The sequence below is a fragment of the Leucoraja erinacea genome, chromosome 3, assembly GCF_028641065.1.
Source record: "Leucoraja erinacea ecotype New England chromosome 3, Leri_hhj_1, whole genome shotgun sequence".
Lineage (NCBI taxonomy): Eukaryota > Metazoa > Chordata > Chondrichthyes > Rajiformes > Rajidae > Leucoraja > Leucoraja erinaceus.
Window position 1 is genome coordinate 31,317,197 of NC_073379.1, and position 72,089 is coordinate 31,389,285.

The 72,089-nt window shown below is 40.9% G+C and overlaps 1 protein-coding gene across 4 annotated transcripts; it reads left to right on the forward strand.

The window, feature by feature from the left end:
• The first annotated feature begins 705 nt into the window (after window positions 1-705).
• Window positions 706-34,666, forward strand: LOC129695442 (SWI/SNF-related matrix-associated actin-dependent regulator of chromatin subfamily E member 1-related-like). 4 transcript variants are annotated; one of them, XM_055632397.1, is made up of 11 exons: window positions 721-863; window positions 4,806-5,017; window positions 7,782-7,854; window positions 9,906-10,029; window positions 11,773-11,982; window positions 20,092-20,212; window positions 20,467-20,504; window positions 21,116-21,194; window positions 23,569-23,784; window positions 29,301-29,436; window positions 30,668-34,666. In XM_055632397.1, exons 3-11 carry the CDS (start codon window positions 7,829-7,831, stop codon window positions 30,678-30,680), a joined length of 963 nt encoding a protein of 320 aa, XP_055488372.1. In that variant the 5' UTR covers window positions 721-863; window positions 4,806-5,017; window positions 7,782-7,828; the 3' UTR covers window positions 30,681-34,666. The 4 variants fall into 4 exon arrangements, with proteins under 4 accessions (XP_055488371.1, XP_055488375.1, XP_055488372.1 ...); XM_055632398.1 differs by lacking the exon at window positions 4,806-5,017 and adding an exon at window positions 1,623-1,710 and having other exon boundaries at window positions 729-863; XM_055632396.1 differs by lacking the exon at window positions 4,806-5,017 and having other exon boundaries at window positions 706-863.
• The last annotated feature ends 37,423 nt before the right edge of the window (window positions 34,667-72,089 follow it).

The window sequence follows — 72,089 nt, forward strand, 5'->3', positions numbered from 1 at the left end:
GCAGGGCAAGGGACGGCAGGGCAGGGCTGGGGCTGGTCAAGGACATAGTGATAGACAGATTCTTGATTCATATGGGTGTCCGAGTTTATGGGGAGAAGGCAGGAGACTGGGGTTAGGAGGTTAAATCAGTCATGATTGAATGGCGTAGTCAGCCTAATTCTACTCCTATTCCTTATGACCTTATGAGGACAGGGTGGGCAAAGCGGAGCTGTGCAGGACGTGGCAGGGCAATACGGGACTGAGTGGACAGGGCAGAGTTGTGCGGTGCTGGGTAAGGCATTACAATACAGGACAGGGTGGGAAATACAGGACTGAGTGAACAAGGCAGAGCTGTGCAGTGCTGGGTAAGGCATTATAATACAGGACAGGGTGGGCGGGGCAGAGCAATACAGGACAGGGTGGACAGGGCAGAGTTATGCGGTGCTGTGTAAGGCATTACAATACAGGACAGGGTGGGAAATACAGGACAGATGGGCAGGGGATAGCTGTGCAGTGCTGGGTAAGGCATTACAATACAGGACAGGGTGGGAAATACAGGACAGATGGGCAGGGGATAGCTGTGCAGTGCTGGGTAAGGCATTACAATACAGGACAGGGTGGGTAGGGGAGAGCTGTGCAGGACAGGGCAGAGCAATACAAGGCAGAGCTCTGTGTGGAGCTGCGGGCCCGGTTCCTCCGGCCAGTGGAGGCGCTGCCGGGATCCGCACCCTGACCCCATCCTCCCGGTAACCCGGCAGTGGAAGCGGCGCAGCTCCAGCTCCAGCTCCAGGCCCATGGACTGAACCGGGATTAAACCGGAGAGGAGAGTCCAGGCCAGGCCAGGCCCCACGCGTGGGGGGCGCGAGTGAACAGCGGGGCAACAGGTACACATGGTGGATGTGCAACCCCACACACCCCCCTCCTCCTCCTACCACCTCCTCCTCCTACCACCTCTTTCCCCTACCCCTCCTTCCCCTAATACTCCTTCCCCTACCCCCTCCTTCTCCTTCCCCTACCCCTCCTTCTCCTACCCCCTCCTTCCCCAATTCCCCCTCCTTCCCCAACTCTCCCTCCTTCCCCCTCCCCCTTTGGCTGTAGGAGGCATGAACTCCTTCAACACTGTCTTACTGTGGGCCTGAAGTGCATTGTGGCAGATAGAGACAGTTGGCATAGAGTGTACTGGGCAAGTTCAGTGAGTTGGGGCTGGCATCACAGCAAAATGGACTTGACTGTCTGTTGCTTACACTGTGGTAGGTACGTCCGACTAGGTAGACATAAAATGCTGGAGTAACTCAGCAGGATCGGCAGCTTCTCTGGAGAGAAGGAATGGGTGACCTTTCGGGTCGAGACCCTTCTTCAGACATCCAACTAGATGTGTTACATAGGTTGGGGATAGATATACCCAGCTGGGGGTGGGTATACCCATAGTAAGTACACCAAGATGGAGATGTTGTATACACTGGGGCTGGTACCCTCAGCCAATACGCATGGCTGGGTGCATGGAGTACATTGTAGCCACTGCAATTGGTAATGTTCTTTGCACAAATGTGTAGTGAACACCACAGCAGGTAAATTTTGCTGAGGTGATAGTTTGCACCAAGTCAAATATGCTTGGTTGTGACCGTACTTTTCCTTCGCTCCAGCTACACTTTAGTAAGTGCAACTAGTTACAGCCACAGTGAACCGTGTGGCAGGTCCATTGGATGGTGACGTTACTGTGCACCATGGAAGGTAAGTTCAACTCTGAGGTGGCACACACTACAGCAATGATGTTTGACAATAGCATTAGTGTGCACCACAGCACGTACACTGGACAATGCTGTTAGTGTGTACCAAGATAGGTACACTGGCGGTGGCGTTAGCACAAACTACTTTCTCCAGTGCATAAAGCAAAATATCACAAATTTTGGACTGGATAAATGACGGGAAGCAAAATGTTCCAAGTTTGTTTCTTGAGAGAACATGAGTGAAATGGAACTGAGTTTTCCTTGGCTAGGTGATGCATGCAGTGAATGCAACACTGAAATGCACCTGCTGCATCAGGATCTGCAACTGGAATATTACATGAAACTACACCAGAAAATGTGAATAATTTGAGGGAATCAATACAGTTTGCAGCTGCCAACACTAAACTAATAGCCAACAAATGATTGTTGAGGCTATCACAGGAGGAGAAGAAGAAGAAGAGAGTAATGTTTTACAGTTTAAAATGTGTACTATTTCAGTTTAATAAGACATAATCCTCGGAGAGAGGGGAATAGGTCTCTGGACGTTCAATACAATACAATATACAATACAATACAATTTATTTGTCATTTGAACCTCACATGAGGTTCAAACGAAAATTTGGTTTCTGCAGTCATACAAGAAAAGAACCAAGACACACCCCAACACAATTTACACAAACATCCATCACAGTGTATCTCCTCCTCAATGTGGTGGAAGGCAAAGTCTTGTCTCTCCCCTGCTCTCCATTCTTCTCCCGATGTCAAAGTCAAAGCCCCCGGTGGGCGCTAGCAAGTCCGCGGCCATTTAAAGCCATGCCGGGCGATGTAAGGCCCTGCTCTGGGTCTTGATGTTGAAGCCCCCGGCGGGCGCTAGCAAGTCCGCGGCAATTTAAAGCCGTGCCGGGCAATGTAAGGCCCCGCTCCAGGTCGCTCTCAACCCCGCAATTCAAGCGGGAGAAGTTTCGTCGTTGCCGGAGACCCGACAGACGGGAAAGAGGTTGGGTCATCCCGTGCAGGGAAGAGATGTTTCCCCCACCCCCACACAAACAATGACATGGCATCCTGTTTGATGGAGACCTGCAGTCCCCCCAAACCCTTGCTAAAGCCAGTGACAAGAGTAAGTGGATCGTTGCCAGGGACTTGGAGGACAAAGGTATCAAGATCTTTCTGATTTCAGCCAGTTCTAAAGTTGCCGGATGACTATGCAGCACTACATCACCATACTTTGGCGTTGCAAAATCGTTCTGCAGGAGCCGCGTTCATGCCACGGACAAATGAGCTCTCCACGCTCCGAACCAAGGCCAGCTCAAACAGACTACAGGAAACACATAGCATCATTGTAATCTGCTTGCAAGGTTTGCAAGGTTTCTGCTCTCGGGACTTGTAGGAACAGTCCCTCCAAGTGGACTCTGAGCATCCCAGACCAGTGATTTATCTTTCAGGTATTGTTGAAGATGAATTCTAGATTCCAGAGAACTGATGGGTCGCGCGTGGCAGATGAACTCCCGATGGGCTTGCGTGGCTGCCAAATCGGGCAGCACCCCACAGTCTGTGGTGGGAGCCAAATCCGAGGTTTGGCTCGCCCTCAAAGTGCCTGAGGGAACAAAGAGATTTGAAAAGTTCAGCTGTGGGAGATGGCCAGGAGGCTGCAGCTGGGAGGAGAGGGACGGTAGTTCACTGGCGATCCAAATGGAGGATGGAGGCGACGGATGCAGCAGTTCTTTATGGCCAGGTGCAGCTGGGACTTCGGAAAGAGCGTTAAAACTCTGGTGACTGGCATATGGTGGTTGTTTGTATGCATTCGGTACTTAATTGAGGAATATACTTATGTACGATAATAATCTTACTTTAGTTTTAGTCTTTTAGTTTCAGAAATACAACGTGGAAACATGCCCTTCCGCCCATCGAGTCTGTGCCGACCAGTGATCCCCACATATTAACACAATAGGCACAATTTTTGCATTTACCAAGCCACTTAACTTACAAACCTGCACGTCTGGAATGTGGGAGGAAACCGAAGATCTCGGAGAAAACCCACGTGTTCACGGGGAGAGTGTACAAATTCCGTACAGACATCATCCGTAGTCGGGATCGAACCCACATCTCCGGCGCTGCATTCGCTGTAAGGCAACAACTCTACCGTTGTGCCACCGTGCCGCCCTGATTTATTTGCAAAAAAAACTTTCACTGTACCTCGGTAACCGTGATAATAAACCAACCATTGAAACATAGTTAGTGCAGCATATCTCACTGGCAGACTATCCTGGTGTTCGAAGGTAGACACAAAATGCTGGAGTAACTCAGCAGGACAGGCAGCATCTCTGGAGAGAAGGAATGGTTGGCGTTTCGGGACCCTTCTTCAGACTGATGTCAGGGGAGTGGGCGGCAGAGATCTGTCCAAATTAATGGCTTTCACATGGTAAACTGAGAAACCGTTGAATTTCTGTTTGTGATGCAGGGAAATTGTTGTGAAACTTTCTTTGTTTCCTGAATGGCTCAGCAAGGCACTTCACTTTTCCAATGGGATATTATTCATCTTAGAGAGTGCACAAAATTATGGGTTATTGTTTTCACTGTGTCACACACTTATCCACATATGCATTTGATATTCTGTTGAATGAGTGAATGGAGCTCAGATTTTGCTACTTCGAAGAGGAGAATTTTCAAGGATTGCATCTCAAACCAGCAGCAATATTAACAAGCTGTGACATACAATGAAATTTGGGCAAACATCCCAGCTATTTCATTTCTCATATGTTATTTCTGGTACATGCGTTGGGAGTAAAAAAATATATATTTGAGAAGTTATGCTTATATATTCACGGAATCCCATAATTTGGATTTTTTCTTGTACACAATATGCTCTTAATGTAACCAAGATTTTTGGTAAATTTGTGATGGTGATGAACAAGATGCTGGGAGGTTACTGAGCTGTAAATTAAAGTGTGCTTTTCCGTTTATTATCTATTTGCTTTTGCAGTAAGCCTTGGAATCTGGGAGATGTAATAGTTAAAATTCAGCACAGAAATAAGTATATACTGTTTCCTGTACAAAAATGGAAAATGGCAAAAAATTATTATTTTTTGTTTATTTCTTCAGAACTGCTTCAAGTAATTTAGGTCGAGACCCTTCAGAATCAGGTCGCTTATGAATACTTTTAACGACAGGCTCCCCACGAACATACGGTGTGCTAAATGGATGGGAGGCGGCGCACGTCTGTCCGCACTCCAGGCCAGTAGCAAACCTCAAGCTTACCGCCACTCCGTGGATGGCGGCCGGTTATTCCAGGCCAACTCGTGAGCGGCACTAAGGTATCGTTACATTTTGGCGGGATTCAGATTTAGAGGCCTTCTGTCATAATCCCGCTAATGGTAGCTGCGCACCATTGACTGCTCGGCCAAGCACTTACACCAAATGTCTGAACCCGCGGTTCCTCGCTTACTTACTATTGCAACAACACATCATCAGTAGGGTAAAACTAACCTGTCTCAAGACTAAAGAAGGGTCTAAATCCGAAATGTCACCTATTCCTTTTCTCCAGCTGCCTGACTCGCTGAGTTATCCAGATTTTTTGTGTCTTTCTTTGGTTTAAACCCGCATCTGCAGTTCCTTCCTACACATTCATGTAATATGGGGTTGGTTCTGTGTAGATCAGTTTGTGTTTTGTCTGTCGCTGTAACTTGTCCTTTTTAGACTGATAGTAACTTTTCTTATACTGAATAGTTGCGAGTTTTGATCCCAGAACGGCACAAAATCTATCCTATCCCCTCCCGACCCCTCCCACAGACCCCAACTGGAAAGTGATTTAATGTTGATGTTAGTGTGCACCAGGGCAGGTATACTAAACGGTGATGTTGGTGTGTACTGTGGCAGGTACACTAGACGGTGATGTTGGTGTGTACTGTGGCAGGTACACTAGACAGTGATGTTAGTGTGAACCAGGTGTTGGTGTGTTCTGTGACAGGTACACTAGACGGTGATGTTAGTTTGCACCATGGGAGGTATACCAGACGGTGATGTTAGTGTGAATTAGGGCAGGTATACTAAACGGTGATGTTGGTGTGTACTGTGGCAGGTACACTAAACGATTATATTAGTGTGAACCAGGGTAAGTATACTAGACGGTGATGTTAGTGTGCACCAGGGCAGGTATACTAGACGGTGATGTTAGTGTGCACTGTGGCAGGTACACTGGACGGTGATGTTGGTGTGTACTGTGGCAGGTATCCTAGACAGTGATGTTAGTGTGCCCCACAGCTCGTATAGCTGACGGTGACGTTAGTGTGCATGTACACTTGGTGGTGGAGGTAGTATTGGTCACAGCGGCAGCCGCACTCGCTGAGGTGGTGGAGTATATCACGGCATGTGCACGGTGATGGTGATTCCGTCCAATGGGGTAAATACAACTGCCTGTAGGAATATGATCCATAGGAATGGGTGCACCTGGTTTTTGCCTTAAAGTGCATCATAGCTGCTATGCTCAGGTACAGTATACATTGGGCATTCTTTTACCATTTTTTTTTTTACACTGGCTGGTATATCTGACGCTGATTCTGTTGTGCACTGCAGCATGTATACTTGCCTGTCGAGTTTAGTGTACTGTGCAGAACATATCTTTGACTTCATTTGCATGGTTCCCAATGATAGTTCGTACACATCTAGGTAGGTTCAATTTTTAGGATGGAGATCTCAGGACAATTACTACTAAAGTCTCGCACTGGAGTACATAATTTGTATGTAAGTGATTAGATCTGTTTATGGCATTTAATGATGACTGCACAGGTAGTTTGCATTATTTAGCAAAACTACGGTTAACATCTGTTCTCAATGAAGAATTTCTCCTTTAAAACATTTGTATCTGGCTGTGATGTATAGCTCAACATGTATACTCTACTGTACTGTGATAGGTATACCAAGCTGTTGCTATAGTGTACAGTCCAGCACACATCGTCACAAGCATTGACAATTAGAGTCGTAGAATTAGAGTCAATAGAATGCCCGAGAAGCCAATAAGCTCTTTTTGTATTGTTTTTAAATAGCATCTTTTCTTAAATGTTGCTGAATAGTGTCATTTACAATCAAGGATGTGAGATATTTATTCTGAATATAAACAAGTACTGATATAGAAGATGACATGAGACATATTGGAATCTTAAGCAAAAAATGAACTGCTGGAGGAATGCAGTGGGTCAGGGAGCATCCATGGCAGCAAATGGACAGATATCGTTTTAGTTTAGTTCATTATTGTAACGTGTACCAAGGTACAATGAAAAGCTTTTTGTTTTTGTTTTTCAATAAATGAAGAGACGATACATGATTACAATCACGCTGCCCACAGTGTACAGATAGAGGGTAAAGGGTATAACATTTAGTGCAAGATAATGTCTAATGGAGTCTGATTAAAGATAGTTTGAAGGTCTCCAATTAGGTAGATGGAAGGTCAGGACCGCTCTCTTTCTGGTGAGAGGATGGTTGTTGCCTGATAACAACTGGAAATAAACTATCCCTGATTCAGGAGGTATTCCGTTTTCAAACATCTGTACCTCTTGCCTGATGGGAGACAGGAGAAGATGGAGTGACTGGGGTGAGACTGGTCCTTGATTGTGCTTGTGGCCTTGCCGAGGCAAAGTGTAGATGTGTAGATGAAGTCAATGAAAGGAAGGTTAGTTTGTGTGATGGTCTGGGCTACGTCCACAATGCTAATTTCTTGTGGTCTTGAATGGAGGTGTTCGCAAACCATACCCTGATGCAAACTGATAAAATGCTTTCTATGGCACATCTGTATAAGTTGGTGAGGGTCATTGGGGACATGCCAAACTTCCTAAGCCTTCGATGGAAGTTGAGGCATTTGTGTGCTTTCTTGGCTGTTGCTTTGATGTGGCCTGGATCTGAAGTAGGGTCCTGTCAATTTCCTTTCACTGCTGCAGCCTAACCTATTGATTTTCTCCAGCAAGTCTTTTTTCCCTCTAATATAGAAGAATTTGTCAAACTTGGTTATGTTTGAATGTCATAATAACATTGTGAGGAGCCATAGATTTCAGATATTAATACAGACTTTTATATTTCTCCATTCAGGCTCTCTCTGCAAACTCAGCGCTCTAATTTTGGTCACATGATTGCCAATGATGGATTGTACAGCAGAGTCTGGGTAAGATCAATTTTTAACATGAAAATGTCAGGATAATTACTTCTGAAATCTTGCACTTTAGTTCATCAGTTGTATGTAATAGTTCAGATCTGTTTATAGCATTTACTACATACGGTGCCCTCCATAATGTTTGGGACAAAGACCCATCAAGACCCATCACCACTCTCTTGAGTGGTGGCGCCATAGAGTTTGGCAGCCTCGCCTGCAGCTGTTTGTTCTTCACCCTTTTAAAAAAAAATGTTAGTTTGTTAAACCGTTTTTTCCAGTCCCTACCTGGGAGAGGATGCATCCTTCCTCCGTGCCGCATCTTCGCCTACTCCTCACGGCCTACCATTCAGATTTGCGCGGCCTTTCCTGTCGAAGACCGGCCAGAACTTCAAGCTGCAGCTTCAGCACTGATGTACCATCGCGGAGCGGGGCGATGCCTTCCCCGGGTCGCCGTGTTGGAGCTCTGGAGTGCTGGGTCTGCCGACTTTAACATCGTGGAGCTGTGGTCTGCGGGTGGCGCTGACTTTAAACACCACGGAGCCTGGGATCTTTCGCCAAGATCGCCAGTGTCTCGAACATTATGGTGCCCTGAAATGGGGGGGATTATGTATAAACACTGCTGTAATTTCTACATAGTGAAACCAGAATGTATAAAAATGGCCTTTATTAAAATCTGACAATGTGCACTTTAACGACATGTTACTTTTTCTAGTATAAATCTCAAATTGTGGCATACAGAATCAAATAAATAAATGATGGGTCTTTGTCCCAAACATTCTGGGGGGCACTGTGATTGTGCAACTGGTTTGTCTTACTTAACAAAACTACATTGGATCTATTGTGTAGGAAGGAATTGCAGATGATGGTTTACACCAAAGATAGACACTAAATGCTGGAGTAGCAGCAGAACAGGCAGCATCTCTGGAGAGAATGAATGGGTGATGTTTCAGGTCGAGACCCTTCTTCAGTCTGAAGAAGGCCCTCGACCCGAAACGTCACCCATTCCTTCTCTCCAGAGATGCTGCCTGTCCTGCTGAGTTAACATTTAGTGTCTACATTGGATCGATTTTCTGAATTAAGATTTTCTCCTTTAATATGCACACAAATCTTTCTCTGAGCAAGTTTTTTGTTGCCTCTGTAATAATTCCTTCTATAGTCAACCTAGTTGCCTGATTAAACCTTAATATAATAATAATAATATATTTTATTGTCATTGCACATAAGCACACCTTAAGGTGTGTAGCTGTATTAGATCTCTGCAAATGTTCAAACTCGATGACATCCTTCCTGTAGTTGGGCTCTCAGTATTCCACATAGTATTCAGTGCAGTCTCAGTAATAACTTGTGCAGCTGCATCATGATGTGCCAACTTTTGTAACTCCATATTCTTCCCAATGAAGGCAAGTCTGCCAAACGTTGTCTTCGCTCCACAATCCATCCAACATGAACGATGCCACTTGAACCATGCACCTGCACTCACAGATCTGTTCTGAAACACAGGGCTCTGCCATTTACTGTGTAGGTCCTGGCCTGGTTTAACAAATCAAAATGCAAAGCCTTGTACTTTTCAGAGTTGAAAATTCCATTTGCCATTCTTTCCATTTTCCATTTGCCTATCTTTCCAACAGATCTACAATTTGTTGTAAAGTTAGAAATCCTTCCTCGCTACCAGATTGGGGGTAATCTGCAAATTTACTAGCAAGGTTATCTACATTTTCATCCAAATCGTTAATGTATGGAACAAATAGCAGTGAACCCACTCCTGCGGAATTCCACTGGTTTCGGACCTCCAATCAGAAAAAAAACCCTCCACATCTACCCTTTGATGTCTTAAATCCAATTGGGTATCTCATCTTGTATTCCATGTGAAATATATTTTATTTACAAAATGATTGTGTAAAATTCTATTTTTAATATTATGTTTGATAATGTTTACTATTTTCTTACATTTATTGTGGACCCAATTAAGATTTGGCAATGCAGTTACTTTTGTGACATCGTATCTGTGTTTTATATTGTAAATGAATGTGAATCCTAATACTTCTGTTGTATTGCCTTTATAGATGCTCGGGTACTCCGGGGTCCCCACCTGGAGAAAAACAGGATGGGAGTAAGACTTCAAAAGGTCATAATATATACTATGGATCACAGAAAAATGAAAAACACATTGAGAAGATAAATGAAGAAGTGAGTAGTGTAATCTGAAAGTTGCCTATATCTGCCATGTATCTTCCAATTCTCAGGGGTTGATTTTGTTAATGAATGATTTCCAGTTTCATTCGATCAAAACAAAACCACCATTTAGTTGACAACGACAAAGATCCAGGCAAAAATATTATTTATTTTCTGTAAATGTTAATTACTAGATCAATGCTACTTGCTTTGCTTGTCATCCAGCCATTCTTGATACATGACTTTCCCAAGCAGCAGATAGGCATGTGAATAGTTAATTGCTATCTTCTTGGGAGGAGCACATTATTGTCCAAGCTGCTCAGGTATCAGTACTGTCAGTTGATAACATATGCCTGTCACATGGGACATAATTAAGCTCAAGAGGTTGGAAAAAGATTCGAAAGAATGTTGCTTGAAATGGAAGGCTTGAGTCATAATGGGGGTATTGTTTTCCCTGGAGTGAAGAAGGCTGGGAGGTAATATGATAGGAGGACATAAAGCCATCTGGAAGAAGAGTTAAAGGTAACCTGGGGTATTTTTTTCTCTGTGCATTTGGTCCCTTGCATGAGCTGCCAGAGGTGGTGCTGGAGGCAGGAACAATCATTACATTTAATTTGACAGGGCATGGAATTACTGCAAGCAAGTGGGATTAGTGTAGAAAAGCACGATCGTTGGCATAGATCTGAGCTTAAGAGCCTGTTTTATGCTGCACAACTATGCGAATTGTTCATATAAAGCATGCATTAATCTCTGCTTCAGCTTTTCCCTTTGTCAAAATATTTCCAATATGAAAAATAAGAGGATGAATCTATGTTTTCCTTAATTTCTAAATCAAGGGAACATGAATGAATCCTCTTCAATGGTTGAGGATCATATTTTGGAGACAGTTCTACCCTTCCATCCCTAGATTTACTAATTGGTTGAGACAGGCGATGGTTTAGTTTCATGTAGGTGAATAGACATAATGGCTCGGATCCTGGGTCTTATTGAGAGACTTCAGACATAATGTGTTTATGTATATTTCATACACTGGAACACATTTAAACAATCAACCAGGATTTAGGATTGCACTGTATGTTGTAAAATTTTTCTTAATTTGGTATGAACTGATGCAGTGAAAGCTCATCATTCCAGATGCAGTTCCGTCAGATTTTAATCGGGATTTATCATTTCAGGGAGGATGATGGCTTAACATGAAAGTATTATATTGCACAGTGAGGAGATTTGATAGAATGCCAAACGTATACTAAACAAAAATGCTGTTGTCTACAATATTTGGGAGATTTTGGAATGAGGGTTTTCTCTCTGACTTGCCAGTGATATGTAAAGTGGAGTTTAGAAAGTTTAAATGCTGGTGGCGTGAATCACAGATTTGAAAGTTGGATACCAAATTATGTGTTTCACTCACAATGGGCACCAGGAGGGGAAATGTTCTCTTTTGGGGGTGTTCAGAAAATGGACCCATTGGGACAGTGCTCACTGGGCAAATTACCATTCTTTATATGATCTTTAGTGCTTAATGTTATCAATGTGGGAAAAATAAACAAGGAATGCCAGTAAAATTTAGTTATCATACTGAAAACTGATTGAAAATGTGCTGTTATTATAATTGTTCAAGTGATGAATTGTTTGATCATGTTGCTTTTAAAACAAAAATAAAGCACTGGTGAATTGTTTGATCTTGTTGTACCGTTTAGTGATGTTCGCATTTAACTCCAGATTTGAAACTGGTTGTTCAATTTTTTACATTTACATTAGCAGCGTGTGACCAAGAAAAGAGGCCGGCCAAAGGGCAAAAAACGCCAAAAAAACGTACCAAATGGTCCCAAAGCTCCACTTACAGGCTACATGCGGTTCCTGAATGAGCGTCGCGAACAACTGCGTGCACAGCAACCAGATCTACCTTTTCAAGAAATCATCAAGACATTGGGCAGTGAATGGAGCAAACTCCAGCCTGAAGACAAACAGGTTTGCTGATTTACAGTGCATAATCGGATTATTACAATTAATTTTGAAAAGCCTGTAAGATATCTGATTAATTGGAACAAATTATTTTGTTAAAGTAACTAAGCAGGTTAATGAAGAAGACACAACAGATAAATGTACGTGCTGATAAAGTAAAGATAGACACACACATCTGGAGTAACTCAGCAGTTCAGACAGCATCTCTGGAGAAAAGGAACAGGTGATGTTTCGGGTTGAGACCCTTCTTCAGACTCAGGGAAAAGGGAAATGAGAGATATAGAACAAATGAATGAACGATATGTAAAAACATAACCATGATAAAGGAAACAGGTCATTGTTAACTGTGTGCTAGGTGAAAACGAGTACAGGCAATGAGACTCAAGACGACTTTGAAGCTGGTACGACTAAGGTGGGGGAGGGATGGCGAGAAAGGGGATGCAACGCCATTAATGGAATTGTTCAAAAAATAGAAGTCTTCCTCCGGTCTAACTTGTAAATCACCTACTTGAGTTAGTCTATTGTTGGTATTCATTTCTTCCCCTTTTTAAAATTAATTGATTTGGGAACTGGGTGTCATTTATTGCCCATTTGTATTTGCCTTTCAGAAGACTGGATGAGGTGTTTTGTTGAACTGCTGCAGTTGTGCAGAGTGCTTCAACTTTGCTGTGGACTAGAGCGTTCCAAAATTTAGTTAAATGACAGCGCTGAAAATCTAGCAAGAAAAGATTGGCAATGGATTTTCATATTAGAGCTGTAAATTGAAGGGGAATCTGTGTGTGGTGCTTTCCCTGTACCTGTGGATCTGAATGTATCCGTGAACAAAGACTTCCTAGATCTTTTCAGAGGCCATTTAAGAGCCAACCACATGACATGGGTCTGGAGTCATATATTGTACAGACTAAGTAAGGATGACAAATTTTGTCCCTGAATGGATATTACTGAATCAAATTTGTTTTATAACAATACAACAGTTTTGTACTAATCGTCAAAGACAAGTTTTTCTAAGTTACTATATGAATTTAAATTCCATAGCTGCTGGAGTTTAATTTGGATCTGTGGATAGTTAGTGCACATACCTGGATGACTAGCCCTTTTATTTGCTTGCTCTGCTAGCATTACAGAATCAAAATCTGCTCCTTTATAACCTAGTTCCAACTCTCCCATTAAACTTATCCACCAAGGCACCAAATCACATGCTCCTTTTAGACAGTTTTCAAGCTTTTAATATGTTACCAAATATTGTTGGATGATTTTGAGATATTCAGGAGCATTTCAGAGTGTTTAGAAGACAAAATGTATAATGGTTCTAACTAAATTTGCCCACCATCAATATTTTCAGATTTTTCTGTATGGGGCTAGTTTTGCCTACCTTATGCGATACCCCTGTAAAATCCGAATAATGCAACAATGCACAAGACCTAATTGACGATGAACCTTCCAGTGTTTTTCTGATTATGTGCTGGGAGGAAAGCTAAATGAAATTGCAATTATTTTACTGGCTTCAGCATTGAACTTGCAGTGTTTGCTGCTCACTGCAAAGTCTGTGCCATTATTTTGGGATGATATATTTTCATGAATGTTAATATGTTCAAATGTCCTTTAAAGCAAGGGATTATTTACTTCTGATTCCCTCCACTCTATATTGTTAAGAATACACATTCATTTTTAAGTACAAATTGATCTCTCAGCAGATATGATAGTTAGGGCAGCAGATGTCTATGATGCCATTAACATGTTGGATAACAACAAAGCCTGCGGTATGGACTGCATTACTGCAGAACATCTAAAATATACCAGCTATAAGCTCTGCCCTTTGCTTTCCATGTGCTTTAATGGTTGTCTGGTTCATGGTTTCCTGCCAAATGTTATTATGTCTGTAATGTTAGTGCCTGTGCTTAAAGACAAGACTGGTAAGCTCAACAGTATTGACAATTATCGACCTATTGCATTAGCCAGTATCTTGTCTAAAGTACTGGAGAGAATACTGCTAACAAAGCTAGAAATGTATGTCCTTACTACTGACAATCAGTTTGGGTTCAAAAGAAAACATGGAACTGACCAGTGTATCTATGCTCTTAAAGAGAGTGTGTTCAGGTACACAAGCCTGAATTCATCTGTATTCCTATGTTTTATTGATGCGTCCAAGGCATTTGATAGAATTAGTCATGAAAAATTGTTTGTAAAATTGCTAGATAGAGGTGCCCCTAAATTTTTAGTGAGAATTTTAGTGTTTTGGTATGCCCATCAAACGTTTCAGGTTAAATGGGACAATGTTGTATCTGCTCCATTCTGTGTTAGTAACGGAGTGCGGCAAGGAGGAATTTTGTCTCCTATTTTATTTAATATTTATATGGATGAATTATCAAATCAGTTCAATAGGTTAAAAACTGGCTGTCTTGTGGGCAACACTATTGTTAATCATCTTATGTATGCAGACGACCTGGTCCTGCTCTGTCCATATAGTGCTGGGCTGCAGCAGATGTTGAAGGTGTGCTCTCAGTATGGCCTTGATTATGACATAAAGTATAACGCTAAGAAAAGCCGCATAATGATAGTTAGAAGCGCTGAGGACAGGAAATCAACTTTTCCGACCTTTTATTTGTCAGACAGTCCTCTTGCTGTGTGTGAGGAAATTAAATACCTAGGTCATGTCATATCCGATGACTGGACGGATGACAAAGACCTCTACCGACAGCGCTGTAAAATTTATTTTCAAGCTAACATACTTATAAGGAAGTTTTCTATGTGCTCTGACTGTGAAGTGTTCCTTGTTCAGAACCTACATCACACCGTTATATACTGCTCAATTGTGGTCGAACTAAGAAAAAGAGTATGCAGAGGCTCAAGGTAGCATACAATGATGCAATGAGGTTGCTGCTTCGTGTCCCTAGGTGGCATAGTGCCAGTCAATTGTTTGTGTCCACTAGAGTGCCAACCTGTGAGGCACTCTTAAGACAGCTGATGTTTAGTTTTATGTGTTGCCTGGACAAGTCAGAGAACCACATAATTGAAGCCCTAGTCAGCCCTCTGAAAAGCTGCTATAGATTCACTTCTAGGCTAAGATGGCATTGGTGCAATAGCTTGTATATCTTATAGGCTAATATGCAATTTTTAATGTATTTTTTGTATCTCCTTATACTGTATGATGTGTTATATGGACCTGTGTCTGAAATAAAGCTTTTATTATTATTATTATTATATTAAGTGCTATCTGAATAAAGCTGAGTGGGCAATGTAGAGCTAATAGGACTTGATGTTCCGATTCCTGTAGTAAGTCGGTACTCTTGATATTGGCTATGGGATTGGAGTGTAGGATTGGGAAAGGTAGGGTAGGTACGTCATTGGGGTCATCAGTTGGGCATCCTCCTTCTTTGACGTTTCATTGATAAGCCCACAACGACTCCAGAGGGCTCAATGGTGATAGGAGGGTATGGAACACCCCCCCCAGTTCCATACCCTCCTGTCTTCAACATGCATCCCAATTGTTGTCTTTCCTTTTAATCCAAAGCAAATTGCTGCTTTTCTCTTCTGAATTTGACAATGACGATTGCTTGGTGGTGTGATCGACCCGTCGCCCCCATTTTCTTCAATCGACTGGTCGTAGATGTAGCAACAAATCCCCTGCACCCTCATTTCTGCAGGGGAAATCTTGGTCTTCCAGCCATTCTGGGCAGCTTCAGTTGCAAGTTCAGAGTACTTTGTCTTTTTCCTGTCATAAGCTTCATCAACACCTTTAATTCCACAACGTATGCCAACTTGGCCATTGTGGACCACAGGACCATGTCTGGCCGGAGTGTTGTAGCCACACTATCTGGGGGAAACACACTTTTTTTCCAAGTCCACGTCCATTTTCCAATCCTGAGCAGGCTGCAGTATGCTTGCATCCTTTGATGTTATCTGGTGCTCTGGAGGTTAGCCTGCTGGTACAAATGTTGTGAAATGAACATTTCCTGCTGATGTTTGTGGGGAAGCATTTGTGAAGTTCGCCTCTTCCAGGATTGATGCCAACAGTCTGAGAACTTGGTTATGCTGCCAAGTGTAATGCTCTTTGGCAAGGATCTTAGTGCATCTTGTTAAAATGTGCCTTAGTGATGCAGGTGCTTGGCAAAGGGAGCAAGAGGGGTCTTCTCTGAACCACTGCTTCAGGTTCTGTGGTGAAGATAGAATGTCATAAGTGGCTCTGATGACAAAACTTAGCCGAGATCCCTCCATTTGCCAATGTCACGCCAGCTGAGGTTCCTCTTTTCCAGGCTCTCCCAGTTAATCCATTGGCCCTGCCTGGCCATTGAGACGGCCTTGGCTTGCCGCTCTGCCTCCTGTCTTCACACATCCTCCACCACGAGCCGTCTCTTCTGCACGGATGACGCCTTGTGCCATTGAGGAGCTTTTGGTACAAGCCTGAGCCCGGCTCTCCCATGTTGTACTTGGCCAACCACATACCGGAAATGAAGAGCATACTTTGCACTCTGAACGGCTTTAGATGGGGTCCACTTCCTCCCTGTTGCCACATGGGGGGTGCGCTGTTCGAATAACAGTATCTTCAGATTCAATAATGGTCATGAGCAACCTTGCTTTAGTGCATTTGAATTCTTCCACAAGACCTACAATGGCTAATTTCAATTTGCCACTCCTGTACAGTCCGACAAGACTTAAACCATAGACTTGGTTTATACTCTCTAGAATTTAGAAGATTGAGAGGGGATCTTATAGAAACTTACAAAATTCTTAAGGGGTTGGACAGGCTAGATGCAGGAAGATTGTTCCCGATGTTGGGGAAGTCCAGGACAAGGGGTCACAGCTTAAGGATAAAGGGGAAATCCTTTAAAACCGAGATGAGAAGAACTTTTTTCACACAGAGAGTGGTGAATCTCTGGAACTCTCTGCCATGGAGGCTAGTTGAGGCCAGTTCATTGGCTATATTTAAGAGGGAGTTAGATGTGGCCCTTGTGGCTAAGGGGATCAGGGGGTATGGAGAGAAGGCAGGTACGGGATACTGAGTTGGATCATCAGCCATGATCATATTGAATGGCAGTGCAGGCTCGAAGGGCCGAATGGCCTACTCCTCCACCTAATTTCTATGTTTCTATGTTTCTATGTTAAACATCGAAGTCCAAGCCACTGTTTCACATAACCATATAACCATATAACCATATAACAATTACAGCACGGAAACAGGCCATCTCGGCCCTACAAGTCCATGCCGAACTAATTTTTTTCCCCTTAGTCCCACATGTGGGCTGATCATTCTTTTCAGCTTTTCCACTCTGTTGATGGGGATTTCATACACAGTTAAAGGCCACATTAGTCTTGGTAGTATGCCATACTGGAAGCACCACAGCTTGAGTTTTCCTGGAGCAAGGTCTTGTTGATGTCAGCGGGGACAAGTATCAGTTCATCTTTTAGCTCATCAGTGGGGATGGTTCTGATGTGTCCTTCAACCTCCTTTTTTGACGCTTTCAGGGATTCACTTTTCTCTTTTGTGAAAATGCCTTACAAATTTAAAGGGATCTTTATAGAAGTCTGTTCTTGCTTTTTTTTCTTCTTTTTGTGTTTCAGAGTGTTTAGAAGACAAAAAGTATATGGTACTAACTAAATTTGACCACCATCCAGGGCTCTTACTTAACTTTTTTTCCCTGTTGCCAGCCGGCAACCTTGGCAGCTTTTTAGGTTGCCAAATGATAGTTTAGGTGGTCATTTAAGACTTTTTGCATGACGCATGCGATAATGTGCTCGGACGAAGTGTGTAGTTACCAGTCAGAATTATGCTCAATGAAGCATTCACATATTATTTCTGCTTCAAATAAAGTCACAAACTAAACATATTCACCAATCAAGGCATGATATATACCACAATGACATGCAGCAAAATTATAATACAGTATCTCAACTCTTTTTACACATTGCAATTAATGCAATTTCTATTAGTTCTTTCCACTTCCAAACAAAAATGTGGTTGGATTATTCAGCGTATGATCAACCTGTGTCAATAAATCCTGGACCATGGTAACATATATGCTTAACCATGCACACTACAGATTGATGCCTGACCAAATATTGGTGCAAGCATGTTTTCTGTGGAGGTCCGAAAATTACCATGACATGGCCGTAGCATGGGTCATTATTGTTATTGGTACAGAAACACTCTCACTTCCCACATAATTTATCTATAACAAAATATACAGGTTGCAAGGAAATTTCTAAAGGCATTTTATGATAATCTATATATCTATAAAGCTCTGTGCCTGACGACTGGCTGCCTTTCTGCCTTTTGATTCGTGCCCAATACTCGCAGATGTCCAATCGGAACGGCCGATGCTCACAGATGTACAATCGGAATGGCCGATGCTCGCAGATGTCCAATCGGAATGGATCCTTTTACTTTCTTTCTTCCTTTGATTCACTGCCACGCCGAATCCAGACGCTCAATCTCCCAGGTCTTTTCCTCTATAGGGGAGGGGGGTGTGTGTGGGGTCAGTCAGTGCATGGGGGGATCAGATAGTGGGGGGGGGGGGGGGGGGGGTTTTGAGAAGGCAATCGGCGCGGAATGGATGGATTGAGTCAGGTGAATTATTATATGTTGGAGTATGTAAAATTGTGAGGGGAGAGCACGGGGGGGGATGGGGGGATCAATACGGGAATGGATGGGGGGGATCAGTACAGGATGAATGGGTGGATTAGTACAGGTTGAATGAGGGGATCCGTACAGGATGAATGGAGAAATCATCAGTAAAAGATGAATGGGGAGATCAGTATAGGATGAATGGGGAAATCAGTATAGGACCAGAGCAGCAGGATGAATGAGGGGACCAGTGCAGGATGAATGAGGGGACCAGTGCAGGATGAATGAGGGGATAAGTGCAGGATGAATGGAGGAGAAGTGCAGGATGGATGGGAATAGGGGGTCAGTACAGGATGAATTGGGGTATAGGTGTAGGATGGAAGGGGAATGGCAGGTGAATCAATGCGAGGTGGATAGGGTGATCAGCGCAGGATGAATAGATTGGGGGGGGGTAGATGGGGATGGGAGCACAGGGGATGTCAGTGAGGACTGAATAGAGGCGGGAATGGGGAATAGAGTGCGGGATGGAGAGGAGGGGTCCCAGGATAAGAGGGGTGGAAGGGGGCGTACGAGAGAGAGAGAGAGAGGGGGGGAAGAGGGGAGGAAGGAAGGTCAGCGCTCCTCGGACAACAGCGCCCCGCTGCCTTGGCTGTCCCTGTCCACCACCAAGTGCTGCTGCCAAAGGGGGAGGCGGTTGTGAACTCGCCACGGCCTCCCCATCTCCAGCCAACAGCAAGATGCGGGGCAGAGCGGTGCAGCTCAACGATCCTATAGCTATAGGATCTTTGGTGCAGATGCTTCAGATGGCGGAAGGAGGCCTCCCCCTCCCTCCATCCTCCCGGCTTCGGTGTGCGAGAGGGTTTGTTTTGAAAGCGGTTATCGCCGTTAGCGGATTTGCTAGCAGCGGCCGCTATCAGGGTGGGCGGGGTGCAGAAGGAAGAGGAGATGGAGCCGCTGTGCGGGGCCCGTCATTTGCTCCGACCCTTCGTCACCACGCACCTAATATCTTTGCCCCGCAATACAGCCACCGTAGACACGAAACCTCACGTTCCTTTTCTCCAGAGATGCTGCCTGACCCACTGAGTTACTCCAGTTTTTTGTGTCTATCTTCGGTATAAACTAGTATCTGCAAACTTTGGGTGGTCATTGGCACCCGGGCAACCGTTAATTTCGAGCCCTGCCATCAATATTTTCAGATTTTTCTGTATGGGGTTTTCAGATTTTTCTGTATGGATCCAGTTTTGTCAACCATCGTCCGATACCCCTGTAAAATCCGAATAATGCAACAATGCGCAAGACTTAATTGATGAAGAACCTTCCCGTGTTTTTCTGGGTATCTGCTGGGAGGAAAGCAAAATGTAATTACAATTATTTTACTGGCTTTAGCAATTAACTTGCAGTGTTTGCTGCTCACTGCTAAGTCTGTGCCATTATTTTGGGATGATATATTTTCATGAATGTTAATGTTTCTTCAAATGTCCTTTAAAGCAAGGAATTATTTACTTCTGATTCCCTCCACTCTATATTGTTAAAAGTACACATTAATTTTTAAGTGCTATCTGGATGAAGCTGAGCGGGCAAAGCAACAGTACATAAAAGAACTGCAGGAGTATCAGCGAACTGAAGCTTGCAAAATGAGCAAAATTGGCATCCAGGAAAAGAAGCTAAGGAAAGGTAGTTATGCTTTTTCTTATCATTTATACTGTGTTCTACTACTGTGTTAGACTGAATATTTGTTCAGTCTAAGAGCTGGATTCTTAGTGGCAAACTAAAAATAGATGTTTACCGATTTGTATCTTTTCATTGCACGTCAGATTGCAAAGAAAATAAAACTAAGGTACAGTAAGACATGGGTGGAAATTTTATGGATCAATACTTTTCCAAGACTCTGTCTTTCTCAATTAATTATCATTCTATGCTTTTTTTAGAAACCGCTCATTCATTGTCAAATGGTATGCATGCTGAGGTAAGAGCTTCTGGAATGCACCTTGGTATTGAAATAAATGCTGCAGTTGGGTTATTTTTAGAAAAGGAGTTCAGTTTTGTCAGTCTTTTTATTACAGTTGTGTCTTTTGTTTGCATTATAATCAGCCTTCAGATTTGCCAAATTATATCGGTCAAGTTGCAGATACAATTTCAGCAGCTGTTTCCATAAAAATATTTAATTTACATTGCAGCGTAGGAAAGTGACACCAGGTGGCTCTATAACACAAGTATGTTTCAGTTGGAGAGGAAGGGTCCAAACAGCCACAAGTCTAGGTGTCTCAGCTAATATACAAAATTGTAGCATTTAATTTAGTGTTCTGTCCATCCAGATAGGCTCCCTCATTGACCATGAAATAAACTGCAAAACAGCCGAACCACATTGCTGGTGCTATTTAGTTGAAGACTGCTTTTACATTAAGTTGTTGCACCAGAAGTACGTTAAAAAAAAAAACATAAAAATTCTGAAAGTGGTATAGGCTTCTGTTTAGTTCAGTCTTGCTTAGCAGTATGAATCGGCAAAATCCAATAGATTTAATAGGCATTATTTAAAGGCTCTCATCTTTAATTCAGTTTATCATTTTATTTTCTCAGAAGAACAACGAACAGCAAGGGAAAATGTCTATGTTTAATATTCCAATATTTACAGAAGAATTTCTTGATCATAACAAAGGTAGGGAATCAATAATATTTTACTTTAAACCTGTGTACTTATATGATTTAAATTTGTACAAAAAAATCCACTTTTGAATTTGTATATCTGCTAATGTAATTGAGAAATGTAATTAAGTTTTTAGGATAATGAATATTGAGTCAAGGAAGAAGGTCAAAAAGATGCCTTTTAAAGGTGGTTGTGAAGAAGTAATGGAACCTGGAGAGTTGAAGGTTGAGGGATAGAATTAAGATACAGAGTGGGATCTCATTGGCTGTGAATTATGCCGTGAACACAGGAGGAATGCAACAGGTTAACTTCAGAGGAACAAAGACGTAGTAAGGAGGAGATTAAAAATCTGGAGTGTTGTGATGCAATGGAAGGATTTCAACACAATGTTCAAATCTTAAAATTAAGTGAATAGATGAATTGTGAATAGATGTAATCAGTGAAGGCATGATTTAGATTTGTGAGAGATTTATAGGAACAGGTCATTGTTTATTTTGAACTTGTGTTTTAGGGAATCGGATGAAACTATAATATAAAAGACATTGATTATAAATGGTTATAGATTTTAGATGCCCTTTTGTTATTGGAAAATTCAAAACAACATGATGGGCTTGGAGACCTTGCAGTATTAAAAGGTTATTGTTTCCATTGGAGGACATTTCATAATGACTTTGAGGGTGCCATCAGTCATCTGTTTAAATGAGTTGTTTTCGTTTGGATAATTGTGACAATTTAAATGCATTTATTAAATTGTGTGTTCCATGAACATTTTAATGATCTTTTTAGTACAAAATAGATGTGTTGGATGGTTCTGAAAAGTTGTCAGTATTAATCAGTGCCATGATATTGGAAATATTAGCTTATGAAGATCACTTGCATGAAATATGAATGTAAAAAAATTAATATGCATAATAGGATGTAAAACAACGAAGCCACTGATGTGCATCTATCTTAAATCACACAGTGTTTATGGCAAAGTGAACAAAGGCTACTTAATATGCTGATCAAAACGACGAACTTTGGTATTGTATAATTAACAAAGGTATAACAAGAAAGAACACCTTTTAACTATAAAAACATTAAGGAATGCTGATTGCATACATAATGTCCATTATTTGTTGTCTGAACTGAAAATTGAAGCAGCACTTTAGTGGATTTGCAAGGTAATCAGAGGTAAAGGCAAGTGATCTATACCTAGGGGATGGAAAATGAATGGATTGATTGGTCTGCAACTGATGACTGATATTAAAGCGCTTTGCAGTGATGACAATGAAAACAAATTAAATAGAAAAACATGCAAGTGGGTGAAATGTTGTTGAAGTGGGGTGGAAGATTGCAACCTTCATGTGGTCCGCCCTGTTTCGACTAATGCAATCAACTCGACGTGCACAAACGGAAGATCAAATAGAACAAGTTGTCCAACAACTTTAGGCTGTGCATGCCACGTGAAAGAAGTTGAAGCAAGAAAACGGCAAAAGTGTAAATTGGCGAAAAATTAAAAGGGAAAAAAAGGTGGAATCCTATGGCATCCGAAATAAACACAAGGTTTTCTAGTTTGCAAGAAGATGAAAATATTCCAGCTAACCACCTGGCTTAGATTCCCACTTTCCCTTAGTGAGTTTTGTTAAAGCAAGGCCATTGCCATCACTCTCCAGATACTGCTAGGCTCATTCTATATTGACAGTAACCTCAGTAAGTAGAGCAAACGTTTTGCTCATCAGACAAGTCCTATTCAAACTGCAGCAGAGCAGAGAAATAAAAAAAATCACTGAAGTTTTTGTTGAGTCTGGTGTGAAAGCGAGTATCAAGTAAGACTAGAAATGGGAGGGTGTGGAAAATAAGCCCCCTGTAAACAACATTACAAATAACCTTGTGTTCCCTTTTTTAGGTAAACAGCAATAAACATTTCTGTTTATCTTAAACTGTTCATGTGGAATTTATCTTTTGGATACTGCCAGGCATTTTCCATTTTTTCCTTTTATGCAAAATTAAAAATCAGGTTGTTGTACTTGATACAGTAATAATGCATAGGTATTTGATATTTGTCCAAAGATATTGATCTTTGATATTATCTAGATTATCTGAGAGATATTATCTAGGCAGTTGTGATCATAACATTAAATAAAAATGACAGACACTAAGAGCAAAATACCGAATTGCAAGATACTGAGATGAGCAGCAGCTAGCGAGTTAATGTTTCGCCCACTGCTCTTTCATCAAAGCTCCATGATTGAAGATCCTTGATCTACAAAATTAACTTTCTCTTGCTCACACCTGCAGAAAGAGTGGAAAAATGTACTCTAGCAGTTTTTTTGGGATCTTCAATATAAAGGAAACCACACCTTCAAATGCAAATAATTTTTGTATTTTTTAAATTGTTTTGCAGCTCGAGAAGCAGAGTTGAGAAAGTTGCGAAAGACTAACATTGAATATGAAGAGCAGAATGCAGTCCTGCAGAAGCACATTGATAATATGAGAAGTGCTAAAGAAAAACTGGAGGAAGAGCTAGCTGAAGAACAGAGTCAAAATGCAAATCTACACAAGTACCTTGACAACTTGCGGCAAATATTAACAACCGGTTTCACTGACGCCGCACTGCCAGGTCAGATTAATCTATTGCTATCATCAACAACCCATCCCGCCAACATACCTTTGCAACCTATCAGAAAATAACAGGGAGATGGAAATTCAGCAACCACATCAGATGGATTAGTTGGTTTGTCACAGTGCATGGGTAGAAATACAGTGCCCTCCATAATCTTTGGGACAAAGACCCATCATTTATTTATTTACCTCTGCACTCCACAATTTGAGACTTGTAATAGAAAAAAAATCACGTGTGGTTAAAGTGCACGTTGTCAGATTTTAATGAAGGGTATTTTTATACATTTTGGTTTCACCATCTAGAAATCACAGCACTTCATACATAGTCCCCCCCATTTCAGGGCACCATAATGTTTGGGACACAGCAATGCCATGTAAATGAAAGTCGTCATGTTTAGTATTTTGTTGCATATCCTTTGCATGCAACGACTGCTTGAAGTCTGCGATTCATGGACATCACCAGTTGCTGGGTTTCTTCTCTGGTGATGCTTTGCCGGGCCTGTATTGCAGCCATCTTTAGCTTATGCTTCTTTTGGAGGCTAGTCTCCTTCCGATTTTCTCTTCAGCATATAAAAGGCATGCTCGATTGGGTTCAGATCGGGTGATTGACTTTAGCTTTGAAAAATTCCTTTCTTGCCTTAGCAGTATGTTTGGGATCATTGACTTGCTGTAGAATGAACTGCCGGCCAATTAGTTTTGAGGCATTTGTTTGAAATTGAGCAGATAGGATGTGTCTATACACTTCAGAATTCATTATGCTACTACCATTAGCAGTTGTTTCATCAATGAAGATAAATGAGCCAGTACCTTCAGCCGCCATGCATGCCCAGGCCATAACACCCCACCACTGTGTTTCACAGATCAGGTGGTATGCTTTGGATCTTGGGCAGTTCGGGTTCTTGGTCACCTCCCTGACCAAGGCCCTTCTCCCCCGATTGCTCAGTTTGGGCAGGTGGCCAGCTCTATGACAATTCCTGGTGGTTACAATGTTCTTCCATTTAAGATTGACAGAGGCCACTGTGCTCTTCGGGACCTGCAATGCTGAATAAATTGTTTTACACCCTTCCCCAGATCTGTGTCTCAACACAATCCTGGCTTGGGGGTCTACAGACAATTCCTTCAACTTCATGGCTTGGTTTTTGCACTGTCAACTGTTGGACCTTGTATAGAGAGGTGTGTGCCTTTCTAAATCATGTCCAATCAATTTAATTTACCACTGGTGGACTCCAATCAAGTTGTAGAAACATCTCGAGGATAATCAATGGAAACAGAATAGAAACATAGAAAATAGGTGCAGGAGTAGGCCACTCGGCCCTTCGATCCTGCACCGCCATTCAATATGATCATGGCAGATCATCCAACTCAGTATCCCGTACTTGCCTTCTTTCCATACCCCCTGATCCCTTTAGCCACAAGGGCCACATCTAACTCCCTCTTAAATATAGCAAATATAGGATGAACCTGAGTGTCAAAGCAAAGGGTCTGAATACTTATTTAAATGTGACATTTCAGTTATTTCTTTTTAATTACTTTGCAAATATTTCTAAACACCTGTTTTTCGCTTCTTCATTCTGTGGTATTGTGTGTAGATTGATGATAAAAAAACATGAATTAAATCCATTTAAAAAAAAGGCTGTAACAACAAAATGTAGAAAAAGTGAAGGGGTCTGAATACTTTCTGCATGCACTGCAGAGATGTCAAAATCATGAGGCGAAACAGACAAAGTTTATCAGAAAGCTAGACTCAAAAATCTGTAGTCACTCAATGTGTCAGGCAGCATCTGTGGAGAAAAGGAATAGGTGATGTTTCGGGTCGAGATCTTCAGATTGAGAGTTAAGCGAAAGGGAAATGAGAAATGTAGACAGTGATATAGAGAGAGGTGGAACAAATGGATGAAAGATGTGCAAAAAAGTAACGACAATGAAACAGTTCATTGTTGGCTGTGGGTTAGGGATAATGAGTTACTCAGACAATGAAACTCTCCAGGCCAACAGTGAAACTAGTACAACGACTAGGATGGGGGAGGGACGATGAGAGAAGGGATGCAAGGATTACTTGCAAACTTCTGCAAACATGCTAATCTTGCCGTGTACGTTCTCATCAAAATCATTGATATAGATGACAAACAGTAACGGGCTCAGCACCGAACCCTGTAGCACACCACTAGTTGCAGGCCTCCAGTCCGAGAAGCAACCATCACTCTCTGCTTCCTTCCATGAAGCCAATTTTCTATCCATTCGGCTATCTCTCCTTGGATCTCATGCGATCTAACCTTCCAGAGCAGCCTACCATGCCCAACAGAATACATTACTGAAGTCCATATATACAACACTACACCTCTGCCTTCATCAACCTTTTTGGTCACGTCTTCAAAAAACTCAAAATCAGATTTGTGAGACACGACTTCCCATATACAAAACCATGCTGACTATCCATAATCAGAGACTATTCTGAAGGATGCCTGTATATCCTATCCCTCAGAATAGCCTGTCGTAACTTTCCAGCTACAGATGTTCAGCTCCCTGGCCGATAGTTCCCAGCATTTTCCCAGCAATCCTTCTTCAATAAAGGCACAACATTTGCCATCCTCTTCTTCTGGCGGCTCTCCTGCATTTAAAGACAACTCATAAATTTCAAACAGGGCTCCCGCAATTTCCCCTGGTTTCCCACAATGTCCTCGGGTATATCTGATCAGGCCCTGGAGATTTGTCTAGCTTCATACACGTTAGTACCTTCAGCACCTCTTTGACCATAACACTGACTGCTCTCAAGTCACTTCCATTGACTGTCCCAAGTTCCGCCGTCCTCCTGTCTTTCTCCTCGGTAAATACACAGGAGAAATACTCATTTAGGACCTTGCCCATCTCCTGTGGCTCCACAGAGGTGACTGCTTTGATTCCTGAGGGGGCCCACTCTCTAGTTACCCTTTTCCCCCCCTTATGTATTTATAAAATCTCTTGGGGTTGTCCTTAATGCTATTTGCCAGAACTATCTCATGGCCCCTTTTTGCCCTTTTGTACTTTTCTCCTATGCTTGATCTTAACCAATGCCTCTATTTCTCTCATCAGCTTACATTTGCCTGCCTTGCCCTTCACTCTAACAGTAGCAATGTTACATAATTTTGAGATTTTAAAAATCAAGTCTGCAATTTAACCCATCAGAAAAAGCATAAAAATAAGTTTCATTTGACACCTAATTCACTTTCATATCTTCAGTATTAAAAAAGTTATGGCCATTTTCATACTCTGAAATTAGCATCTTGTTCCCTATTGCTTTTCCATTGACTTAACTCAAAAGCTGTGATCGAGGTCAGTCAAAACCCATAACTTTCTTAAAAATTAAGAGAACTGAATGAAATTTTCAGTTATTATAGATTGAAGCATTCTGAAACAAATATGAAACAATCTTACTTGGATGACCTGAAATTAAAACATATAATTAGTTAGTTACCTAATTGTAGCTAATTACAAATTTCAATTACTATATCTAAACATCTATCCATTTCTTAAGAAAAGGTTAACATTTTTAAATAGCCTAAGTGTCCAAATAGCATTCACACAAGAATTCACAATATAACATTATTTTTAAATCTCATTGTCATGAATTTATAGGCCAAATGGAAGGAATTTAGTGTTTAATTCCTGTAAATTAATGGCCATTTTAATCATCTTGCGAGTGAGATTTTGTGGAACGCGATCGATTGGAAAGTTGCGGTTTGAGGTGAATTTAAACCCCATATCAGCAGGAAAAACACTGCCGGTTTGTATATTTACATAATCACATTTTCATTGATGAAAGTTTGATTAAAGTAATCCTAAGAAGCAAGTTTATATGTAAAATAAACAATTTACCTTATGTTTTGTCCCGTACGGGAGATCCGTCCCGTTGTCGGTGTTAGAAGTAGCATTTTTATTTTACTCCAACGATTAAATTATCCCGTGGTTTAAAAAAAAATTCACAGAACGGCAGTCGGAACGATTATTCAGAATTAGGTAGTATCCCGAGAAAATATATCTCCGACAGGTAGGAGAAAACGGCATTTTAATCCCGCCCCTCTCCCTTCAAAGGCGCCAAAGTCGCGTACACGGCCAGTGACAGAACTGCAGCGCTGCTGAAGGTAAGTTTTGTAACATACCTACTAACAGGGACGTGCATATGCTGAGCTTTTGTCATCACACTTTTAAAAACATCCCACTTGGCTGATGATTTGTTCCCCTCAAACAACCTGCTCCTATCAACTTGAGCGAGACTTTCTCTCATACCCTGAAAGTTGGCCTTATCCCTATATTGCATTTTAACACGTGAGCCCTCTCTGCCCCTATCTATAACCTAATCAAACAGTGGGCACTGGTCTCGAAAGGCTTCTCCGCGATTACCTCATTCACTTGCCCTTTCCAATTTCCCAAGTCTAGATCAAGTGTCACCCTCTCACATGTGGGGCCCTCTACATATTGTTGCAAAAACTTTCCCAAACACCTTTGAGAAACTGCACTCCATCTAAACCTTTCACACTATTATTTTCCTAGTCAATATTGGGAAAGTTAAAATCCCCTACTATAACAACTTTATTTGACTTGCAGCTGTCATCAATCTCCTGGCACATCTGTTCCCGTTGACTATTTGGGGGTCTATAGTACACCCCGACAAGGTGATCATCCCTTTCTTGTTCCTCAACTCCACCCATATAGCCTCACTAGATGAACCGTCTGTAATGTCACCTCTGACTACTGCCGTGACATTCTCCTTAACCAATAATGTAACCCACCCCTCTTTTATCATCACCCCTGTCTCTCCCGAAGCACCTGTATTCCAAAACATTGAGCTGACAGTCCTGTCCCTCTCTTGACCAGGTTTCAGTAATGGCTACATCATCCCAGTCGCACATACCTGTCCATGCCCTAAGCTCATCTGCCTTACCCGTCTGGTCCCTTGCATTAAAATACATGCAGTTTAAACCAACCTTCCTTCCTCACTCTCCTCCTTTCTCCTGCCTATTCTGACCTCCAACCTGTCTCTCACCACCCTCTATACCAACTGTTAACCTCCCAACTGCCTCTGACCTGTGAGATCCCAACCCCTGCCAATCTAGTTTAAACCCACCCGTGTAGACCTACCCAGGTAATATAACATCTAATAGACATTTGCACAATGGATAGGATAGGTTTAGAGGGTTATGGGTCAACCCCAGGCAGGTGGAACTAGTGTAGATGGCACATGCTGTTTGGTATGGGCAAGTTGGGCCGAAGGGCCTGTTTCCATGCTGTATGATTCTGACTATTATACTTTAAAGATTTATCAAATGCTGCTATAATCATGTGAGTGTTTTACTTTTTACCCAATATGTTAAATGTTAAGATGTTACTCATGGGAAAAGATACATATACAGGATGGTGAAAATTGGTGGAGAAAAATGTTTATGTAAAGCTATACCAATTATATATAATATTTTAGGATTAGTGTGATTTTCAATTAAAGTGCAGCAAAACATTTCTTGTTCTTTCCTCAATTCTTAGGAAGTGGAGAAAGCTTGACAATTGACACGATTGATTCCTATATGACAAAACTTCATAGTATCATAGACAACGACCCTCAGCAGAACGAGAAGCTTGTGAAGAAGGTGCAAGAGATAGTTAGCAGCTTAGACAACAGGTAGGCACAGAAAGTGAAAGTATAATCAACATTGGTTGCTGTCTATGTCATTATAGTTATTACTTGAATTGTTCCACTTTCTGTTATTCATTTGCTCGCACCAGCAATTGGAAGTTTACAAAGGTGGTTCTTGTCTTTTTTTAGAAAAAAGTCAGCATTTTACTAAAGCAACATATCACCCTCTTCATTCAGATTGCTCCAGTAGAGAGGCCCAAGGGAAAAGTCGATGCCCATTACCTCTTTTTGTATCGCTTTCAGAAAATACATTGAAATGTGTGCGAATATGAAATGTTAGAATTGCCAAAATCCTTATGGGATACTTTGTAGAGTCTGTAAAATGACATCTTTATTCGAAATATGGAATCGGATTTCCGCTTATGCTTTTTATATAATATTCAAATATCAGTTATAAGCAGTCAAGACGTTTTTTGAGTAATGAAGTGTGAAAACAAAAGTAACTTCCCAGTGGTCTTAAGTGTAGAAGTACAACTGTTGACAAAATAACATCAGGGATAAAAGATTGTGCTAGATTATATGACTTAATAGTTGCACTTTGTAAAAACTTCATACCGTGAAGTTATTTAGCATTGCCCCTGATTCACAAATTCTCAATGGATGAGTAGAATATAAATATCTGTTTACAGTTCCATTTTTATTTTGCGTTGTGTGTTGTTGCAGAAAACGGAATAAAAACAGTTTTGGTAATTCTTTAATAGATAGTTATTTTTAATGAAGTTATGTGGCTCGTCGAGCTCATCCTTACATTTGAGAACCTTTAAGGTTCACCATTACATCTAGTACTGCTGTTAGATTAATATTTTCAATGTTGCAAAAGTATTAGTCAATCCTTTTGCCACTAGTTTTGCCACTTAGCTCTATCTATTTTCTTGTAATTTATTTTAAATACTCTTTCAGATAGCCCTTGCCCTTGCTTTCCCTCTCTCTCCATCCTCTTCCCATTCCAAGTCGCCCATCAGTCTTACTGTCTCCGCCTACATTCGATCTCTGTCCCACCCCCTCCCCTGACATTCATTCTATTACATTCTGGGTTGTAACATGAACTTTCCCGAGGAAAGTACTAATTGTGTTAGGATAATTGCTTCATCTAACACAGGAAATTCCACCCTTAGAAAATACCAGTAATTTAAAAAAATCTAGATCAGTTTGATTTTTGATTTAGTTATATTTGTATGTTAATGATCTGATCGAGATGTGTTTTGTTTTGTTTTAGTGATGGACCTTAAAACATCAGGAACTTCAAATGTTAGCTAAAATACCAAGTTCCTCTACTTTTCTAAACTTTATAGAGTTGGCTTTAACTCTATGATGCAGGTGCGGCTGTTTTGAAGTCCAATTATACAGATCTACACTTCTACATCCTTCAAGATTAAAGCAAACTGATATTAACGGAACTGCTGACTACACACTAAATATTTTGCAATAGATAGCTCGAGGTTTAATTAAATTACGGAAATAGGACTATTTGTTGAAGTTACGGATAATATTTAATTGTTACATATAGAACTCTTTTTGTGAATTATGGCATCATGCGGGTTGTGACAGAGTGGATTTTCTAGTTTTTATTAACTTTTATAATTAGTATGTCTTCGTGCATGCACTCTATACATTTAGAAGCTACATTGTAAAGTTTACTGACATCTTGTTATGATTAAATTATGTTTGTATTAACGTTTTGTCGACTAATGTGAAATACTGTGATAGTAAAGGAAGCTACAGAGTCTGTTTTGAAAGCAGCCGTGATGACAGGGATGTAGGCACTGCCAATTCCACTTCGCCATGCTTGCAATCAATAAATATAAGCTAATGATGAGCCATATTTTTGGAATTTTGGCTTCAGAGAAAAATTCTGGTAAAGTGAAATTCATCACTAATTCACTTCTTTAAAGGTAAAAAAAAATGATCCCATGTAATTATGTCTCAAGATTCAAGGCTCAAATTTAAGATTTTTGTAAAAATGTGTTTTCTGTAGTAACCATGTTAGTTTTCTTCCTGGAGTACAATAACAGCTGTTTATATATCTGGGGATGTTTAGAAAGCTCTATACGTTAGATCATTTTATGAACTGATGGACAGAGCTCTGATGACACCATAAAGTTAGGTCTAGAATGGTTTAACCAACATTACTGCCATACTGCTATCTTGAAATAATAAGAAATGTATCTTGGTTTAACAGAATACTTTTAACTACACAGAGGTAGGTCATTAGCACAATTTTGTGATCACCCAGAACGGCAGGATGCTGTTTAAAAGAGGTTCTGCCAAGTATTTGTGTACCTGTATTTGTACTTTTAGGTTGAATAATTATAATTATTTCACTGTTTCAAGGTTGTAATGTTCCTCAAAATTTACATTTGGAAGTGGTTGTGAAATCGAGGGAGGACAGCATTCAAAATGTTTGTTTTTGTCTGAATATTTGAAGTTGCTGCTTAATGATGTGAGACTGCTGTTATTAAGTGTAAATAATATAGCAATATTTGGGAATGTTAGCTGAATGGAAGAAGTCTACAGCTGGGCCACCTTGGAGGTGAGCGAGCACTTGCCTGACCTGACAAATCAGCAAGAAAAGTGCTAAAGTTATTTTGTTTCAGAGTTTGGTCCCTAGAGATCAAAGCCATGTGTATTTTTTCAGTCATGATAAAGTACTACCGCCAATTATTAAAATAGTCTCCCATTTATACCTTATTTTGATTTTTCCTGTAGTATCCGTTCCATTAAAAAAAAATTGAAACTGGGTGGATTCCAAAGAATAATATTGGAGTTACTTTCATCCACATCATTTACTAAGCCAAGGACACTGAAGCCACTTTTAAGGCTTCTGATTTTAATTTGCTGAGATTCACCAATGAGTAAAGGCCAAGAATCAGAAGTTTAAACTTGCTGCTTTGGTGGTGAAAAGACATAGGATCAACAAGAAGAGGGAAGAAAACAGTAATGCTTCTCTTCATTGTCCATTTAGCATAACCACCTTCCAGGCATCACTTCTGGTCTCAGAAAATAGAGATTTCTTCCTGAAGGACTGTCACTCTTAAAGGAATGCTCTTAAATGCTGCAATGACATTTTGACAGAAATAACTACACTCCATTAACTAATTTATGTGTAACAATCTTCATAGTCAGCCCTTGTGGAGTAGAATCCCACAGAATGTATCTTTTGTGATCTTTTTCCAATGAGTAGATGACTGCAAACTGATCAATACGAATTGAAATAAATCTTTTGATTCATGGAGCAAAATATTTTGTATATCTGAGAGTATAGGCTGAAATTACCCAATAGCATAGGTGAATATATAATGGATAGACTGAGTTATCAACAGTATATTGTGGAATTTTAAAGCTAAATGAAAGTAGAACAAATAACTCGTGTGAAAAGGGAGTATACAGGGAAGATAGCAAATAATTTTACTTACCTCAGTTTTCTATTTGTACTTTCGTAGAACGTTAATATTAACTTGTTGTTGAACGCTACAATTTATTGCTGGAGAGAATAGGTGCAATTTGGAATTGTTAATATTGCTACAAGTTTTACCACTTGGATTATTCAGTACTGCCATGGGCTATTTAATATTATATGATACAAATTATAGGAAGATGCGAGACCTGGCAACAATTTGCTTCTCTTTCTGCTTGCTTCGTATTCCAATGTTACTACCTATACTTTGTTTTTTCGTAGTATTATATATACTGCTCCCTTTAAAGTGGTTTTACTTCTTCAGAATTAGATTATTAAAATAATTAGTTTATAAGTTATTAATATTTCTACAAACAGTGCCGGATTTAGATGAAGAGAGGCCCTAAGCTGTTCCACTTGTGAAGCCCCCAACCACCGGACAGCCATGGCGGCCAAATCTCCCACAATTCAAAGCGAGGGAGAAAGTGCCCAGCGCCGACCAGTTGCCGTTGCAGTGCGCATGCGCAGGGCGGCCGATGATATGCTGGCCGTGGTTGTGCGCATGTGCAATGCTGTGCCGGCGGATGAGGAGCGAGCGGAGCCCGGCGGCCCGGACACGGATAGTGGGGGGAGATGGAGAGAGAGAGATAGAGAGGGGGGCCGCCCAGAGTTGAACGGAAGGTGTTTTGCCTTGGCCGGAGGCCCCCCTAGACCTCGAGGCCCATCAATTTTTTCGGGGGCCCCCTAGAAAGTGGAGGCCCTAAGCTATAGCTTGTTTAGCATACGTAAATCAGGCACTGTCTACAAAGTCTATTACCATTCATCGGTTTGAAATCTTTGCAACATTTTTATAATCCGTTTTTGGTCTCTCCAGAAGGGGGCTACAATTTTGGAATCATAACTGATCAGATTTATATAGTTTTTTTTTTGTTTCCAAACCATAGTCAACCTCCTTCCATTGGTAAGGTATTTATGGCTCTATGCATTATTCCAACTGGTACAAAAATCTGTGTCCATTGTACTTTGACCCTTTATACTAAATTACTTGTATGTCACTGGCACCCAGAATTATAGCTGCTGTTATGGCCTTTTTCACATGTTAAAGATATGTACTTCAGGGTTCTTAATTTGCTTCGTGACATGCAGATTTTCCTCTTTGTGCTTGGGTACAAAGTATCACCTGATTGCAGAAAACAATGGGACTGAGCGATTATTAGCCAAAGTAGTAGAAACATTGACTCTCTCTCTCGCTGCATCCTTACACTGCATCCTTACAGATTGTTAATCTACCAGTTTTTAATGGCAATCCACAACATCTTTTTTTGTGTCTATTTCCAAGTTATTTGGGTGCATGCAGCTTTAAACGTTGCGTTCATTTAATAGACAATAGTTCATACATTGTGATGAAAGAGTTTTGTTGCATTTTTACAAGAATAAATGCAAACACTGCTTTAATGTTGCATTATGTTTACAGATACCACTGCTGTAAATGCTGTAGTAAGTAAATGACAAGAGGAAGCTTTAGCTGCATAGCAAAAAAAAGTTGTGATGACAATAATCTTTGGGATCAGTTGTATAATCTCAAAGATTTGTGATGTTACTTTTGAATCAGTAGGGATGCCATCCAGTTTTTGTGAATCGATGTACTGTTCAGATTAACTCCATTAAGTAATTTTTTCTCACTCATCAAACGTTCAGATTAACAACCTGTTTTTATCTGCAAACTATGTATACTAATTTTAATATGTAGTTTAGTTTGTTGATAAAATGTAGCAATTGGTTACACGCCATGCAATAAACGCCTGATACTGTTTTACATCATTAGTGTAATTGCATTTTGTTTTAATAGGAATATTTGATAAGATAAACTCAGTAACCATGGAACAAAAAAAAAAAAAATTACAATTATGGAAGGAAAGGTTTGTTGGGTCAATGCACAAATGACCAATGAATAGAATATCCCAAATTTATTTTGTGGTTAGATTTACTTGGATTCAATCTTTCCAATTGACATAGTAAATCTTGGAAGACGTGTTTTCACTTGGTATTCGATATTCCTTGAGGTTATTTTTAATTAGTCTATGTTTAAAGCTCTAAGAATTGTTGAGACATACAGCTCAGAAATCAGCCCTTTGGTCTGCTGACTATCAACCATCCATTTATATTAATTGTGCATTAATCTCATTGTTTTAATTTTTCTTGAATCCTAATTAATTCCCTTCTTCCACACACCCCTCCTCCCAAAGATTCCACTATTCACCTACACCTGAGGAACAATTTACTGTAAGTGGCTAATTAATCTATCAACAAGCATGTCTTTGGGGTTAGGGTTGGAGGAGACTGGGGCACCCAGAGGAAACCAGCACTGAGATTAGGATTAACAAAATGATTGTAGTTATCAACCTTATATGATTTCCCAATGGTAGTCTTTTTATCACTGAATTTCAAAATATGTGATTTTAATTTAATATCAGTACAATTGGTTCTTGGATGGCAGCCATTCCTTTATTAATCCATTAAGTGAAAAGAGCAAAGCACTTTAAATTCAATATAAATCTACAGATGAATATTTAACTTGGATGATATAGAATTTTCTAAGCAAATTTCTATTCTCTCAGTGGATGAGCAGGCCTCGATCAATCAATGGACTGCTAATGTAGCATCCTGTCTGGAAGAAATATAATACCAACATTATTCTTCCTCGGGAAAGGATGAAGTACAGCAGAAGCTCTTCAAGAGTCAAGAGTGTTTTATTGTCATATGTCCCAGATGCAGTAGAACAATGACATTCGTACTTGCTGCAGCACAACAGAATATGTAAACATAGCACACACTGTAAACAATGTAATAACCCAGAGAGAAAAAAAAGTTCAGTGTGGTATTTATACACATATTCACAAATACACAGCTATATATATCTTCATTATGATCTCGAAGCAATGACCTGTGCCAAGTCATAGAAGGGAAATGTTGGTTTAATTACGGGCAAATAAACAGTTTAAACGATTCATGTAAGGAGTATAGATCAGCACAGCACAGGAACAGACCCTTCAGCCCACATTTTTGTGCATAATATGTTGCCAAGACAAACCCTTATCTGCATGCACATGATCCATATCCGTACATTTCCTGCATATCCATGTGCCTATTTAAAAGCTTCTTGAAAGGCACTATCAGATCTGCCTAAAATGCCAACTCTGGGATGCGTTCCAGGCACACTGCCTCCCTGTATTTAAGAAAATGATTGTTTTAAAACTTTACCCCTTGCTCCTGAAGGCTGTGTGCTCTAGTATTTGATATTTCCATCCTTGTACCCATTGACTCATAACTTTATATACTTCTGTCAAGTTTCCCTTCAACATCCAGTGTTTCAGAGAAAACAACCCAAGTCTGTCCACCCTCTCCTTGTAGCTAGTATCTTAATTTAAGTATAATTCTGACAAACCCCCTCTTTACCCTTTCCAAAGCCTCCATGTCCATCCTGTACCGGGGACACCATAACTGCACACAATACTCCAAATGCAGCTTACCAAAGTCCTATAAAGATGTAACATGACTTCTTGACTTTTATACACAATGCCTCAAGCATACTATGTGCTGCCTTTACCACTGCATCTACTTGTGTTGCCACTTTTCAGGAAGCTATAGACCTGGAATATATCAATGCTGTTAAGGATCCTGCCATTAACTGTATTTTTTCGACCTCTCAAAGTTCACGCCTCGCACTTGTTCAGTTAAAGCAAATCTTATTTAAGAAATTCTATTTCTTATTCTGCAGACCTCAGTAACCTCCCCTGCACTATCCTTTTCTTTATCTTTATCCATATTTTTGCATGGTGTTTGAACACGTCCCCCACCCCAAACACACTATTTAGTTTAAAGCCCTAGTTATGCGATTCAATGGGATCCTGCTCCCAGCATGGTCCCAGTGGAGTCTGTCCCATCAGAACAGCTTCCTCTTTTCCCCATAGTTTTAATTTAAAGATACAGCATGGAAACAGGTACTTTGGCCCCACAAATTTGTGCTGACCGACACCAGTTCTATCAGACACACCAGGGACAATTACAAAAGACGATTAACCCATAAACCTACGTCATTCGAAAGTGGGAGGAAACCGGAGCACCCAGAGGAAACCCACGAGCATGGTACTAACACCATCATCAAGTATGCAGATGATACAACGGTGATTGGCCTCATCAGCAACAACGATGAGCTGGCCTACAGGGAGGAGGTCCAGCACTTAGCAGCATGGTGCGCTGACAACAACCGGGCCCTTAACTCCAAGAAGACCAAGGAGCTCATTGTAGACTTCAGGAAGTCCAGAGGCGGCACGCACACCCCCATCCACATTAACGGGACGGAGGTGGAACGTGTTTCTAGCTTCAGGTTCCTGGGAGTCAACATCTCCGATGACCTCTCTTGGACCCACAATACCTCTACTATGATCAAGAAGGCTCATCAGCGTCTTTCTTATCTAGGATCTCAAGAAGGTTGCATCTGTCTCCTCAGATCCAATTCTACCGCTGCACCATCGAGAGCATCCTTACCATGCATCGCAGTATGGTATGGCAACTGCTCTGTCTCCGACCGGAAGGCATTGCAGAGGGTTGAATATTGCCCAATGCATCAGTTTCCTAGCTCCCTCATTGAGTCTGTCCAAAGCAAGCGCTGTCTGCGGAGGGCGCTCAGCATCGCCAAGGACTGCTCTCAAAACCAGGACAAACCCTCCTACCATCCGGAAGGCGCTACAGGTCTCTCCGTTGCCGAACCAGCAGGTCGAGGAACAGCTCTTTCCGGCGGCTGTCAAATACTCACACGTGCCTCGGTGACTGCCAATCACCACCACCCCCCCCCGGACACTTATTATTATTTATTCAAATCGTTTGCTATGTCGCTCTTCAAGGGAGATGCTAAATGCATTTCGTTGTCTCTGTACTGTACACTGACAATGACAATTAAATTGAATCTGAATCTGAGCACACAGGGCGATCGTATAGACAACACGCACAGTCAGGATCGTACCCAGGTCTCTGGCACTGTAAGGCAGCAACTCTCCTGCTGTCCCACTGTGCCACCAAAATACTGATGCCATTGTCCCACAAATTCAAACCCACTTCTCACACACCAATCTTTAGCTATGCATTTAATTATCTAATCTCATTGATTCTACGCCAATTTACTCGTGGTTCAGGTAGCATCCCATAGATTATTACCTTTTTAGTTCTGCGTTTTAATTTAGTTCCTAGCTGCTCATATTCCCACAGCAGAACCTCTTTCTTTGCTTTACGCATGTCATTGGTATCAACATGGACCACGCAACTGGATCTACTCCCTCCCATTCTAAAGTCCTCTACAGATCAGTTGAGATGTCCCGAACCCGGGCACCAGGCAAGCAGCAAAGCCTCAGAACTCTCAATCCTTGCCGCAGAGGATTGTTTCTGTGCCCCTGATTATACTAACCCCAATTACAACTACATGTCCCTTCTTCTCCCCCACTCCCCGTTTAGAATGGCTCCCTCATCCCCAGTGCCATAGTTAGGTTGCTCAGTCATCCTGCAACCCCCACTCTCATCCACACAGGGATCAAGACTCTCAGACCAGTCAGGCAAGCACAAAGGCTGAGGCTCCTCCAACACCGTCACTTGGATCCCCCTACCTACCTTATTCACCGTCACAACCTCGTCTTCCTGAGCAAAAACCGAATTGGGAGTAGTTAATCTAACAAGTGTGACTCCCTCTAGATACACTTCCAGGAAATTATCCCATTGCTGACATGCTGCAGTGTTTGAAGCTCAGATTTTGGAACCCAAGATCCCTTTATACATCAATGCTGTTAAGGATTAATGCCCCATTGTTTAATGCAAAGTGTCAGTATGGTTGTGACTCAATTATAGCATAACTGATCAATTCATTCCTCAGTTTTGAGCTTGAATTCTTCAAGCAACCAACACTTGCTGCAGTTGTCACCAGGAACTATAATAGGGTCTACCAGCTCCCACATCATGCAGCTTCAGCACATCAAGTGATCCTGTATCATTACTTTATTTAATCCCAACGGCTCCTTTTAAACTCCCGACTGCTGCTGCTGCTCTGCCTCCTGCCTTGAAATTGACGTGTCTGCCAGCTCAGCACTCCTTTACTCCGCTCTTCTCGCCATGTTCAGATGGGCACCTAGTCGACATGTACGAGTTGGGCTGAAGGGCTTGTTTTCATGCTGTGTGATTGTATAACCAGAAAATAGCAGCAGGAGGAGTCTACCATGGCCTCAAGGGTGCCATGCCATTCTGCATGATCATGGCTGATCTATGCCTCAATTCTTGCTCATTTATATCAGATTTGTTTTGTGTTAGAGGTTAATGGGATTAGCCCCACCTCTGAAATTGATGTGCAATCTAGTTGACAATTGTTGAATACTGGGAAAATGCAGCACCCTTGGTGTGGCCAAATTTCAAAAGACAATTTTCACCGAAGGCAACTCTCCCTGCACCAATGTGCATTCAAATGTTGGAATAATGAACCATCTTTGTGGAAATCAAACCACCAAGAAACCAAGTTACAAATCTGCTTGGAACGGGGCCCCGAGAGAGCACCATTTCACTGGCAGGCAATGTTTTACCAGCGAAAACCAACTCTGCTATATTCTGAAGGCATCATGTTTCAAATAAAAAATGAGTTGCTTTAAGCAGAATAATGATTTTAAATTTAGAACCCTCCTTGCTTGAAAGATACAGCAAGGAAACAGGCCTTTCGGCCCACCGAGTCCATGCTGACCATTGATCACCCATTCACAATAGTTCAACATTATCCCACTTTCACATCAACTCTCTATACAGGTCAATTAATAGAGGCTAATTAAACAGCAAGGCAGTGTGCCTTTGGGATCTGGGAGGAAATCAGACCATCCAGAGGACCCCCGTGGATATGCAGGGAAACAGGAAAACTCCACATGGACACCACCCAAAGTCGGGATCGCACCCGGGCCTCTGGTGCTAGAGGCAGCAACTTTATCAGCTGTGCCACAGTGCTGCCTCATTGTTTAAAGCAAAATAGTAAGTAACATGGTTGTGACTCAATTATAATATAACCAAAACTGATTTTTAAAATAATCGTTTTCCCATTAAAAATGTAGCTAGGTTACGAGACTTCCGGAAAAAAGATCGGGTTAATAGATTTTTAAAAAGTAGTTTCGCACAACGTAAGTCGCTGATGTTCATCAACAAAGTCTGGTGCATCTGCAATGACTCGGGAGAAGTTACACTGGACTTCCTTACCTTGAATGTGAAATGCATTCTACAGGCTTAGATCAAGAGGTTATCAAATGCTTGAAATCCTTATCTCAAACGTTTCAACTCATGGACAGCAGATTGAAAAAAATAATCCAGATCAGTATGCTGAAAATATAACATGATGAAAAAGTCAGGAAAACATTTCACGATCTAAAGTTAAGCATACTGGGTGTTCTGTCATAACGGTAGTAAAAAAAGGAATGAGAGACATGGAACTTTTGGGACAACATAGAAATATATTAAATTTGAGGTAAGCCAAGTGATGGAGAAATAATTATATGTCAGCATTTTGCGTTGGGAAAGTTTGATGGCATGGAGGTCGGACACTTGTTCAATCAGTGAATTTTGAAAAGACTTGCAATCATGCAAAACTGCACAATTTTGTGTCACTTGGATTGAGGGGACTGTTTAACAGGGTAAAAATAGCCTGCACAAAAATAGCACATGCTATAGAATACCTGCGCGGTATAGATTTTTTCAGAACACATTTAGAGGTGCCAATGAGTAGTTCCTTCATTTTTTTCATTCAGCAAATTGCCAATCCTTTGGTGAACATCAGACCTTTGTTTGATTTGTTTGGCCCTGCTGAATTTTATTACAATAAAAGTTTTGTTACATCTAACATTACTGGATTCACTCCACATGGACATGGATTTAAAGGGAGCAGCGAGAATGTTAGAACTATTTCATCAGCATTCTTTATATGCCACTGTAGTAATATTGATAAATGGGGGCATTGATTGAAAGTAATTGTATTTAAAAAAAAAAAAAAAATCCAACCACACTTGCTTGCATGGGGATACCATCTGAAGGACACATTCCTTGGCTGGTTGCCGTTACGTTTGTGATATGGCAAATTGTGCATTCATTCGATTATACATGTAGAAAAAAAATTATATTTATATTATTTACTCTTACATGTACATAGAATCCCTGAGGTTCCAGCTTCAAGTTCATCGAAGATTGTTCCAGTCATAATTAGTAATCTATTTGCTTATAGTCACGATTAGTTCTTTATTTGCTTGTTTGAGCTAGGTTATTGTAGCAGAGATAACTTCTATTTTAAAAAAAAGATACACTAGTACTGGTGTACTCAGCCAGTCAGGCGGCATCTCTGGAGAAAGTGGACAGGTGACGTTTCGAGTCAGGACCCTTTTTCGGGCTGATTATGATTGAGCATTCTCCACAGATGCTGCCCTACCCGCTGAGTGACTCCAGCACGTTGTGTCTTGTTTTGTTAATCACCATCTGCAGTTCCTTGTTTCAACTTATAAACAACTGTTTTAACAGTGTACATGGCCCTACCAGTACAAATGTAAAATATTATGTTTTGTATATAGACTGGAGGAACAGCACCTTAGTTGGTTGGTTACTTTAGAATCGAAGGGTATAAAATTGAATTGTATCGGTATTGAAAAGTGATCGAATTGAACACTCCAATTTTAGGTAACTACAACCCACACCCTCCCTTTTCTTTCCCCTCTTCCTTTTTCCTCCCCCCTCTCTACCCTATGCTGCACCTGGACATATCTATTTCTCCACTACCCCTCCCATTCCTTCCCACCTTCACTTCTTCTTCTAGCTTCACAATTCACACCTCTTCAATCCTTACGTCTCACATCTTCTGTCTTTTCATCGCTGGCTTTTTTTCCAATCATCTGCCTCAAAAAGACTTTCACCTGTGTCCACCTAATACTTGCCTGGCTTTATCCCAACCCCACCTCCCTTGCAGCCTCCCTTCCCCTCATCACCCCATCCCCCACAATCAGTCTGATGAAGAGTCCCAAGCCAAAAGTCACCCATCCATGTTCTCTAGAGATGCTGCTTGACCTGCTGAGTTACTCCAGCACTGTGTGTTTTTTTGTAAACCAGCATCTGCAGTTCCTTGTTTCCACATTTTCCTGGCCTTGCAGTGAGGTAGGTGCATTGGTGGAAGGTGGGAGAATAGGATAAGCTACTGGAGACCGATGGGAAGGCTGAGCAACATTGAGTGAAGAGTCAAGAATGGTGACTATGTTAAGTGGAAGGGAAGGGTGCAGGTTGTGGTGAATTCATCTGGGTCTTTGGAGAAGTGACCTGGAGTGAGTGAAATTAGAGAGGGACAGGAATCTGGAGATTAAAGTATCCAAGATAAGTGAGGGACTTAACATAAAAGTGGCCTCAATTAATGGGTTCAAAATAAAGTCCAACAATTAAATCTCCTGGAATGACCAGACTTCCCACGGGTCTGCCAAGAAGCATTATGTGGGGATTAATTGTGTATCTAATCAAGGGTGAGTTACAACCAGCCAAATTCCTGGAGTGCCTTCAAAAATATCTGACATGGTCATAATGTTTTATAATGGGGAAAAATCTATTTTCCAGCTGTTAACACTACAGGAAAAATGTGTAAAACCATCAAATTTCTAGGCATGCAGTATTATTAGTGTAAATATTGGTATTGAGTAGCATCAAAGCTTGCACATGTATAGTGGCAGACCAATTGCTGCTATTTATCAATTCATTCTGTGGCAGCTTGTCCACTAAACATTGCTTAGAGCAAACTCTGAAGATCCTAATTTTATTTATCAAAAATCATATGTCTGAGCCATACTCCACATTTAAGAAATCACCTAAAATGATTAGTAGCTGAAATTGTTAAATTTTCATGTATCTCATAAGTACCAAAACGTTAGTGCTTAGAGAGCAAATTTGCCATGGTGTGAAACTGTGAAAATTAAGTAACTCAGTATTAATTTTAACAATGAAAAGCCTGGCCCACTTAGGCGATTTTTAGGCGACTGCCGTCGACTATCATAGTCGTAGCAGGTTGCCAAAAAAATGGCGACTGGACTAATGAGGTGGCAAATACAACATTGAACTTCACCGGTCAGCACCGGCGACAACCTACCTCACCTGGCGACAACATACGACATCCTGGCGACAATCTATGACATCCTGGCAACAATCTATGACATCCTGGCGACTACCTACCTTAACCTGGCGACAACCTATGACTGCACCTACATCAAGCTATGCTCATTGGCGCCAACCCACGGTCGCCACTGTCGGCAAAAAATTTTCAACATGTTGAAACATTTTCAGCGACCAGAAAGATGCTACGACTCTTTGGGCGACTGAGGAGATTACTCACGACCATACAGGTGACACCCCGATGACCACCGGCGACCATGTGGCGACCGCTTAGTTTCCTGTAGTTGCCTAAAAAATTGCCTAAGTGGGACAGGCCAATTACTTCCACGTTTTTCCGATATTATGCGAAATACATCCAATATTGTCATAAAAAAATCTAAATAATGCTGCTACCTGTACTGTGAGGATCTACAAGTAATTAAAAAAAAACCCCACAAAATGACAAAGTCTTATAATCATATTTCATTGATCAGTATTTCATCAGGACATATATATATGAAACAGATCTAGCCACAGCATAAATAAATCTACACGTTTTACCTCAAATAAATAAAATAAAAGATTCTGTGAATCAAACACTCGCATTAGCTGGCAATATACCCAATTAAACATTTATCCAGATCTATATGAATATACGGACAGAAACAAAGCACAGATAAGAGATTATGTCTGTTCATTCTTGAAATGTATCTTTTGTTTCTCTGAATTGTACATTAGCAATTGCAATACAGGTGACTGGTTTTCCAATAGAGTAATTCATTTTACAGGATTTTGAATGATCAAACCTCACTGATAAGTCTATTGAGAATAAGCCCTATGTGAATTTGGTCAGGCTCCCCTGTGGCCTTTATCACTGAATGCAATCATTTCACTGAGCTTCCCAGCATCTCAAGTATTTCATTGTACATTCCCATCACTCTTCTTCTGTGGACTAACCTATTTATGCCATCTAATGCTGTGAAAGTCTTTAGTTTTATTATTTGCAAATTGCTGCTGTTCTATCTATCCTTGTTGTTCCCTTACTTTGGCTGCAGGTCACTAATGCAATTCCTACCTCTGAGCTAAATTCTAAATTACACAATGATCTGTCTTGGAGTTCATAAGTGAAAGTTGATTGATGGAGGCTTTGTTTTCTGTTGCCATCCACTGCATGGCTAAGTAGCATTTCTTGGGTAGCTGAATGAAGGCACAGAGAGATAAAGTTATGCTATGGAGCACAGGGTGTATGATTCTCTGATGAAATTAAGGTGTGACAAGCTGTGATTGATGTACCGATACTGCTCATCACTTGTTGAACTCTCTATTGGTCACAATCTCATTAGTGGATGCTCCAAATATAGCCTGGGTCCTGTCCTTCCATGAGTTAGCTTGCCTACCCCAGTTATAGTGACTGCTGCCCGCATTTAAACATTGCCTGCTATAGGAAGTGCTATTAGTCTATTTCTTTTGCCTTTGTCCGTCGTGTTTGCCTAGCTAACAGTGTGTGCAAACTGTATGGTTTGAGCATGAGATCAGCAACGGTGCTAAATGTAAGAGCTTAAACATTCGATTTTCAATTTTGAGTCTTGTTCACAGGGGTGAAAGCAATGTTTTTTGTTGAGGAAAAGCAAAGTCAGGAATTTTGGTCTGAATGCAGTGTATTGGAATTGTTTTTTATTATTGTCATACGTAGCGAGATGCAGTGAGGATCTTTGTTTTGTGTGCTGTTGAGTCAGGCACACTATATAGAAATATAATCGTACCATCCAAGGTTGTGATGATCCGCCACACACACATCATGAGAAATGAACCGCTAACCTTGCTCATGGTGTATGTGGCGGACCACCATCCTATAAACTGCTTAAGCTGTTTAAGGGCCTGACCGCATAATTTAATTAATACATTTTATTTTTAAAACTAATAATATTAAAACATTTTAAAAAGGAAATTCTAGTTTTTAACTTTTCAGAAATGCTCATGTGTTGTAAGGTCACAAAAATGGAGTAAGTGACTTGAATTGATATGCAGCCATACCAGTAACATTGACAATCTAATTCATTTGTACTGATTGCCTCAGCCGCCTTACTGCCAGTACTTCATAATTGCACATGTTCACCTTTGCTTGGTTGGGAAAGATTGCAGGGTGAATTGGCTGTGCTGGTCTTTTTCTTTTTTTTTTTCACTTTTCACTTTTAATTTAATTTTAATTTTAAGTTTTCATGTACCTTGGTGTTATGACTGTTGGCAGACTAATTTCCCTCCAGGGATGAATAAAGTTCTAGCGTATCGTACCGTATCGTGATGAGGCTGGGGGTGCATTTGATCCAATATTCCACTTGAAGATGCAAATTATGTAACCATCTTGCAACATTCATGTATGGCACAATTATATGTGTATACAGTGTGCCTGCCTCAATAGCACACAAAACAAAGATCTTCACTACATCTCACTATGCGTGACAATAATAAACCAATTCCAATACACTGCACTCAGATCATATAACTGAAATTCCTGGGTTTGCATTTTCTTGTCCAAGGTCCTCAGAGAGGCATCCAAAAGCAATGTGCTTTTTTTCTCTCTCTTTCACAAGATTTACTTCCCCCTATGATGTGGACACTCTTGTTTCAGGCAAGAAGCGGTAGCAGTCGAGGTTCCAAGATGGTGAGGTCCATTCCTGGTGCAAGGGTCCAGGATGTCTCAGAGTGACTGTATGACGTTCTCAAGGGGGAAGAGGAGCACAAACAAAATAGGTAGGAAAAGGAGGAGGTTCTGCAACATGAGTATAAGGAGTTGAGTAAAAAGATAAAAGGCAGGAACTCCTGGGTAGTAATTTCTGGATTGCTTTCAGTGCCACATGTTAGTGAGGGTAGGAACAGGAAGATAGGGGAGCTGTGGGCAGGGATTCAGATTCAAATTTCTAGACCATTGGGATCTCTTCTGGGGCAGAGTTGCCCTGTACAAGAGGGATGGGTTGCACCTTAACTGGAGAGGTATCAATGTCCTGGCAGGCAGGTTCGCCAGTGCTACACAGGTGGGTTTAACCTAAATTGTCAAGGAGGTGGAATCCTATGCAAGGCCAAGGCAGGTGAGAGGTGAGAAGTTTTTGTAGAGGGTGATGAGAGAAATTTTAGTGGACAGAATAGGCAAGAGAAAGGCACAGAGTGAGTAAAGGTCCAGTCCCACTTACGCAATTTTTTTGGCGACTTGTCGGCACCCGTCATAGTCGCAGCAGGTTGCCAAAAATGTTCAAATGTTGACCACAAAAAAGGTATGACTATTTGGGCCACTACTCACGACCATACAGGCGTCACCCAGCAACATGTTTGGCCAAAGAGCCTGCTTGTGCATTGTGCGACTCTACGAAACTATGATTCTGTAGCTCTATAATGCATAGGAAGGATCTGCAGATGCTGTTTTACATCGAAGAGAGACACAAGACGCTGGAGTAACTCAATGGGACAGGCAGCATCTCTGGATAGAAGGAATGGGTGACATTTTGGGTCGAGACTTGTTCAGACTGAGGGTCAAAGAGGAGACACAGAGAAGGATGGGTAAAGTGTGTGAAAATGAGACATCAAAAGAGATGAGATCCAATGAAAATGTAGAATAGAATAATGCATCATTCTTACGAGGAGCAGACCAATTTCAATTGGTGCTGCCATTAGGCACACTGCTGATAACTACAGCCAGCGAGTGACAGAGTTAGCACTGGCTACGGAGAGCACTTTTAGTAACCAGCCAGAGCAGTGAGTTTGCATAGAATAGGTATAAAAATCATGATATTATTTCCATAACTATTGTTTGAGAATTACCAGTTTTGCCACTCGCTGTCTTTCATAATTCTGAAGTATTTTAACGGGCCACCCTTCTGTCTTTAACAAGGCACATATTTTGATTCTTCTGCAAATTTTACTGATGAGTATTGCCTTCCACTTTTGATTATGTTAAAACTGGGCATTACAGTGATGTGAGAGTATTTTCTTTGAGTATTCCGACTCGTGTGCAAAAGAGAGATACAGAATTGTAATGTGAAAATCACGTAAACAATCTGAATACACTCTGAGACCATCACAATGAAAATATGGAATCTATTAATATTATATCTGTAAGAAAATACAGTAGTTTAAATTACACTCTAATTTTGCAATTACTGGGTAACCTTAACACGTTTGATCAAATCAGGACCCCTGGAGATATACGTCCTTAATAAATCATAATATTGTATTTCTTTCTCCATTAATGAACAGCCAAGCTACATGCTGTGAAGCTGCGGACTTGAAAAAGAAGGAGAATTTTTTAATGCATCTCTTTGAGCTCATTATGTGATCTAAAGGCAATAGCCTGCACTTTGGATTGATAAGGGTTGTAATCACAGCATCCCTCATTTTGAAGGAGTGTATAAAGCAACATGATAATTTACTCTCGAGGAATTTCACTCTGCCTCAAGTTGCATAGTAACAGTTGTAACTGATACTGATGCCAATCCACTGAGTGTAAACAAGTAAGGTTGCAGTACTACAAGGTTGGCACAGTTGTAAGTAAGTGTAAGTTCAATAATGTAATCTTCCTTAAGATGTCTGTTTGGGGCAGCGATTTGCCACCTTACAGCGCCAGAGATCCGGGTTCAATTCTGACTATGGGTGCTGTTTGTACGGAGTTTTTACATTTTCCCTGTGACTGCAAGGGCTTTCTCTGTGTGCTCCAGTTTCCTCCCACACTCCAAAGACATATAGGATTGTTAATTAGCATCAGTAAAATTGTATATTGTCCCTAGTTTGTAGGATATTGCTGGCTGGTCTGTGCGGACTTGGTGGGCCGAAGGGCTTGTTTCCATCCTGTACCTCTAATGTCTAAACTCCAAAAGGATTGAGAATGATTTACTTCTACTCTAGTTTTTTGAGTTCCGGGGTGAATGATGAGGCCAATATAGGAACTGCAGACTAATTAAGGGACAGAAGTTTGGGGGTAACATGAGGGGGAACTTCTTTACTCAGAGAGTGGTAGCGGTGTGGAATGAGCTTCCAGTGGACGTGGTGTCGGCAGGTTCATTGGTATCATTAAAAAATAACTTGGATAGGCATATGGATGAGAAGGGAATGGAGGGTTATGGTATGAGTGCAGGCAGGTGAGACTAAGCGAAAAAAGTTGTTCGGCATGGACTTGTAGGGCCGAGATGGCCTGTTTCCGTGCTGTAATTGTTATATGGTTATATGGTTATATGGTTATCTATAGAAGGAACAGGAGCTACATGAGGGAGCAATGTGCTGGTGGACAATTTGTGAGATGGTACACTACTGCCACTTCTCTGCAGTCTCAATGCATACATTCAAGGTTCTCAACACCATCTGAATGGTTCTCCATCCCAAGGAGTCACTAGAGATGTTGTATTTCTTTTTCTCAGTGTGGTGACTAATGAGTAGTAATGACTACTTTGATCATGGACAATTCTATTTATCCATGTGATTTCTCACTTCTTTGGAATTTTGACAAGATCCCTCATGCTGGGCTTGTCCGAAAGGTTAAGACACAAGGGATCCAAGACATGTTGGTGAACTGGATCCAAAAATGTCTGAGTAATAGGAGACAGAGGGAAGCGATGAAATAATGTTTTCTGACTGCAATTCTTTAACAAGTGACATACCACAGGGATTGGTTTTGGGACCTTTGTTGTTTGTAGATATATATATATAGATAGATATAGATATAGATATAGATATATGCATAGACAAAATACACCAATTATTGATTTGCCTATAACCATGGTTGATGTGCTAATTGCTAAAAAAAAATGCCAGACTAGATCATTCCTTGAATTCAGTCATAAAAATACTACGTATCTTTACATAGGTTTTCTGGTGCCTAGTTCTTTTGTAGGCCAGCAGAGTGGCAGAGTGATAGAACTGTTGCCTCTCAGCGCCAGAGACCCAGGATCAATCCTGACCTTGGGCACTGCCTGCGTGGAGTTTGAACATTCTTCCTGTGACTGCATGGGTTTCCTCCAAGTGCTCCAGCTTCCTCCCACATTCCAAAGACATGCAGGTTGGCCGGTTAATTGACGACTATAAATTTCCTCTAATGTCTAGATGGATAATGAAATATGGAGAGAATTGATGAGAATGCGGAGAGAATAATTATCAAGATTGTGTAAATGGGTCAGTATGGACATGATGGGCCAATGGGACTGTTTCCTGCATAGAGTCTCTCTATGACTCTAATTAACATCACCCTACTGCCTGTATGTATGGCTAGTGCATATGAGGATATCTTATGGCCAAATCAGTTTCCAAAATACTTCACTTAAGTAGCCTCCCGCTGTCTTCATTCACAGACCTAATGGGCCTGTCCCACTTAGGCAACTTTTTAGGCGACTGCAGGAGACTATGCAGTCACCACATGGTTGCCACATATTCGGGGGTTGTTGCTGGGGAGTCACCTTCATGGTCGTGAGGAGTTCCTGCATTCTGGGAACTTGTCGCGGCCTCATTATTGTCGCCGGGAATTTTGAAAAATTAGCGGTGACTAGAATGAAGCCGCCATGGAGAGTAGCGAGAATTCTCAAACTGTAGGTAGGTCCTAATTTGTTGCCACGAGGTCGAAGGTTCTCGGAGGTTCTCGTAGGTTGTAGCCGGTGCTGACTGGTGAATTTCATTGGCTCATTGGGGAAAAAAAAGGTAAGCAGTAGTTTTCAGAAGCAAGGATAACCGAGCAGTAATGTTAAATGTCCGCCGAGCTTCACAGCCGTGTATCTCTGGCTTCTTAAAAGTTATCTCCACTACTTCACCCCCCCCCCCCTCCCCCCTCCACCCCCCCCCCCCCCCTCCTCTCCCCCCCCCTTATTTTAAAGGACATACCGTACACTGTGCTTTAGCCGTCTTTTTACAGCACCAACCTTCCTGTTCATTGCGGTGTGTGTCTGTTTCACCTTGGCTTTGCACCGTGTGAAATTTTTAGACAGCGCTCCCCCCGCTTACCCTGTCCTGCCACCTGCATAACAGGCTGGTGAAGGAAGTGATGTGTTTGTGTGTTCCACTCTGACAATCGCCGTTCCAGTTCCCCGTTTTTCAGTTGACTGCCGGCAACTTGACATTCGCCGGCAGACCGCTGAAAAATTGCCTAAGTGGGACAGGCCCATTATCGTCTCCACGCAGTTTCATTTTTAATTTCCAACTTGACTACTGCTTGTTGGAGTTACATTTGAAAACAATTTCAAGATGCTTCATGTTTGTATTAATGGCTATTTCCTCTTACACATTTTATTTCTGTTTATAGCTGCTTCTTCGTAACAGTGAGAAGATTCAATCACAATATGGCAGCTGGCTGATCAGTAAATTAATAATCTCATTCATTGCTTCCTTTTGTATTCTGTGCTGTTATTAATGACTAGGATACCACAAGTTTTTTTTTTAAGCCCTCTGGACTTGACATGCCATATTCAGGTGTTTGTGTACAAACATCCATCGTATCTCTAACTGCATCCCTTTACATAGAAACATAGAAATTAGGTGCAGGAGTAGGCCATTCGGCCCTTCGAGCCTGCACCGCCATTCAATATGATCATGGCTGATCATCCAACTCAGTATCCCGTACCTGCCTTCTCTCCATACCCTCTGATCCCCTTAGCCACAAGGGCCACATCTAACCCTCTTAAATATAGCCAATGAACTGGCCTCGACTACCCTCTGTGGCAGAGGGTTCCAGAGATTCACCACTCTCTGTGTGAAAAAAGTTCTTCTCATCTCGGTTTTAAAGGATTTCCCCCTTATCCTTAAGCTGTGACCCCTTGTCCTGGACTTCCCTAACATCGGGAGCAATCTTCCTGCATCTAGCCTGTCCAACCCTTTTATTACCATTTATTACCATTTATTGCCTGTCTTCATTACACTCAACCGTATCAGCTAATCTCTTCTACATTAAATTTCATGAGCTGCAGTACTTAATGCTCATTTCACCAATTTACCCCAAATCTGTTACTGTGTTCAATGTTGTTTGGAGTTCTATGCCATATGCAAATGTTAAAAATAATACACTGTAAACCCAAGTCAAGGTCATTGGCATATATTAAATACGGTGGTCCTAACACTGACATTTGTGGAAGAAGCCACCCGTCTATAAAATAACTGTTCACCACTGCTGAGACCTTTTGTAATTTTATATTCAAAACCTCCAAACTTTGTTTAATCTCACTAGCCTTATTTGTTTGTTTTTATTCTGTAGAGAATAATGTTTTTATTTATGTTGAGGGGTGACGCCTGTTTCGTGATGAGTAGTCGCCCAAAAAGTCGTACCGTTTTCTGGTCGGCGCTGGATTTTCAACATGCTGAAAATTTTCGACAACCTACTGTGTCTATGACGGGTGCCGGCAAGTCGCCGAAAAAATCATGTAAATGGGACAGGTCCTTTAATATTTCAATATCCTTATATAATTTCAAAACCCTGGCAATGTTCTTACTCTAGTGTTCTCTTTATTTAATTTGTATAAGTCAAGTCTATTAAATGTTCAGGGAATAGTATGTTAGAATCACTTGGAAATTTATCTATTAAATTAGTTTTAATCTCCAAAATGTTATCTGCTGAAATAGCAATAAAATTGAAAAGAAACTCTTTCTTTTTGATCATATGCTACTTGAAAATTAATGGCCATCTCTCTGAGTTGTTTGTAACAATTCCTCATAACAATTCCTTTTTTATGACTTTGAACTCACCTTTTTATCAGTCCAAAATAGTTATCTTTAATTCTTCTTTTCTATTTTCACATTGAGTCCTGCAGTGTCATCACAATTTCTCATTTGTTCTCTGACATTTACATCAGTTTTGTCCTATCTCGCTGTTAAGTTGAGTAATACTTCCTTTCTTGCTTGACTAGAAGTAATTTGACAGAAGAATCAGTCTAACATGTGCTCTACGAAAATGTTCGTGTTTTTTATTTAGCCTATTTGGGGACGCTTTAAACCTTAGTAATTGTTGAAGTTGTGCAGGTGACCGGATTCAACTTGTGTAGTGAGTTGCATCCATTCGAGGGTTGCCGTTATCGATTGGGGCATCAAGTAAAAGCGTTGGGGCATCATGTTACATCTGTACTGGTCATTGTTGAGACCTCACCTGGAATACTGTGTGCATTTCTGGTCATCATACTCTGGGAGCAATGTAGTTAAACTAGAGAGCATGCAGAGACAATTCACAAAGATGTTGCTGGGACATGAAGCACTTGAGCTTGACCACATGCCAATTTTCATTGGTGGGTGGAGAGAGTGAACAGCTTCAAATTTCTGGCCACTCACATCTCAGAAGATCTGTCCTGGGTCCAGCACATAGATGTATTCACAAAGAAGGCACACCAGCAACACAACTTTCTTAGACATATAAAGAGATTTGGCATGTCACTGAATACTCCCAACAAACCTCAATAGATGTCTTATAGAAAGTATCCTGACTAGATGCATCATAGCCTGGTATGGCAATTCCAACACACAAGAACACAAGAGGCTGCAGAGTGGTGGAGTCAACCTGATCCGTCATAGATAAGACCCTCTCCAGAATCAATGCCATCAACATGAGGCCGGCATCTATCATCAAAGATCATCACTATCTGGCCATTTCCTAATCTTGCTGCTCTCATCGGGCAGGTGGTTCAGAAGCATGGAATCCTACCCCACTAAGTTCAGAACACTTTCCTACAAATATCAGGTTCTTGATCTGATCAGCACAATCATAGTCCTACCTCAGTTGTGGAACACTACCATGGACATGTTTTCTAGCTGTATATTTGCAAGATTTATTTTGCAGTCTTTTTCTTTTCACTGCCTTGTAGAATTTATTTATAAGTTTCAGTGAGATTCCCCCTCATCCTTGTAAACTCCAGCGAGTACAGGCCCAGTGCTGTCAAACGCTTATCATATTGTATGTTAACCCACTCATTCCTGGGATCAATCTTATAAGCCTCTTCTGGACCCTCTCTGGAGCCAGTACATCCTTCCTCAGATATGATGCCCAAAATTGCTCAATACTCCAAATGCGACCTGACCTGTGCCTTATATAGCCTTAGCATTACATCCCTCTTTTTGTATTCTAGCCCTCTTGAAATAAATGCTAGCATTGCTTTTGCCTTCCTTACTACTGATTCGACTTGCAAATTAACTTTTTAGGAATCCTGCAGCAGCACTCCCAAGTCCCTTTGCACCTCCAATTTCTGGATTCTCTTCCCATTTAGAAAACAATCTAATATCTGCATCGCATTTAAATTTACTTTTCCATTTACATTTCCTTTTGCATTCACATTCAACGCATTTTTGAACTTTGGATGTTAAGGGTAGATGTTCTAAAACTGTTTTCCACCTATGGGGATTTGTGGAACTGGGTACTTGTTTTAATGATGGCACCAACTGGCACACAGTGGCTTTGTTAACTTGAGATAATTGGAAATTAATTGATTAGGATTCTTTGACAGCCAACAATATCTTCCAAATGGACTTACATTAATTTAGAAGTAGTCTATTCATGTGATTTACATTGTCGGACTAACCAAAAGAATCGGAGAGTATTCTCTAATTAAAAGATTTAATTCTAAAAGATACATTAATTCAGTTTTAGTTTTAGCATTAATGATTAAATAATTTTAGCTCCGTCAATTAATTTGGAACAATTAGGTGACTATATGCCTCTCCCACTAATTATTTCATGGGACTGAAATACATTTTGCACAATATTTAAAGGCTACTTCATACACATTAAGAGCCCTGTGTAAAATATTATGCTGTGAAATAATGGCTAGAAATAATCTGACACTATCTCCCACAGTCATTGATTTAAGGAACCAACGCTTAATTTCTTCATCACAAGACATTAAAACTGACAAAAATAGCACAGAACATACTTGTAATTATTGAAAGAAATTAGACTATAGTAATACACATATTATTGATTGCTTTGGCTAGTGTCCTTTCTAGGACTGCTGATGCCAAGAGGAGGAAGAATTAAATAAAATATTTGTGTTACACATAGGAAATATAAATCCCATTTATATTTCTGTCGGTTATAGCAGTAATTGTAGAATCTTACAATACGCAAAGTGGCCAATCATGTCTTGCTGTTGCCCAATTATACAGATTGTACAGTTATTCCATAGTGTTGCCCAAATATACAGATTGTACAGTTATTACATTGTATGCCAATATTGTGGCGAACATGTGATTTAATGAACTCCAGAAGCAGCACCTTCTGTGGTCAAAATGTGTAGGGAACTTCAGATGCTGGTTTACACCGAAGATAGACACAAAATGCTGGTAAGTCAGCAGGTGAGGCAGCATCGCTGGAGAAAAAGAATAGGTGACGCTTTGGGTCGAGACCCTTCTTCTGACTGTGATTCAGGGGAGAGGGAAACTAGAGGTATTAAAAGTTACAGAGCAAATCAAAGTCGGCGTCAATGACTCAGGAAAGTTGGAACCCACACATTGTTGGCTGTGGAAGAGGTTATAATGAAGGGATATGAACAGTGAAACTAGCAAGACACTAGCGTGGGGGAGGGACAAAGAGAGAGGGAATGCAACGGTTACAAATTGGAATCTGAACTGAATTGGGATGATAAAAGTATAGAAACATAGAAAATAGGTGCAGGAGTAGGCTTTTTTGGCCCTTCGAGCCTGCACCGCCATTCAATATGATCATGGCTGATCATCCAAACTCAGTATCCCGTACCTGCCTTCTCTCCATACCCCCTGATCCCTCTAGCCACAGGGGCCACATCTAACTCCCTCTTAAATATAGCTAATGGACTGGCCTCAACTACCTTCTGTGGCAGAGAGTTCCAGAGATTCACCACTCTCTGCGTGAAAAATGTTCATCTCATCTCGGTTCTAAAGGATTTCCCCTCTATCCTTAAGCTGTGACCCCTTCTCCTGGACTTCCCCAACATCGGGAACAATCTTCCTGAATCTAGCCTGTCCAATCCCTTAAGAATCTTGTAAGTTTCTATAAGATCCCCCCTATAAGATGGCCAAATGGGATGCCCAAACTATAACATCTGAATCAGAGTGCCAGATCAGATTCAGATTCAGATTAGGTCCTAATGGTGGAAGGTAGAAGGTAGCAGGCACCTACCTCAGGTCCAGGTGGTTGAAGATTGCAGACACTTGGGTCAGGACCCAAAGATAGAAGATGGCAGGCATGTACCTCAGGACCCAAAGGTGGCAGGCACCTATCTCAGGACCCGGTGGTAGAAGGATGTGGACACCTGGGTCACAACCCAGTGGTAGAAAGTAGTGGGCAGACACCTACCACAGCACCCAGTGTTAGGACATAGTGTGCACAAGCCTGCTTTAACTTGTGCAGAGTACTTTATTTTATCTTGCTAAATGAGTTATAACAAAAACATGATTGCAAACACACCTTCAAATTGTCAATTTGCAAAGTACATTGCTGCTTGAAGTATTGTCTGGAACAAGTTCATGATGGATTCTGAACTCTTCTGTGATCTACCCTGAACCTTCTCTTCCTGCAAGATCCCTTTTTGAAAGTGTGACAATTGTTTCGCCACCAGATGGCACAATTGCACAAGGCATAATTCCAAACCATTCCTTTTCTGAAATGAATTTCCCCAGACTCTGAATATATGCTCCAACTTTTCTCAAGCATCAAAGTTTAACAATAGTTTCCTAGTTTACAGAAAAATTACAATCACAACATACCAGTTAACCAGGATCGACAGAGTGTAAAGGTTCATCAACATGAGATGGGCTATGGCTCTTACATTCTCAACTGCCTGATGTTGACTTTAGGGGATAGTGTGTACTTCACTTAGGCCACTAATTTAATACCATCTTCCTGTTCCATTTTCCAAATGCAAGGAGCCATATATGCAAGACAGAATCTTCCTTGGAAATTATTTATTCACTTAATTCTTAGATGCATTTAGTCACACCCAAGTTTCTACTCCACAAGGTTCATAGATTTTATAGGAAGGAACTGCAGATTCTGGTTTAAACCAAAGATAGACACAAAAAGCTGGAGTAACTCAGTGGGACAGGCAGCATCTCTGGAGAGAAGGACTGGGTGACGTTTTGTGTTGAGACCCTTCTTCAGACTAATTCATAGCAAAAGGATTTGAGTATAGGAGCAAGGAGGTTCTACTGCAGTTGTACAGGGTCTTGGTGAGACCACACCTGGAGTATTGTGTACAGTTTTGGTCTCCTAATCTGAGGAAAGACATTCTTGCCATAGAGGGAGTACAGAGAAGGTTCACCAGACTGATTCCTGGGATGTCAGGACTTTCATATGAAGAAAGACTGGATAGACTTGGTTTGTACTCGCTAGAATTTAGAAGGTTGAGGGGGGATCTTATAGAAACGTACAAAATTCTTAAGGGGTTGGACAGGCTAGATGCAGGAAGATTGTTCCCGATGTTGGGGAAGTCCAGAACGAAGGAGGGTCACAGTTTAAGGATAAGGGGGAAATCTTTTAGGACCGAGATGAGGTAAACTTTTTTCACATAGAGAGTGGTGAATCTCTGGAATTCTCTGCCGCAGAAGGTAGTTGAGGCCAGTTCATTGGCTATATTTAAGAGGGAGTTAGATATGGCCCTTGTGGCTAAAGGGATCAGGGGGTATGGAGAGAAGGCAGGAACAGGATACTGAGTTGGATGATCAGCCATGATCGTATTGAATGGCGGTGCAGGCTCGAAGGGCCGAATGGCCTACTCCTGCACCTATTTTCTATGTTTCTATGTTTCTATGTTTCTATGTAATTCTGTAAAATCTTATCATCTTCAGTTATAGCCACACATTACCTACTTCCACACTAACTGTTCATAACCATTAATAAGCCTTAATTTGCAAATTCTAATATACAGCACTGACATTGTTTATTGTTCTCGGCTAAGCATAACAATGGCTCTTTGATATAGGCAATGTACATGTGAGCACGTGGTTGTATATCTCAAAACATCTCATTTGACTAGACTACAGGATAAAAATCTAGCAGAATAATTGATTATCTCACATTCTTTCAGAGAAAATGATGAGTCAATAGGATGTGAAGAGAAGCAAAGAACATGGTGGCTAGAGGGATAGGAATGCAGTTCATGAACACTCTCACTAATTCCACCCATACCTATCACTGCAAAAAGTAACACTAAAATCTGTCCAAAAACTCAATAGATTATTTATGGGGAAGAAAGGTTGTATATAACCCCATGAATACCAGGTGTATTGACTGTTTGAACACGTCAATTGTTATTGCAACAAAAGTGTTTCTCTGTACTTTTCACGTGACAATAAACTAAACTAAACTAAAGATTAGATTAGTTGGACTTTTTGTATACTTGTACAACCTAAAAAGGTTCTCATATGCTGCAACATCAATAAGCAAAGAGTGCTTTTCATCTGGTGAAATATCCTATAGGTGCTTCACAGGAGTATTGGCAATGGAAAAATTGACAGTGTTGCATAAAGAGATATTAGGACAAGTGATCAAAAGCTTGGCCAATCTTTTAGGTTTTGAGGTAGATGTTTTGATAGATATTTTCAGTTGGGAATGCTAAAGCTTTTGTTTATGTTTGTGGGCAGCTTAATGATTGTTGTTCATGTGCTTATATTCCTATCTTCCTGAGTTTCTTCAAAAAGGGACACAAAATGCTGGAGTAACTCAGTGGGTCAGGCTGCATCTCTGGATAATATGGATGGGTCGTATTTTGTGTGAGGACTTACTTCTGGAGTTTCTGCATTTTGCTGGCAGTTGCATTTATTTTGGCCTGAGCTTTTCTTGCTTTTTTTGTCCAATTTTACTTGCAATTATTCATCCTCACTTCTGTTGAAGGTCTCAAGACAAATGTATGGTTTTCAAAAGAATGCCCAAATTATCTGAATAGCCAGTCATGCATTGGATGTTAATAGATCTCAAGGATGTATTAGTGGGAGAATGAGGATTATTTTTCCTGCTATTTTGGAATTGGGACAGTATGATTATGAACCTGCTTGTGGGATTAGGGTAGATTTTTAAATTTGAGTTAAGGTCCTTCGTGAGGGATGGAGATGGGGCCAAGAAGTCAGCATTAATGGAATAATGAAAATAGGGAATGGAAAAATGGAGAGAGTAGAAAGGGCATCAATATGGGTGTTCCCGTAAATAAGGGTGCCAACCTGTGACATGGGTGGCCAAATTTGAAAGTAATTAAATCATAATGAAAGACCACAGCATTAAAAATGGGCCATCCTATGATCCTTTTGAGCTAATTTGTAATCAAAATTGACCAAAATTTAATACTTTCAAAATTTGAAAAGAAAAACAAGAAAAACTGGTATTTATAAGACATATAAGACACTTACTCATTGCTAAGCTCTCTTACAAAATGTTGGCACCTAACCCACCACGAGGCCCATAGTTCACACCAGGGTCATTATAATCGTGTTGTTTGAATTTGTAAAAAAATTGCAACGTGCTAAAAACCCATTATAGCACTATAAATAGCATTCACAACATTACTCAACAGGGGTGGCAACAGAATGAGACAGATGAGCAAACTAGATTTTTATTTCATGATTTGAAGTTCTATTCATTAAGTATTTCAATGGAAAGCTTAAACACAAAATACAATATAAAAAACGGTTACTTTGCTTTTAATTCACACATTTAACATGTGGCCAAATAGACACCGCTACACAAGTTCTGCTGCAAAATCTTGACTCTGGAATGTTAGAAGTCTGGCGATTCTTACACCTAAATGACAAAGGATTTCTTTTTTCTCTCATGTATATCATAGTTACTCTAGGATTGACTACTTTATAATAGATTCTCGGCTAGTTTCATTGGTCACTGCATGTGAGTATGATGCAATTGCTATTTCTGATCATGCACCCTTGAAACTATCAATCAAACTACTTGATTCCAAGTTTAGTGCAAAACAATGGTCTAATATTTTCCAAGTTAGTGCTAAACAAAGACCTAACATTTTTTGTAATGTCCACGGGAATAAGACACATAAGCTATCTCTTTATGCACATGGTCTGTTATTATTCATTTCTAATCCTGAGAAATCTATTCCGGCAATAGTAGCACTACTTAATAAATTTAGCAGTTTTTCTGGTTATAAACTTAATCTTAGTAAGAGAGCTTATTCCATTAAAAAATCTAGTTTCGAATTATGGACAGTTTCCACTTAGATTGACTACCGAAAGTTTTACTTACTTAGGTATTAAGATTACCAAGAAACACAAGGATTTATTTAAAGCTAATTTTACGCCTCTAATTGACCATATCAAACAACAGTTTACTAAATGGTCACCAATGTCTTTATCTTTAATTGGCTGAATCAATGCTATTAAAATGTTTATCTTCTATCATCTAAATTTTTGTATTTATTTCAGATGATACCAATTTTTATTGCTAAATCTTTCTTTAATGTTATTGACTCCAAAATTTCTTAATATATATGGCAGAATAAACATTCTAGACTAAGTAAAAAAGACTTACAGAAATCCCAAAAAGACGGTGGTTTGGCACTGCCGAATCTTAGATTCTACTATTGGGCAGTTAATGCTCGCTATTTAACGTTTTGGACAAATGATTTAGAAGATACCCAATGACCAGGATATATAAATCTTGAATGTGATTCTCTACAAGGCTTCTGTTCTAGGGGCCTTGTTACCTTTTACAATTACGAGATTGAATAAATATACGACTAATCCAATAATAAGACATTCCGAATATGGTTTCAATTTCGTAAGTTTTTTGGATTGAATGATTTTATCTTATTGAGTCCTATCATATCTAATTTTTTCTTCCAACCTTCTAGTACTGATCAAGCCTTTCTGTTATGGAAGAGGAAGGGATTAGTAGCTATTTATCAGTTGATTTTGAAATTACAAATGGAAACATTTGATAAAATTAAGAATGACTGGGAAAGAAAACTCCAAATGTATCTATCTATTGAGAAATGTGCGAGGATTCTTCAATTAGTTAATACTTCCTCAATGTGTGCAAGACACGCTTTGATACAATTAATAACCATATAACCATATAACTAGAACTAGTACTAGAATTCAAGGTGGTTCACAGAGTTCATATGTCAAAGGATAAGTTAGCTTGTTTTTATGGTCATATAAATCCTACCTGTGACAGATGTAACTCAGAAGTGGCCTCACTGTTTTGGTACTGCCCACTTTTGGAAAAATATTGGAAAGAAATCTTTGATACTGTTTCTGTAGTTCTAGTTATTGATTTACAATCTCATCCTATTACTGCAATTTTTAGGCTACCAATGTTAGATTCTATTCATTTGTCCCGTTCCGCCCATCGGCTGATTGCTTTTATCACATTAATTGCAAGAAGATCTATTTTTAAATGGAAAGACTCTAACCCTCCAACCATACTCCGTTGGTACTCTGAAATGATATAATGTTTAAATTTAGAAAAAATCAGGAGTGACATTGTTGAACCCTTGGTTAAATTTGGACTTGGGGAAGATTCATTCAACATTTTCACACGACATAAATTGTCCCCTCTACAACCGTTATACTAATTATTTTACCTTTATATGGTGAAATGGACTTGACGACAAACAGGGACTTAAATTGTTGAATTTCTTTGCAGCCCAGATTCTGTTTTGCTTTTTTTTTCTAGTTTAGGGGGGTTTTGTTTTTTCCTTTTTTCTTTTAAACATTTAACTATATTTACATAGAGATCGGGAGGTTTATATTCAATGTGTATTTTGACACTGGACTCATATTTAGGTTATACCCGTTATTAATGTGATCCTGATCCCTATGTATCAATATCATTGTTATGTTTATCATTATTCTTTTTTGTTGTTGTTTGTTTTTGTTTTGGGGGAAAAAAACGAATAAAGATTTTATAAGAAAAATCTTGGGGCATCAGAAAACCATCTTATCGGGTGGTAAATGATAAAAATCATAAGCATAATCTGAATTTGGCTTATATAGAGTTATTTAATTGAAAAATCTATGTAATCTTTCTGGTATAAATCAGCCTAAGGATTTGACGAAATCCTACTTAAAAAATGTCACAAAAAAGGCAAGAAGACACAGGGACATATCTGCTATTTTTCTTTGTAAAAACAGATGTATTTATTTTTGCTTCATCTCATTATATTGGCTATACACCATGATCTATACTACACAAAATACAGGATATGAAACAATGGGAATATTACATAAAAAACAGGAAAATAACCTGGACGTTTGATGACCTTCAGTTTCACTACTGAGTGCTGAATTTACAGAAACACCCATATCTCAAGGAAGTACATTGCTGGAGATGATTATAGACATTAGGGTGGTATGCTGAGGCAGTGGTAGAGTTGCTGCCTTACAGTGCCAAAGACCCGCATCCATCCTGACTATGTGTGCTGTCTGGACGGAGTTTGTGCATTCTCCCTGTGACCGCTTGGATTTTCTCCAGGTGCTCTGATTTCCTGCTACACTCCGAGGATGTTCAGGTTTGTAGGTTAATTGGGTTCAGTGAAAATGAGAAATTGTTCCTAGTGTGTATGATAGTGCTAGTATACAGGGTGATCATTGGTCGGCGTGGACTCGGTGGGCCGATGGGCCTGGTTCCACGCAGAATCTCTAAAGTCTAATGTTTAAGTCACAAGACGCAAACCCACAAAAAAGTTTGGAAACAACGGAGCAGATTATAAAATCGAGTCATTTCCAAATTGGGTGTCAGTGCTCAGGACCGCGATCCATAAATGTTGCAACTATATACCACACCTTAAGAGTAACCTTAAATTATGGAATGAAAAAAAAGTGATGATAAAAAGTAAATTGCTTTTGGAAATTGCTTCTGCAGTTGTACAGGGCCCTAGTGAGACCACACCTGGAGTATTGTGTGCAGTTTTGGTCCCCTAATTTGAGGAAGGACATTCTTGCTATTGAGGCAGTGCTGCGTAGGTTTACAAGGTTAATTCCCGGGATGGCGGGACTGTCATATGCTGAGTGAATGGAGCGGCTGGGCTTGTATACTCTGGAGTTTAGCAGGATGCGAGAGAATCCTAGATTATTAAGAGTTTGGACACGCTAGAGGCTGGAAACATGTTCTTGATGTTGGGGGAGTCCAGAACCAGGGGCCACAGTTTAAGAATAAGGGGTAAGCTATTTAGAACGGGGATGAGGAAACACTTTTTCAGACAGAGAGTTGTGAGTGTGGAATTCTCTGCCTCAGATGGCGGTGGAGACCGGTTCTCTGGATAATTTCAAGAGAGAGCTAGATAGGACTCTTAAAGATAGCAGTCAGGGGATATGGGGAGGGCAGGAACGGGATACTGATTGGGAATGATCAGCCATGATCATATTGAATGGCAGTGCTGGCTCGAAGGGCCGAATGGCCTACTCCTCAACCTATTGTCTATTGTCTATTGAAATTATGCCAAATATCAGCACATTTAGAAGTTTATGATCGTGCACACAATGATTAATCCTGCAGATGAAGGTGGATGGTTCAAGAGAACAATAGTAAATTCGCTGCAAAGGACACTACTGTTGCCCTTGACATCTGCATTTTATTATTCTGAAGCAGTCTTTTGGAAGGTCATATAGTCAAATTGGAGTAACTGGAGCTACTCCCTGAGGGCATCAATAAAAATAATCAATCACTTATGTCTTGGGTAAAACACCTTTCTATTTCTTGAGCCAGAGGCAGAATGATAATGTAAATTGGGTAATTATGTGGCCCCAGCTAATTTTGCCTCTTGGCCGATGTTTTGAGTTTGTCAGAGTAGCTATCTGTAAACTGGTGATGGAGGCACAGAATTCCCAACATCTTGCGTAATGGTGACATTATGACACAATTTTTTATCAGGAAAAGCACATCAAGAACGTTAACTGGTTCCTGACAGTACAATGGAATTCTTAAATGCTGAAGGCACCATTGCTGCTCATTTATATGCTCTCATGCAAATATCCATGTATTTCCCATCTTTAGGCCAGTGATCCGTATGCATTTGCCCAAACATTTAACTGGAACATGGTTTGAATGCAGCTGGCATCTGTAATGCTGAGAATTTTTGAGCTTGTATATATTTGCTAATGAAACTAATGCTCCAGACTTTGTAGAACAGAAGTGTTGTCTGAACCAGTGTTCACCCACTAAACATTGGCAACCCAACCACCCTGAAAAAACTTTGGACCTGATCTCGCTATTCCCTGCTTGAAGGATTAATCAGTCTCCCCAATGGGTATATTCAGGTTCTGTTAAATAATGCAAAAGGAAAAGTAGAAACAAGCAATTTCACGAATGAGGCATCAAAGTACCTGACAGCAGCCCACACACTTTCATCCTAATTGAAACTAAAGATGCTGCCTTGAGTTCCTTTGCCATAGGATCCTTCCAAGCAGCACCTACTTTAATTAAGCAGCAATTCACTGCTATTTCAAGGAAATTCTTGAAGATTTAGTTAAGAGAACTGCGAGATCTATATTATTCCCAATTGAATCAGAAGTGTAAAGGAATAGAGGTTTAGAGATTGGCAACAAATCATGGCATTTGTTCCATTAAACTGCTGCTGCTCTTGCAAGCAAATGTCAAATGTACCGATGCTTCAGTCATGCATCATCCTGTCACAATCAGCCCTGTTGATATGGAAATCTGTATGGTGCCTGGGGTTGAGGCTAACCATAACAGTCTTGGCTTATAATGTCCATGGGGCTTATACAGATAGAGGAAAACAACAGATATAATAAGATGGATAAACCCAAAATGTTGGAGTAACTCAGCGGGACAGGCAGCATCTCTGGGGAAAAGGAATAGGTGACGTTTCGGGTCGAGACCCTTCTTCAGAGGCTGCTTGTCCTGCTGAGTTACTCCAGCATTTTGCGTCTATTCTCAGTATAAACCAGCATCTGCAGTTCCTTCCTACAGATATAATCAGATGTTGACCTTTATAAATATAGAATTTGTCACTTGACAAATATAAGCTTTCATGACATGGCAATTAAGTCTGGTGAATTGGAAAGATGTGATGAATGAAATGGATAGATTGGTCAAGAAGGCTTTTGATTCATTGGGCTTCATCAGTCAGGGTACTGAGTAACGAAGTTGGAATGGTATGTTGAATTGTACAACACGCTGATGAGGCCACATTTAGATTATTGTGTTCAGTTTTGGTCACCCTGCTTGCTATAGGATGGATGTCATTAAGCTGGAAAGGGTGCTGAGAAGATTTATGAGGATGTTTCCAGGACTTGAGGGTCTTAGCCATAGAGGGAGGTTCAGCAGGCTATGAGTTTATTCCTTGGAGTTCAGGAGGATGAGGAAAGATTTTACAGACGTGTATAAGATCATGAATGGAATAGATAGGGTGAATGCAGAGTCTTCTTCCCCAAGGAGGGGAATAGAAACATAGAAAATAGGTGGAGGAGTAGGCCATTTGGCCCTTCAAGCCTGCACCGCCATTCAATATGATCATGGCTGATCATCCAATTCAGTATCCTGTACTTGCCGTCTCTCCTTACCCCCTGATCCCTTTAGCCACAAGGGCCACATCTAACTCCCTCTTAAATATAGCCTACGAACTGGTCTCAACTACCTTCTGTGGCAGAGAATTCCAGAGATTCACCACTCTGTGTGAAAAATGTTTTCCTCATCTCGGTCCTAAAAGATTTCCCCCCTTATCCTTAAACTGTGACCCCTTGTTCTGGACTTCCCCAACATCGGGAACAATCTTCCTGCATCTAACCTGTCCAACCCCTTAAGAATTTTGTAAGTTTCTATAAGATCCCCCCTCAAACTTCTAAATTCTAGCGAGTACAAACCGAGTCTATCCAGTCTTTCTTCATATGAAAGTCCTGACATCCCAGGACTTTCAAGAAATCAAGAAATAGAGGACATAGGTTTAAGGTAAGAGGGGAAAAATGTAATAGGAACCTGAGGAACAACTTTTTTCACACAGGGGATGGTCGGTATATGGGGACGAGCTGCCAGAAGAGGTAGTTGAGCCAGGTACTACAACAACATTTAAAAGATAAAAAACATATTGAAGATTGGTGGGCTGAAGGGCCTGATTCTGTGCTGTACGATTATGATTATGTCTTAATGCCTCTTCATGGCATTGGTGGTTAGACGGAGATTGTTACCATTGACGTTGTGCTTTTTAACCTGTTTCCTACCTCTCTACACCATGCCTGCAGAATTGTATCCTTCTCTCTATCTATGCAATTGGTGCTAATGTGGACCACAAACCCCTCCCTTTCAGGATCCTTTGTAGCTGTTCAATGACATTCTTGTGCCTACCACCAGGAAAGTAACATAGCATCCCACAGTCCTGTCCATGCCCACAGATTTGCCTGTATGTTCCTTTCATGACAAAATCCTTGGTCATTATTGCCCTCTTATGCATCTGTCTCTTCTCCTGTGTGATTAAGACATTCTTGCATTTGTTTAGTTTAGTTTAGTTTAGAGATACCGCGCGGAATCTGGTCCTTCGGTCCACTGAGCCCGCGCCAATCAGCAATCCCCGCACAGGATGGGGAATTAAAGTCTCATACTTGAGACTTGAACAGAAAGATTTATACAGGCAATCCAATGAAGTAAGGAATGAGGTCAGCTCCAGCGAGATATTGTGTTCAAAGAATTATTAAACAAAGATGCCAATTTGCTCTCCGAGATTGATAGAAAAAACACAATATTGTTTTGAAAAGTATGGTAACTTATTTTATCTAAATGAGTGTTATGAAAGTAGAAAGCTGTGTTTCTGCAAATTGGTTGAGCTTTTTCTAAAGTTAAAAAGGTTTCAAAGGTATATCATAAGATATTCTGAAAGGGATGTAAACAACACTGCATAAATAGTCTAAAAAGGCCAGGTTTGAAGGGATATGGACCAAATGCAGGCATGTGAGACTAGTATAGCTGGGACATGTTGGCCAGTGTGGGCAAGTTGGGCTGCAGGGCCTGATGCTACACTGTATCACTCTATAACTCTATGATTCTAAGGGTTCTGACCCTAAATACCATCTGTCCATTCACTCCCCAGATGTTGCCTGGCCCATTGTGTTTCTCCAGCAGTTTTGTTGTATAAATAGATATATATTTTTGTCCTTTTTGAACATTCTTTGCAATACTGTATTTGCCTGTTGAATTTAATAAATATTACATTTCATAATCCTAAATTAGAGTGAACACATTCCAATTACCTATTAAGGATGTCTTTTAATCCAAGGTACTGAACTACACTACTGAAGTTGCACTCTGAACCTAGGGGATTGATTTTAACCCTCATGTGGGACCTCACTTGTCTGCCAGCATGCTTTTGTGGGAGTGAAGATAAAGAGAACAATTTAAAATAGGCATATTACATTTTAAAGATCCAGGAAGTTGGAGGGAAGCAGCTGTTTTTTCTATCGAATTTCTATCTTTTTTTAAAATTTTTAGTCAGTCTAAAGTCTTGTGTTGGGGGAAACTTTTACTTTTCTATGTGGGGGAGGGGGGCAGGGTAAGGGGGAAACCGTTTCCCAGTCTCTTCCTGGTGGGGACGCGACTATTTCTCCGAGTCGCGTCCTCGCCCCCCACCTCGTGGCCTACCAGCTGGATCGGAGCGGCCTTTCCTGCCGGGGACCGGGAACCGGACCAGGGCTGCTACAGCGGCGGCGCAGCGCTGGAGTCACCGCGGAGCGGGCGATGCCTACCTGGGTCGCCGTTTGGAGCTCCGAAGCATTGAGCCGTTGCTCCAACATCGTGGAGCTCTGGTGCGGGCGGCGCTGACCGTCATCGTGGAGTCCTGGGGCGCCTTGCAGAGGGCCGCCAGCAGCAGTCTCCACCCGGCGCGGCCTGCGGACTTTGGGAGCCACCGACTCCGGTAGGAGGGGTCCGACTCTGTGTCCACGCCGCTGAGGACGTCCCGCAGCCCCAACGTCGGACTTACAACACCCCGGCGAGCGGTCCTGGACATTGGGCCGCCCGTAGCGGCAACTGCGGAGGGCACGGGGAGGCCCTGACCACGGGGAACAATGGAGGAAGAGACTGACTTTGGTGCCTTCCCACACAGTGGGAAACTTTGATTCTGCTGTGTGGGGATGTTTTATGTCAAACCCTATAGTATGTTGTGTCCCTTTTTTTTTAATTGTATGGCTGTATGGGAATTCCATTTCACTGTGGCATCTGGCACATGTGATGAATAAATCTATCTTGTATCTCTTGTATCTGTCCGCATTAAATTTGTTCTCATCTGAAGTAGCGTGAAAAGATAACTGGGTATTTAGGAAAGGGGTGGTCAAATTCCATAAATTTTTTGTGGATTTTTGAATCCTTGTGATCTTTTTGTTAAGACCTCACTGAGGGCCTTGAAGGCTCAGGTATTGAGAGAGGCAAGAATGTAAAATCATGGGAGCCTTGAAGAAGATCTTTGCACCTTCTCTAACCACAGGTGAGGTCCTGAAGGGCTGGAGAGACACCAATGTTGTTCTTTGGTTTAAGAAGGGAACTAGGGAGAATCCAGGGAATTGTAGGCCTATGAGCCTCACTTCATAGCAAGACCCTTAACAGCATTATTGTACAGAGGAATCTTGGGGTCTACGGTGATATCTCCCAGAAAGTGACAACACATGTAGATAGAGCGGTGAAACAAGGAACTGGTTTACCAAAAAAGACACAGAATGCTTGCATAACTCAGAGGGTCAGTCTGAAGAAGGGTCCTGACCCAAAATGTCACCTGTCCATGTTCTCTAGAGATGCTACCTGACGTACGGAGTTACTCCAGCACTTTGCGTTTTTTTTTAGATTGGTGAAAAGGCATATGGTATGGTTGCCACTATTGGTCAGGCTATTGAGTTTAAGGTTCAGAAAGTCACAATAAAGCTTTATAGGACTGGTGCGTTCACATTTGGAGTATTGCATGCATTTCTAGTCGCCAAGTACAGGAATAATGTGGAAGCTTTGGGAAGGGTATAGAGGAAGTTTACCAGAATGATGCCTGGATTAGGGGATATTAGCCATAGGGAGAGGTTGAACAGGCTTGTAATGTTTTCTTGGGAAAGCTAAAGGTTGAGGGAAGTATATAAAATTACGAGAAGCATAGGTAGAGCAGAGTAGATAGTCAGAACCTTTTTCCCAGGATGGAAATATCAAATACTAGAGAGCATAGCTTTAAGCTGAAAGGGGCAAAGTTTAAAGGAAATGTGTTGGGCACATTTTTTACATGGAGAATGGTGAGTGCCTGGAACGCATTGCCGGAAGTGGTGGTGGAGGCAGATGCGAAAGTGGCATTTAATAAGCTTTTGTACGGGAACATGGATATGCAGGGAATGGAAGGATATGGATTCTGTGAACCGGTCGTGGCATCATGTTCGGCACAATCATAGTGGGCTGAAGGGCGTGTTCCTGTGCTGTACTGAACTATGATATATGTTGTATGAGTGGGCTTCTTCTGCAGCTTGCTACTGCTCCCCAAATGTTTTGCCTGACGGGTGAATTACCATTGGACCCTTTCTTAGTCTTTAGGTTGGAAGAGCCGATCAAGCCAAATGATGCTTAAAATTTCTATTGAGAGATGATGGCAGTACCAGTATGCAATATTTCTGCTTTGCTTTAACTGAATATGGATTGGGAGAGAGCTTAACCCTACCAAAACAAGTTAGTTAATGAGAAATGAGTCAGAGGATGAACCATCAATTACAGTTCTGGCAGAAGGAGTTGGTATTGAACTAAGCAACCATGAAGATATTTGATTTAACTTAAATTGATTTTTTTTCTCAGTGACATCAACTTCTTTCCATCAATTCTGCAAGTTGTCTCATGAAAATGGGCAGACCTGAATCCTAGATTGTTATGCCATAGTCATTTATATTCTCATTTATATGTATAAGTATTACTATACAGATATTGCTGTTGGAATAATGTAATGAAAAATATTTCATCCTCTGTGTATCCAGTGGGTAATGGAGAAGAACCAACAGTTAAATCTGACCCTAATTATGATATTTTCTGCTGTCAACAATGATCAAAATGTATTGACAATTTATGTCCGTTTAGGAGTCTAATCAACATTGACAATGCAGTTTAAATAAGATTTCCATGTCAGTCATTCAACGAACAATAGTAATATTAATACAAATGAAATATTTTAACAACTAGTTTGTTTCTGTGACCTACATATAACAATGTAATTGTTCTGATCGAGATCATTTGTACAGCACTAAGGAAACGACATGATCGCTTATCTGGTATCTGAAAACACAAACAGAAAACTGCATAATATTAATGATAAAAATTGTTTCAGTCTGTTAATGTTCTTAAGTTCATAAGTTATAGGAGCAGAATTAGATCATTCGGCCATCAAGTGCCATTCAATCATGGCTGATCTATCTCTCCCTCCTAACCTATTTCTCCTGCCTTCTCTCCATAACCCCCAACACCCATACTAATCAAGAATCTATCTATCTCTGCCTTAAAAATATCCATCAACGTGTTCATCTTACAAATCCTTTGCAATCGTGACAAAGAGATACACTAGTCCTACCACCCCAAATCCAACTTTTACTCACATCTCACCAGACTGAGCAGCAAATATCAATTGGAGGGGGGGGGGAGGAAAAGGAGATGAAAAGGAGGCGGTTTCATTAATTCTGAGAAATATGGTAATTGAAGGAAACATTAAATAATCTTGTTTTGATAGCTGTGATTGAATATTTGATTTTTAAAATTCATGGTAAGAAAGTTGTGGAATTTTACAGTAACTTGTAATACTGACTGAAACAGTGGAGAATGTTCAGTTGCGTGAGTTAACATTATAGCTGTGGTGATCTGACCCTTCTTCACAGTTGCATTAGACCTTAATACCTGCATCCAGCTTTAGTTCAAATGTGAGATGATTTTTTCCCCTGATTCTGCAAGGAGAGATGTGAAGAATTACCAGCTTGATACCAAATGTTTAAACCTTTATTTGTGTTGGCTCTGAAATATTTGCCAATGATACAAAAGGCTTAGCAGGGATATGACTGAAGCTTTTAACTGATGAAAGGATTTTATTCATTTAATTTGGAGAGGTTATTGATACAATTGATACAATTGGTAGCGGTGTAATCATGCCTGGACAATCCTCAAGTAAAGAGTTAGCTTACTGTAAAGCGCGGTTATTTTTAACCTAAGTCAGTAAGATATTGTATTCACTGTACTGACAATGATACAATAATACAATGATACAATTTATTTGTTGTCATTTGAACCTCATTGAGGTTCAAACGAAATGTGGTTTCTGCAGCCATACACACAAGAAAAAGAACCAAGACACAACACAATTTACACAAATATCCATCGCAGTGAATCTCCTCCTCACTGTGATGGAAGGCAAAGTCTTATCTCCCCCCTGCACTCCTCATTCTCCTCCCGATGTCAGAGTCAAAGCCCCCGGCAGGCGATGGTAAGTAAGTCCCGCACCCATTAAAGCCGTGCCGGGCGATGCAAGGCCCTGCTCCAGGTAATTTTCCTGGTCTTGGTGTTGGAGCCCACGGCGGGCGCTAGCAAGTCCCGCGGCCAGTTAAAGCCGCGCTGGGCGATGTAAGGCCCTGCACCAGGTAATTTTCAACCCCGCAACTCGAGCGGGAGAAGTCGCCGTTGCGGAAGCCCCAGAAAAGCGGTCTCCCACCAGGGACCCGCGGGCTCCCGGTGTTACTGTCCACCAGACCTGCGGCTGGAGCCTCCAAATCTCCGGGGTCGGGCCGCAGCAGCGCGCCACCACAGCTCTCCACGCTCCGAACTGTGCCAGCTCCACGATGGTAAGTAAGTCCGCAGGCCCTGCGACTGGAGCCCCAGGTCATTCCGGTTGGAGGCCGCCCACGGTGCTAGGCCCCTACGACAATGGAGACCCGACTAAGAAAAGGTTGGGTTCTCCGTACAGGGAAAAGTTTTAAAAGTTTCCCCATCCCCACCCCGCCGCCCCCCACACACATACCCAGTTAAAAATAACCACTATAATCTACATTCAAATGAGACAAAAAATAAAAAAAGACAGACGGACTGCAGAGGCCGCTGCGATGTGACAAATTGTTGTTTCCACTGTACCGGTAAACGGTAGAGTCTATTGTATCAATAAAATGTAAAATAAATGACACAAAAGGTCTGTAGGATGTATTATGTCATGAACTGAAGTGTTTATGATGGTATTATCTAATCAATGCAATAATTACAAATTCTTCAACCTAAACATACGTGTCAGTGTTTATACTTGTCCAACCTTCTCCCAGGCTTCTTAATCTTACCCCATCACTCCCTAGTTAAAGGCTTTCAGATAAATGACAAAGAAAGTCAGAAGCAGCATTAGAAAAAAAAAATGTCCTTGCTGGTGGGAATGCCCCACTGCCAGAGTACTTATCATGCATTTTATAGATGCAAACCCTGTGTGCCAGTGATGGGTATAAGCATTGTTTTGACTGTTGGATGGAGGTGCCAATACCAGAGTCTTCCTTTGGCAGGACCAACATTCTTCAGTTTACTTATACAGGCGTGTAGAAACGGTTCCATCCTATGTTTGTGTAGGAAATGATAGTTTGCCATTTTACAGTGTCAGAAGGGAGTGTCTCATCTCATGATATCTGGCCTCTGACCATATACTTTAGTTTACTGAAACAGGATGGAAACTGGCTCTTCAAAGTTCAAACTGTCTGTTCATCACCATTCACACAAGTTCTATGTTACCCTACTTTCTCATCCACTCCCTACCCACTGGGAGCAATTTACAGAGGACAGGTAATCTACAAAATTGCACGTCTTTGGGTTGTGGGAGGAAACCGCAGCACCCGTAGGAAACCCATGAGGTCACCGGGAGAACATGCAAACTCCACACAAACAACCCTCAGGTCAGAATCATACCCAGATGTCTGTTGCTGTGAGGCAGCAACTCTATCAGCTGTGCCACTGTGCTGTCCTAAACTGACCAGGTCTTGCAGTTCTTATGTAACTTGTACAGTCAGGAATCTGAATAATCTCAACCCCAAATACGCTTGGTGATGGGAGATTTGGAAATGGCATTAGCATTGAATGTCAAATAGAGATGGTTGGACTCTCTTGTTTGGGATGGACTGTACTTGCAACTAACATGCCGTGAATACTACTTGCAGTTGATAACCCCCATTT

Coding starts and splice junctions, on each gene's coding strand:
- LOC129695442 (XM_055632396.1), top strand. CDS start 7,829: ATGATGGATTGTACAGCAGAGTCTGG. Junction 7,855..9,905: donor GATTGTACAGCAGAGTCTGG/GTAAGATCAATT, acceptor TTGCCTTTATAG/ATGCTCGGGTACTCCGGGGT. Junction 11,983..20,091: donor TCCAGCCTGAAGACAAACAG/GTTTGCTGATTT, acceptor TTAATTTTTAAG/TGCTATCTGGATGAAGCTGA.